Source organism: Psammomys obesus, unplaced genomic scaffold (assembly GCF_907164565.1).
Source record: "Psammomys obesus unplaced genomic scaffold, mPsaObe1.curated_primary_1811, whole genome shotgun sequence".
NCBI classification, from domain to species: domain Eukaryota; kingdom Metazoa; phylum Chordata; class Mammalia; order Rodentia; family Muridae; genus Psammomys; species Psammomys obesus.
In genome coordinates this window covers 5816617-5888137 of record NW_026595981.1, presented here as the reverse complement: position 1 = coordinate 5888137, position 71521 = coordinate 5816617, and the positions used below count along the sequence as shown (strand labels likewise).

Genomic DNA, 71521 nt, shown 5'->3' with positions numbered 1-71521 from the left:
CGATGGCCATAGTTTCAGGTATCAAACTGAGGTCCACTCGTTACTAATTAGGCACAATAAACTTGGAACACAATATCTTTACACTGTATAGAAATGCCTTTAATAGATAAGCTTTTGTGAGCTTTTTTTTTTTTTTTGAAGATTTATTTACTGTTTGTGAGTGCTCTAGCTGCATGTACACCTGAATGCCAGAAGAGGGCGCCAGATCCCAGTATACATGGTTGTGAGCTTCCATGTGGTGAAAGGGGTTAGACTAACTTTGTAACCTGTATGTCTTCTAAAGCCTATAGCTTTGAGTTTTAGGTTCAGGTTAAGCTAAAGCCTCTTAGTACCTTTCCAGAGAATGGAAAAATGTGACCCTATCTATGAGGACAGATAAAAAAAAAAAAAAAAAAAAAAAAAGGCAGGCAAGCAATGACCTTCACTCAGCAAAAAGAAAAGCTCCTGTCTTTGAGATAGCATTTCTTAGCAACGAACCCAGACTTCTGAGTAGCTTTTGACCTGCAGCCAAAAGTCCGCAGCCCCTAATCTTCAAGAATGAGCTAACCACCCCCACCTTCAATTGCAGCTGCAACCACACTTGGCAGGACTGGCCAAGCTTGAGCACCTAAGAATAACCAATTATCTTACTTTATAGCTTCCTCATCCAATCCTAAATTGCCAAGACTGCAACTTCAAATCTCCCGCAATTTTTCTTTTAAAAACCTAAAGGCCTTTGTCTCCCACTCTTTGCTGACCGGCAGGGGTGACCCCATTGTGCAATGGCTAATAAACCTCTTGCTTTTGCAACGAGTCGTGGTCTGGGGGAGTTTCTGGGAAGGGCGCGATCTTGAACTCCTGAGCTGTGAGACCCCAGGTCTTACAGTGGTTGCTGGAAATTGAAATCAGGATCTCTGGAAAGACAGACAGTGCTCTTAACCACTGAGAAATCTCTCCAGCCCCTTCTTTTATTTTTTGTTTTTCTTTTATTATTATTATTATTTTGCTTCTCAAGAGAGGATTGCCATGAGAAGCAGCCCTGTCTGTCCTGGACTCACTTTGTAGACCAGGCTGGCCTTGAACTCACAGAGATCCGCCTGCCTCTCCCTCCCTAAGTGCTGGGATTACAGGCGTGGGCCACTGCTCCCACCTTCACATTGCATTTTCGAAGCAGTTGCATAGGCATTCCGTGAACATATATACAGTATGTTGTAACAAAAATAACCTTAAATTTGTATCAAATGTACAATAATCCGTACCAATGTAAAAATATTTAAGATTAGTAGTTGCTCTTCAGTTTGAACGTAGAGTCAATAACCTACCCTTTTATCCTGTCATTCCTATATCCCCAACCCTTCCTTTCCCTTCTCCCCATAACATTAAATAGGAGAGAAAGCAATCCCTGAATCTAATCTACTTTGTCTGCTCCCTGACAAGACCATTGACAACTTGCAACAAGCCCCCTTACCAATGACAAACACCCACTGAACAACCCTAAACTACCCACCCCACATTTTGGAGGCATTGTCTTCTTTATGTTGTTTTCTGCTGTTTTGGGGCAACATTTTGGAGGCCCCAAGAGAATTCAGATAATGGCCAAGTCCTAGGAGAGCTAGCTGTGTTATTTGTTGTCCATGTGTGTAGGGCTTAACTGAAGCCCTGCCTAGAACAGTCTGTGTTGTCAGGTGACCTAATTAGCTGTATATAAGATTCTTTTGGATGCAGATTCTTGAGGAAACAGCTATGGAGGCATAAGGCTGAATCATCTCGGCAATTTGTCTTTTTTGGTATCTGGTCCTTCTGCTCAGTAAACACATCAACTTTTAAAGGTAATATACATTTCCGCATTAACACATGTATGGAATGTGCAGTGTGCACAATTCAGGTAAAGATGACTCTGCTCTTTTTAAGCAAGTGAAAGGCATTTCTTTTCCTTTTCTTTTTAAAGAGTTATTTATTATTTATGAAGCATTCCTCCTGCATGTGTGTCTGCCCACCAGAAGAGGGCACCAGATTTTTCCACAGATGGTTGTGAACCACCATGTGGTTGCTGGGAACTGAACTCAGGACCTATGGAAGAACAGCCGGTTTTCTTAACCTCTGAGCCATCTCTCCAGCCCCAGCATCTGTTTTTCTTTATAAGTTAGTTTCGACTGTATAACCAAGCTTCAATATATATCTCCATCCATGCCATGTGAAAGGATGGCATGTTAAGTCCTGAGGACTCTGTAGCCATCAAGATTTATTGGCTACGCAGAGATATTTTCTCATGTCTCAGCCATTCTCAGAGCTGTTCCCATGTAAAGCGACCGGCAATTCATGTGACCTGTTTTGTTGTTTTTCTTGCTTTCTTTCTTCATGTTGGTACTCTAGATCTTCAGTAGGTCTCCCCTGGTCAAATCTAATCTTTATTAATTTTGAAGGGATCCTCTTTTCTTTACCCATTAAAACAAAAACCTCTCCTTCAACACAATATATTTCCTGATTTACATAGTGAAGTTAGCTTATCTGTAGGCAGATTTAATTCAGCAATCCTTTCTAAAATCCAGTTTTAGCATCTATTTGTCTTACTGACATTTTAAAAACTGTAAATTCAATAGAGCATTATTTAATCTATCTCTGGGAGATCCCTGCTGTTCATGAGCATTTCCTTTAAAGTCCTGTTAGATGTTTGTGGAGAACCACTTGTTTTGTCAAGCTGCTTTGCTATTAAATATTCAGGGAAAGACATGTTTTCACCCTGGCCATCACCTTGAGTCAGAGATAAGCAGGAGGTTTTGCCAAGTTCCTTTAACTTGTTTGTGTGATCTTGGACCATATCTGCTACAGGGAAGTGGCTTAAGAAAACAAGTTTGGCAGTTCCATAAACTTCTTTCTTGTATGGATGTGACTTTCTTTTTTTGGTATATAGAAAGGAATTGTGGAATAAACTCGAAGCTGCAGTTTTTACTAACAGCCCTCTCAAGCTGATCCCTTCTGTTATTTATTTGAATCTTCAGTCTCCACTCAGGTACTGTTCAGCTTTGCCAGCGGGCTCTGGCAGATCTTTCCATAACTGTTTGACCTGTGAAATACGGTATATCTGTAACATTTTTTATGATATAATGTCTAAAAAGTTGTATCTACTGGATACAACATGTCAGGGCGTCATCAACTTCAATTTGCCAAAAGATCTTTAATATAGCTAACACTGCTAATAAATGTGTAATTATAAGATCAGCCTTTTAGAACTCAAGGCAAAAACCCACTGAAATCTTGAATAGCTATCAACTGTCCACCATGCCAGCCATTGTACTTTGAGTGCCAGGTTTTAATATGGCTGACACCAATTTCTTCGAATGTCTTTGAATTACACAATTTTGTGTGGCCTAGTTATCAAGCGTCTGCTCTCTGTAGGTTAAACACATGCCAAGAGACATCATTCTTTCCTGAATCTCCTTAAGTCTAGCACCTCTATGGGCTGCCACCCAGCTGCTGTAACCCTGTGGAATTTTCTCATCCAGAACTGCCCTTTTTGCTGTCATGGGATCTAGACTGGATTTTTTTTTTTTTCAAAGACTTTTTACTTTGACTTAAGGAATCATCCAATCTCTGTTTGGTAGCTTCCAATCCAGCAATTCATCTCTCCATCCTTTTCTTATCCAAGTCTGCTCCACTGGGTTTTTCTTAAGGATATGCAAACTTGCAGTCATCACTGAGCGTGTAATTATCAGTTAAAACAAAACCACATGGGGTCCAAATACCCTCCTTCACACCATTTTCCATTTTTTTTAACATGGAAAATACTTTTTGTTTACCTTAAGTCACTGTGGCTATGTGAGACAGACCTCAAAGGGCCAGGCCACCTGCCTAGACCCACAGGAAGGGGTGGTCCCGCCATGCTGGCTTCTTCCCCTTCTCAGCTCAGTCCAGCCGTGTGCCTGACTCTGTGCCTAGACTGGCATGAGTTCCCAAGGTCATCTTGGGCCCACGTGCTTGCCTCCATGGTTCTCGACACCTGCCGCTGCACCGGCTGTTCACAGGCCTGGTCTGGCACAGGTCGGTCCACTCTGCCACAGCGAGTCACCACCTGTCCTGGCTCCCAGCTGCGGCTCACAGAACAGTGTGACACCCAAGCCTCTCACCAAGCTCTGCAGGCTGAATTCTGCTGCTTTGCTCCGCGACAGGCAGCACGTGGTTGCTAATAAACCATTTTTTTTCCTGCCCAAACTGTGGCTTTTGGGCCTGGCCTCTTCAGTTGGCTCCCAAGTCCAGAATCTTTCTCAGCTTTTTCAGGCCCTATGCTTTGATTTCTGACTTAAGTTTAGATTCTATGTCTAAACAGTTGGGTGCCAACTGTTAAAGGTCTTCCCCCCCCCCCCCCCACACACACACACGAGCTCCTAAATAACCATCTATGCTGGTCTGGTCACTTCCCTGCCGTGTGCTCTGTTACCTATACACTATTCTTTCATTCCTACTCCATCTTTATCTGTCCTCATGGAGACTCCCTCATGGCTCCTGGACTTTCTTGTCTCTCTGTTCTCCCTGGGATTGCAAGTCCACCCTTAACTCTCCTGCCAGTTAGAGAGGGTGCAGCTCTGTACTTAATACAATGTGAATAAAGGTCACTTCTACATAAACATGCAAAAAGTTTTTTGGTTTTTTTTTTTTTTTCTGTTTTTTCAAACAGGGTTTCTCTGTGTAGCCTTAGTCGTCCTGGACTCACTTTGTAGACCAGGATGGACTCAAACTCACAGAGATCCGCCTGTCCTTGCCTCCTGGAGCGCTGGGATTAAAGACATGCGCCACCACCGCCTGCTTAGTTATCTCATTTTACTGGAAACAAAAGCAAAAACATTATCAGCTTTAATTTGTATGCCCATATAGCCACTGTCTCTAATAAATCTATAATTAAAGAACCAGCCTTTTCAGAACTGAAAGCAGACGCCCACTGAAGTCCATTGTGTGTGTGTGTATATATATATCATATATATATATATATGATATATATATATATGATATATAAACTTTAATTTTCCAATTTATTCTAAATGAAATAAACCCATCTGCCAAATTTCTTTGTGCACTGTTAGAATTAGCCACTGCAGGTAAAGGAGTATGAGTTTTTTTGTTTTTTGTTTGTTTTTCAATACAGGGTTTCTCTGTGTCGCCTTGGCTGTCCTGGATTCACTCTGTAAGGCAGGCTGGCCTGGAACTCACAGAGATTCACCTGCCTCTACTTCCCCAAATACTGGGATTACAGGCATTCACAACGCCTGGCAAAGGAATATGATTATACAAAGAACAAATATGGCTGGTTGTCGTGGCACACACCAGTAGGACTGGCTGAAGGAGGCAGAGGCAGGAAGATCACAAAGAACAAATAGGACAGTTTTTTGGTAAATTTTTTTGGCTTGTCATGGGGTAATTTTTTTTCTTTAAGCCGTTATTATTAACATGTTTTTTATGAAATTCAGAAACGTCCAACACATATCAGTAGTTGATGAATTTAATTTCTTTTTGCTAATGGCCCAGACAGTACAATATGAGTTCAAGTATGAGTGATATATAGTGGATAATTCCTGTCCCAAATTGTTTGTTGTGGTTGCATGAATTGTCAAAAATAAGTTGAACAGTTTCTTTATGTACTACATAAAGTGTTCTGTATAGTGAGAATCAGCAATTACATTAAGGGATTCATTAACGTTTAATAAGGCCATTAGAATAGCATATATTTCTGACTTCCAAATTGAAGCATATGGACCTCAATTACTTATGTTTCCTGTTTTATAACCAGCCATTCCCAATTTATTTGCATCAGTGTTAACATGTAAGAACCTCCAAAACATATGACTTTTAACTGTACAGGGAAAAATCCATTCTGTTCTTTCTATAAATTGAAGTTGTTTACTTTTGGGATATTTGTAGTTGATTTCTCCTAAGCAGTTACTGCAGGCTCTTTGCCAGTCATCATTAATTACCCACCACTGTATACTTTCAGCATTGGTATAGGACACTACAATCTCAAACACATCCATTCCTGACAGCTGACAAAGCTGTTGGTATTCTGAGGGGTGCAGGAAGAAGGAAGAAAGGGCACCACTCAAGGATGAATTACAGCCTTGCTGGCGGCAGGGAGATCCAGCATCTTGGGCACTGAATCTCAATAGCTTTACTAAGGCATATTTATTGATCGCTACACTAAGTTCCTCATACTAAACCCCTGATCTATGTTTCCTGAAGGAAAACCTCATAGCCCTACAACTTTGGTCCTTATTGTGTACTGTTGGCAGTACCCAATAATCCAAGGTGCTCCATCTTGTGGCCAAAGACATATAAAGGCTGTGAAGCTTCTTCAGCAAAACAACTCTATAGATAACAGAAAACAATCACTGTTTGCACAAACTTCTTCAAGGTCTAAATACTTCTGGAAAACAACTATTCATTTTAATATTTACCCTCAATACAATGGAAAACAACCGTATTACTTTAATGCTTACCTTAGATACAATGACTCTGCTAGAATTTCACTGTACCAAGTGAAATTCTCTTCATACTTCTCTTTATACTTACCTCTGTAACCTTTTTTATACAGATTTTTAACTTTATACTTTGCATAGTGAGCACAGTAGGGAAATGTGCAGAAGGTAAAAAATAACCAAAATACACTCAGATTTAGGATCTAACTGACCCAAACATGCCTCTTGTAATCTTTCTTCCGCTTGGGTCACTTCTCTGTCTGCTTCAGCCATTAGATGTTTCAGATAATTTAAATCCAATCACCATGTAAAGCTTGAAATCAATTACTTAACTCTTGGTAGTCAATCCACTTGTCAGTCATAACCAATTACTGTCTCCAAATAATTTTCTAAAGTCATTAAGAGTTTGTACTTGCACTGGGCTTGATGGAGCACACCTGTAATCCCAGCACTCAGGAAGCAGAGAAAGGCAGATCTCTGTGAGTTGGAGGCTAGTCTGATCTACAAAGCGAGTCCAGGACAGCCAAGGCTACACAGTAAAATCCTGTTTGCAAAAACAAAATTAAAACAAAGCAAATAAAACAAGCAAAAATAGTTTGTAATTGATGTCTTCCAATCTATACCTTTTGTGGCTCAATTCTCTGTTGGCTAAATTTAAATCCTAAATAGTTTGCAGAATTCCTTCTGTGTATCATATTAGTTGCGACCTGTAATCCCCAACAAGGTGCAATTTTTTTGTAGTTAATTCAACATTCTTTCAAAGCTGTCTGTGTCAGAAGCAGCCAATAAAATATCATCCATATAATGGTAAATAATAGACAAGAGAAAATTGTTTACAGATCACTTCCAGTGGTCTATGCACAAGATACTGACATAAAATTACATAGTTTAACAGACGCTAAGCAATTTTCTCTCTTCTTGAAAATGGGAAGATGAAGAAACAATCTTTTAAAGCAATAACTGTAACAGGCCAATCTTTGGGCAATAAGGAAAGTAATGCCAGGCTGCAAAGACCCTATAAGTTGAATCACTTTATTTACAGCTCTTAATTCGGTTAACATTTTCCAGATTTCTTTTTTTTTATTACAAATACAGGAGAATTTCAATGGATAGTAGTTTTCTCAATATGTTCAGCATCTCTTCCTTTACCAGCTGCTCAAGGGCCTGTAACTTTTTTAAGGGTTATTGCTCCACCCAAACAGGCTCGCTAGTTAACTATTTCGAAGGTAGGGCAGTCGATTTTCTACCAGTTGCCCCTACTCCAAATTCCTGCTTTGTCCTGTTGCTGGACAACCTGTACAGCCTGAGATTTTCCTTGATATTTTTTTCCAATACCTTTTCCAGGAATGGATCCCATTTTTAACATCATTCTCTGAGCTGTGTCTGAAACTGAAGTAGTATTAATTTGAGTTCCCCACTGTTGTAACAAATTTCTTCCCCATAGGTTTACAGCTACATCAGCTACATAAGGTTTTAATTTCTCTCTACTACTTCACACCCTGCGCATCTAATCCACTCCATACTTTGCTTCGCCCGAGATAATGTCCTAATTCCTAAAAACTGAGGAAGGAAAGGCTGGTTGGGATTCTAAGATTCTTGAGAAGTTACAGATATTTCACTTTATTCTTGGACCCCAAGCTAGGACCTACATGTGGTTTCTCGATGGCAAAAGATTACCGTGCACGTCTCTCACTGACCTACATTCGTCGATCCAATGTTTGCCCTTCCCACATCTCCTACAAACTCCTGGGGCTTGAGGCACTCTGTTCTGATTATTCTCCAAAGAAGTACTGCTTAAAGTAACAAGACAGTCTTTCCTTATATGCCCCAATTGCCCACAATTAAAGCATTTTGTGTTCTGATATCGAAGAGCTTTAGCTACAGCTTCTCCAATTACAATAGCATTATATTCAGCAGGTCCAATATGAGCAGTAGCTCTAACATACTCCTCCAAAGGAGCTCCCTGATCCTTCAAAGGCCTTATAGCTTTCTGACAAACTCTATTGGCATTCTCAAAAGCAAAGAGCTTAATTGACAATTCTCTTGCAATTGGATCTGATATTAGTCTATGTGTGAGTAAAGTTAATCTTTGTAAAAAATGAGAGTAGGTCTCTTCTGGGCCTTGCAGAATTCTTTCAATCGATATAGATCTCTTCCTCTTCTCTTCAACCTTATCCCAAGCCCTTAAAGCCACTAAACGACATTGCTCTATAGTGTCATCATCAAACTGTACTTGCCTTGTTAGGCTATCATATTTTCCCTCACCTAACAATTGGTCCTTCCGTATATTCACTCCCATAATCCGGTTACTCTGTTCCATATCAGCTGCTTCCTCTTTCCTCCAGAAAAGCCACTGACGTTTAAGATCAGTATCTAGTACAGCTCTAATTAAGTCTCCCCAATCTTGAGGAGTAACTTTATACTGAGAAGCCCAGTCATCTAAAATATCTTTTACATAGGGTGAGTGCATCCCATATGCCTTCACTGCTTCTTTAAATCGCCTCAGATCTATCATTTTTGTAGGTCTACAACTAATCTGAACATAACCTTGAGAATGCTGGTTATTTGCAGGCATTTGCTGTGCAGTGACTGAAAACACCTGAGGTGGAGTCTTTACGATCTGAGGATACCATTCCTCAATACCGTCATAAAGAGGTCCCATAGGTTCTTGATTATACACTTCCCTTTGTTCTTCTTTTCTTCTTTGGCTCTGTGGTCTTTCTGTTGAAAAAAATCATTCAGGTAACAATTAACTCAGCCCCATGAGTACAACAAAGCTCAAGACATGTTTATATTGAAGTTCTTAGCAAAGTGCACATGGCTTCTTTCACAAGAAAGCTTACTCTGACTCAGAGATAGTGCCCAAGATTTAGGCTCTGGCAAGACTGACGGCATAATGCCTATGGGAGTATGGATTAGTCTGGCCCCAAGACAACACAGAAGCTACTTGGCTGTTGTAAAGAAAAATTGACATCACTTATAGGCCATAAGAATGGTCTAGAAGCCTTGCTCATGATTTAGGAGGAAAGGGTCTGAGACAAGGAAATACAAAACTTCTGGAAGATATTGACAAAGCCTGTGTCATCAGGCAGCAAAGGATCATGAGGTTGTAAGACTACATCATTCCTGACATTCCAGGAAGAATGGCTACACACCCCATTCCACTGAAGAGGTGAGCTGTGTGTTTAACTTTCCTGGCTTCTCCAGTGCTTATCTGCGTTCACAGGCTTTTTTGCCCTCTACACCTTCCCAAGCTGGAATTACAGGTGGGCCACCACAACCACCTGGCATTTGTGAAAAGTTCTGGAGATTCCAACTTCAGTTCTCACACTTGTGCAACAAATGCTTTAACTACCGAGCTTTCTCCCAAACCCCCAATATGTAAAATGTGTAATATCAAAATAGAGCAAAGTTGAGGCCCAGATTGAGCTGAAAGACTATCCAGGGCGAGAGCTGTGGTAACTCCGGGCAGCAGAGCAGGACAGCTGCCAATCAGTAGCCCTTCTCTATTTGTTTGTAGACAGGGTCTTATGTAATCCATGCTTACCTTAAACTCAAAAGGCCATGATATTATGTAAATGCTAAAAGCAGCCAGGCAGTGGTGGCACAGGCCTTTGATCCTAGCACACAGGAGGCAGAGGCAGGTGGATCTCTGAGATCAAGGCCAGCCTGGTCTATAAAGCTAGTTCCAGGACAGCCAGGGTTACACAGAGAAACCCTGTCTCAAGTAAAAAAGCAAAGAGCATCAGGGGACAGACACTCAGAGGTAAAGCATTGCTGAGCATGTGTGGAGCCCTGGGGTCTACCCTTCATAGCACTAAGACAAAAACCTAAGAAGTGACTATTAAAAAGCTATAGTAAGATACATATTTCTAAGTTCATAAACCTAGCAGTAGCCAGGGTAGTCGAGTCTTGGGAGGCCAGAGCCAATGTCTAAGGCCTAACTGGCATTAATTACTTTTTTTTAATATAAATCCAAAGCCAGGTGTGGTGGCGCAGGCTTTAATCCCAGCACTCAGATAGGCAGAGGCAGGCAGGGTGCTGTGAGTTTGAGGCCAGCCTGGTCTACAAAGCAAGTCCCAGACAGCCAAGGATGCACAGACAAAAAGAACAGTGGTTCTGTCACATTGGTACTATTTTAATGTTAATACAATACAGAGATTCCGACACCCCCCCTCCATCAGACAGATATCACTAAGAATTCCAAGCACTCATAGAGACCCACTTGCCTCTGCCTCTTGGGCGCTGGAATTGAAGTTGTGTGCCCCTAAACTCATAGGATATATTGAGAAGTAAAGCCTTTAATCCCAGCACTTAGGGCAAACACAGCTAGCCAAGTTATATGGTGTCATGCCTTTTTTTCCTTCTTAATGTTATTCTCCCCACCCAACCCCTCCCCAGCCCCATCCTCGTTGTGAGACAGGGTCTCTCTTACGTACCCTAGGTTGGCCCTGAATTCCTGATCTCCAGCTCCCAAGGTTTATACTCCTATGCTTAGTTTCATGCATTGTTAGTAAAAACATTTACTAATTAAAAAAATAAAAAGAGGGCTGATGAAATGGCGCAATGGTTAAAGTACTTGCCCCTAAGCCTGATTATCTCAGTTCAATCCCCACATGGTAGAACGAGAAAATCATCTTCCCTAAATTATCCTCATACTTGCACAGATTGTGGGAAATGTGTACCCAAGATCGTAGGTACAATAAATAAATACACACATATAGAATTTTTTTTTTTTTAAGATACAAAAAGCAGCCAGAAGAGGTAGAAGGTATGGTGTAGTCCAGCTACTAAGGCAAAGGATCGGGCTGGAGAGATGGCTCAGAGGTTAAGCACACGGGCTGCTTTTCCAAAGGACCTGGGTTCAACTCCCAGCAACCACATGGTGGCTCCCAACCATCTATAGTAAGATCTGGTGCCCTTTTCTGGCGTGCAGGCGTGCATGCAGGCAGAAATTGTATACATAATAAATAAATAAATCTTAAAAAAAAAAAAAGGCAAAGGATCACTTAGGCCTAGGAGTTTGTGATCAGCCTGGGCAACAGAAAGAGACCTCAGGGGTTGGAGAGATGGCTCAGCAGTTAAGAGCTTTTGCTGCTCTTGTTAAAGACCCACCTTGGTCCCCAGCACCCATCAACTGGCTCACAAACATCCCTAACTCCAGTACCAGGGCATCCGATGCCCTCACCCTCTGAGGACACTGGACATGCAAACGGGTGTCTAGATACACATGCAGGGAAAACACCCAAACACATAAATCTAAAAACAGTTTCTGCAAGTTGTCCTCTGACTTCCCTGCACACACAAGCTGTGACATGCACATGCCTACGACCACGACAACATGTGCAAGTAAAAATGAAAATGGAAAGTCCAAGTCAGCCTACTTCCAGTCTCCAGAAAGACAAGCCATAAGCCCGGATCCAGGTTCACACATCTAAAGTGGGAGTTTTGCTGTACTCTGGGCCTATCCTACAGAACATACTTTTGAGTTCACATCCCAGTACACAGCCACGGCCACACCTCTGCCCGCTGCTCCTCAGCTTACACCACCACAGTGGAAACAGCCATGCTCTGGATCCTGTCCCCAAGCAACAAAGTCAGGGGCACGTGGCCACTCCACCTGGCTTCCTTCATCAGTCCTGCCCCGCTAAACATCAGCTCACCCTGAATTTGTTCTCCAGGAGCTTCTTTCCATTTGTCAATCCCTTGCAGTTTGTCCTGAATTTCTTCTAGGTTATGGAGAACCTCTCGAATTTTCCTCTGGGAGGCACTGGAAGTCACTGGCTCTGTAGAACTCAAGGAATATTCCAGCTCAAAAGAACCCTATCGGTCAATGAAAAAAAAAAAACAAGCAAATAAAAGCCAACTATAGAACTTATTAAATACACTCAAGCTTTTCCATCCATCACATTTTTAAATTTAAGTCTGAACAGGCTTTTTAATTGTATTTAATTTTATTTTGTTATGTTTTTTGCTTTATTGAGACAGTGTTTCTCTGTAGAGCTCTGGGTGTCTGGCAACTCACTCTGTAGACCAGGCTGACTTCAAACTCAGAGATCCATCTGCCTCTGTCTCCTGAGTGCAGAGATTAAAAGCATGCAACACCAACACCAGGCAGGCTTATTTCTTTTTACTTTATGTGTATGAATGCTTTGCCTGCTTGTGTGTGTCTGTGCGTACCACATGCCAGCCTGGTGCTCGAGGAAGCCAGAAAAGGACATTAAAGTCCCTGGAACTGAAGTAACAGATGGCTGTGAGTTACCATGTGGGTGCTGAAGATCAACCCCAGGTAATGTGGAAAAGCAGCAAGTGCTTTTAATTGCTGAACCATCTTCCTGGCCCCCCCTCTATACACAATTTATTATTTATCTATTTTTGGTTTTTCCAGACAGGGTTTCTCTGTGCAACAGTCTGAGCTGTCCTGAAACTCTCTGTAGATCAGGCTGGCCTTAAACTCACAGAGATCCACCTGCCTCTGCTTCTGAAGTTAGGATTAAAGGCATCTGCCACCAAGCCTGGCTATTATGTATTTCCCTTTCCTTCCTTCCTTCCTTCCTTCCTTCCTTCCTTCCTTCCTTCCTTCCTTCCTTCTCTCTCTCTTTCTCTCTCTCTCTCTCTCTCTCTCTCTCTCTCTTTCTTTCTGAAACAAGGTTTGCTCTGTGTACTTTTTGTAGCCTTGGCTGTCCTGGACTCAGAGATCCACCTGCCTCTGCCTCCCTGAGCGCTGGGAATATAGGTGTGCATTACCATGCCCATATTATTATTGTTTCTTAATGTGCTTTTTTATGGGGCTAACGAATGAATGAATGCAGCAAATATTGTGAAAGGCATCTCATATTGGGAAGAAACAAGACATCCTACAGGAACTGATGTGCCTGGGTGGCAGAACACCCAAGGCCAGGAAGGATGTCATGAGGAGAGGGCACAGGCATGGGACCCTGTATAGTTTCACTGGTTCTGTGAGAATTTGGGTCTTAATCACAAACAGACAGACACTGCCATAGTTTAGATTATGGCTCCCCAAAGGCCTATCTCCTAAGGTTGAAGGTGGTTTGATAGTGGCCATAGGTGCAGCAGTAGAGAGAATCTCACCAAGATGCTGAACCTGCATTTTCCGAAGGAATGTTCAGCCTTCTTGGAAAAGACTGAGACCCCAGCCAGCTCACTCCATAAAGCTAGCTACTTTATTCAAATATATCTAAGGTTAATTGGGGCTGGGAAAGGTTCCAGCTACCACAGCTGTGTCGCTGCCCTTGCTGCCCCAGAGAGTAGACCACCCCCATTAATTTTCGTCCTTTTTGACCATAGCTAGTCCTAATCAAAAGTAAGAACTCTAGGTTTGCTAGGAGTGCCTCAGGACCGAGACCTGGGCATCTGCAAGTTCCCAGGCAGCACCAACTGCAGAGCTCCAGAGACACAGCATTTCTTCAAGGTTCGAACAATCTCAAAACAACTCTTCAGGGCCGGAGAGATGGCTCACTGGTTAAGAGCACTGGCTGCTCTTCTAGAGGACCTGGGTTCAAGGTTCAATTCCCAGCACCCACATGGCAGCTCACAACTGCCTGTAACTCCAGTTCCAGGATATCTGACACCTTTACACTTAACATACATAAAATTAAATAAATTATTTTTAAAAACCAAACAAAACTAGTTTTCAGTCTCTACTGATTAACCCAAACAAAGAAAAGGCTTTGCTGAAACAAAGGGCAGAAGGGCTATAATATATATTATATATAAAATCATGGTCTCCTTTCCTCCTACTCTCCTTTCTCATGTGGTAAGGTTCTGCTCTAGCACATCTTCCTGCCATGGTCACTGGGCTCCTGTAAATAGAGCTAAAATAAACTTTTCCTTTTCAAAAACTGATTATCTCTGGCTAAGCCAGACAGCGTCAGAGTATTTCAAGCAGAGGAGTTCCACGTTCATCTTTGTTGAAAATAGCTGACTCATAGAGAGGAAGATTTGCAGGGCTATGGTGACAACCCAGGCAAGAGACTGTCATAGGCTTGGACTAAAGAACTCTCAAAAGAGCTCAGGGGTGATCAGGAGCCTGTACAGGAGGACCATGAGTCCATGGTGAAGGACAGACTGGACGACAAGACAAATGCCACCTCAAAAGGAAAAGGGCAGTATCAGCAACATGGCTCAGCTGCTAAAGCGCTGGCCGCACAGACCTGATGACCTGAGTTAGACCCCTGGAACCAACAGCGGAAGAAGAGAATGAACTCCTGAGAGCTGTGCTCTGCTCCTCCACCCACACGCCCCCCCCACACACACACTCTGCTCTCCATACAACAATAAAATACTTTTTAAAAGGTCACTGAATGAGGCTGGACAGTTAGCTCGGCAGTTAAGAGCACTTGTTGCATCAGGCCCAGTGGCCCACGCCTGTAATCCCAACACGCAGGGAGGCAGAGGCAGGTGCATCTCTGTGAGTTCAAGGTCAGCCTGGTCTACAAAGCCAAGTTCAGGACAGCCATGCTACACAGAGAAACCATGTTCTTACAGAGGACCCAAGATAAGAGTTTGAATCCCAGTACCCACGGGATGGCTCACTCCCATCTATAGCTTTGATTCCGGGGGATCCGGCATCCTCTTGTGACCTATACAGAAATCAGGCATGCACATAGTGCACATACATAAACACACGTAAAACATCATAAACATAAAAAAAGATAAATACATATTTAAAAAGATTTTAAGAAGCCGGGCATGGTGGTGCATCCCTTTAATCCAAGTACTTGGGAGGCAGAGGCCAGTGGATCTCTGTGAGTTCAAGGCCAGTCTGGTCTACAAAGGGAGTCCAGGATATTATGTGGAGAAACCCTGTCTCAAAAAACCAAAAACTAAAAATAAAATGAAATTTTAAGGGTCACTAAAGACAAGGACTTCCAAATCCGTGGGCTTTACCTAGAGATTGTTTTAGAGAGAGTTGATTGGATAGAGTGGGAAGGATGGACCTCAGCCTACCTGAAGCTTCCAGTAACTCATACCCAGTATGCCAGATTTCTAGCCACGCATTATTTGCCAGAATAGTGAAAAGTGAGATCCGGTGCATTCCATGCCTCATCCTGTCGTTACTGGAAGCTATCTTTCACCCTAGCCCCTCCTTTTCCCACCAGAACCTACCAAATCCAGTCCAGATCTCAGGCTAGTTGTTTCTGTTTGAAGGTTCTTCACAATGTCTATAAGCTGTCCCATCAGCCCAGTCAGCTCCTGGATAACTTCTGTGATTCTTTTCTGTACTGCCACCTTTAAAAAAGCAAAAGTAGGCTTCTGGATCCCTAAAACTGGACCCAGGAACCACAACTCAATGAAGGGAGCTATAAATACCAAGGTACTATGTTGTTATAAAGAATGAAAATCCCAAAAAGCCAAAAACCTGCTGGCTCAGAGAGGCAGAGAAAGCTCCCAGCTGACCTTCCTTCTCAGCACATGTCTCAGAGGAAAAAGCCAAAAAGCTGCTACCTCAGCTGAGAGCCCAGAAGGAAAAGGCCTGCTAGCTCACCTGACAGTCTAGGAAGAAAAAACTAAAAGCCAGAAAGCTAAAGAGCTAAAGAACCCAAAAAGTTGAAGAGCCAAAAACCTCCTTCTACTTCTCCATGGTGTCCTAAACTCCCTTCAACTCAAAGCCCCTCCTTTCTTCTTAATCCCTGTCAGCTGGTTTCTTGCTCAGCCTCTTACCTAGGGTTAGCTTTTTTTAATCCAGTCTACAGAAAGCTCTTGGATTAAAGGTGTGTGCTAGGGCTGAACCACACCAAAATCACCTGTTTACAATAAACAGAAAGATCTTGGGTTAAAGGTGTATATTAAGGGGGAACCACTCCAAACAAATACAGACAATTCACACTCTCGGGGTTCACAATGGGATCAAATATCCTGCACCAGTAGTAGCATGAAAGCAGACAGGTAGACCAATGGAAACAAACAGCTGACTGAGGTGATGGTGCACGCCTTTAATCCTAGGACTCCAGAGGCAGAGCTCTATGAGTTTGAGGCCAGGGTGGTCTACAGATAGATTTCCAGGAGAACCAAGCCTACACAGAGAAACTCTGTCTTGGAGGGGGGGGAAAAAAGAGTAGAGAGTCAAGAAACATAACAAAATAATTTCTTGCGAGAATGCCAAGATTGGGTCTGGAGAGATGGCTCAGAGGTTAAGAGCACTGACTGAGTCAATTCCCAGCAACCACAGGATGGTTCGAGAACCATCTATAGTGATATCTGGGGCCCTCTTCTGGCGTGCAGCTATACATGCAGGCAGAACATTGTACACATAATAAATTAAAAAAAAAAATACCAGGACTACTCAAAGGGGCAAGGAGTCTTTTCAATAAATACTAACTGGAATATGGTATGAAGAGATGAAGTGAGATTCTTTCGTTGGTTTGTTTTGCTTTGTTTTTGAGACAGGGTCTCTCTACAAAGTCCTGGCTGTCTTTGAACTTATGCGTGGACCAGGCTAGCCTGGAACTCACAGATTTGCCTGCCTCTGCCTTCCAAGTGCTGGGATTAAAGAAATGTGCCACCATGCCCTGCTTGAAGTTAAGAGTCATATCCGTACACTATACAGAAAATTAAATGAGGAGCAGGGGGACAGTGCATGCCTGAAAGAGTAAAATTGAAAATAGGAACAGATGCTAAGACACATTGTAGCAGGCTGGAGAGATGGCTCAGCGGTTAAGAGCACTTGGCTGCTCTTCCAGAAGTCCTGAGTTCAATTCCCAGCAACCACATGGTAGCTCACAACCATCTATATTGAGATATGATGCCCTCCTCTGGCATGCAAGTGTACATGAAGATAGAGCATTCATGTACATAAAATAAATAAATAAATACAAAGAGATGTGGAAAGGGCCCATTTACATGAAACACGTACAACAGGTAAATTCAGAGACTTAAAGCAGAGGAGACATGCGCAGAGGCTTGGAGGGACAGGGATCAGGGGCTATTGCTTACTGGGTATTCAGGTCCTATTTATGACAGATGACTGATGCACAGTACTGGAAATACCACAAATGCCATCGACCTGTACACTAAAAAGTGTTCAAATGGTTGGGCAGTCATGGTGGCACAGGCTTTTAATCCCAGCTCTTGAGAAGCGGAGGCCCCTGAACCTCTGCTCAGTGAGTTCAAGTGGTCCACATCTGTAATCCCCAACCTGGAAAGCTGGGTGAGTCACTCACTCCAGATTCAACCTACCTTAGTCTACACTAGTTAGGCCTGTCCCAATAAATAAAAATGGGGGCGGTGGTGATGACTGCCTTTAATCCCCTCAGAGAACTCTGAATTCGAGGTCTGCTTGGTCCACAGAGTTCCAGGACAGCCAGGATTACACAGAGAGAGCCTATCTCACAAAACAAAAACAAAAACAAACAAACAAACAAAAAAAACCCAAATAGACAGACAGATAGATTGGTTGAATTTAAGAATTAAAATGTCAAATTTTATTATATATATATATGTATGTATATATTTGTTATATACTCTACCACACTAAAATTTTTCAGACATCACAGAAAGGCTGAGAAAAAACGGGAATATGCTAGGGTGCACCACACCTCAGTTAGACGGGATTTAGAGTATTAACTATTGTCTGCTAATACTCTAAATCCTGTCTAACTGCTATTACTCTGTTAATACCCTCATTACGTAGCTCTGGCTGTGTGGGACAAGCCACGGTTTCAGCCTCCCAAAACCTGGGATTACAGGCGTGGGCTCACCATGCCGGGATTTTCTACTTCTTTATACACTTCTGAACTTTTTAAAGATCCTCCCGAAAACAGATTAGATTGAGAACGTTACGGGGCAGGAGATTACGAAAGCAAGAGGTACAGCGGTGCAAGCGCGATCTGCAGAGCAGTGAAGGCTTCCTACCTGAGGGGGCGCGGGGTGAGGAGGAGACTCAGGCGCGGAGGCGGGTTCGGGGCCAGCCTGGAGCTCCTGCGCCGCTTGGCGGTACTTGTCCACCAGGTCATGCAGCAGCGTGTTCCTGTGCAACTTGGGCCTGTCTGCGAGGCCCTCGCGGCAGAGGGGGCAGGCCCAGGGGCGGCCACCCACGCCAGCGTGCTGGGCGAGCCACAGGTCACTGAGGCACTGCAGGCAGAAGCTGTGGCCGCAGGGCAGCGTGGTGGCACCGTCCAGCAGCTCCTGGCAGATGATGCAGCTCAGGTCCTCCTCTCTCAGCCACACAGGGACCGCAGTGCCGGCGCAAGACGCAGCCATAGTTGCGCCCAGCGCAAACTAAGTTTCCGCGTTTCCCCAACAAGGTCCCTCCTCCGCCCCCCTGCCCCCACCCCGCTTCGCCTCGCCCTGCCCACTGCAAGCCCAACGTCGAGCCCCGCCCAGCCGCTCGCGGTTGCTCCGGCCTCTGAAACTGTTCGGTGCTCCGTGCTGGCTGGCCTCTCCCCGTCAGCGGAGTCCTGCTCGCCTACCCATCAACACGCAACCCCAACAACTTAAGCTCTGAAAACCCACAGCTATAAAAACTCATAGCTGAAGTTGTTGGAACTCATTTTTGGGTTGTGCCCAGTAGCTTTCGCGTCGTATTTCCTGAAATCCGTGAAAACAAAGGGAACACCTGAATAGCGGAGGTGCCTAAATGTAAATAGCTTACAGGCAATTAACCTATAAGCCCCACCTGCCCGAGGACCAGCTAACTTCCTGGAGTGCTGGGAGTTGTAGTTCAGGCGAAAAAGAATAACCGCCTCATGGGACAGGAGGTGGCCTTGGACTTACTCCTTAAAAAGCCCTACGACGCGTGTCTCAGGTCCACTCACCCGGAAGTTCCAGGGAGCAGTTCTGACCGAAGTCCATCTCGGTCAGTATTTAATAAAGCACTTGAGGAGGCAGAGGCAGGCCGATCTCCGTTGAGTTCCAGGACAGCCTGGTCTACAAAGTGAGTCCAGGACAGCCAGGACTACGCAGAGAAACCCTGCCTCGGAAAAACAAAACAAACAAACAAAAAAATTAAAAATAAAAGCTCGCTTCACAGGGCGGTGGTGGTGCACACCTTTAATCCCAGCACTTGGGTGGCAGAGACAAGTGGATCTTTGGGAACTGGAGGTCAGCCTGGTCTACAGAGTTCCAGGACAGCCAGTGTTGTTAGCAAACAGGCCTTTCTGCTGACCTGCCCTTCAGGGTCCTAGCGATTGCTTGGGCCAGCTCTCTCTGCCCTAATGGCTTACTCATTATCTCCACCACTTCTCCGCCCTCCTCCTCCTCCTCAGGCACATTAAACTTCCTGACATCTGATCTGTTCCCTGGCTCATAATTCCTCAGGGGTTACATGTTTGCGTGGATGGATGGATGGGCAGATAAACAAAAACAGGCAGGGCTACATGGAGTAAAGAAGCAAGCAAGCAAGCAAATGAACAAACAAAATACTAACTCTTTCATTTTTGAGGAGTCATTCAGATTGAGAATAAGGATTGTCACGTGACTCTCATTTCTAACCAGGTGTTTCTACTTAGAGATTTTTGTTGTTGTTGTTGTTGTTTACCTGATATACTCAGAAAGGAATATTAAAGCATTGTTCATTTCAATACATCTTTGGCAGTCTAGTATTTTTGGAAGGATTTTATTAATGGTTGATGTGGTCATAGATGCAGCAGTAGAAAGAGAGGCCCAACAAGATGCTAGGCCTTCATTTTCCAGTGAAGCAGGAGGGGGTCAGTCTTCCAAGAAGGCTAGCTAGCTCACTCCACTTTTATTCAGTCATTACACAAAATAAAAACTGGGGCTGGGAAAGGTTCCAGCTACCAAAGTTATCTTGACCTTGCTGCCTGAGAGAGTGAGAGAGAGGATACAACTCCCACACACAAATCTCAGTCCCTTTGACCACGGGTAGCCACAATCAAAAGTAAGAACTCCAAATTTTGCCAGGAGTGACTTGGGACCAAGGTTTGTGCAGCTACAAACTCTCAAGTAGTATGAAGCACAGACTTGAGCCTGGCATGGTAGTACACACCTTTAGTCCCTGCACTGGGGAGGCAGAGGCAAAGCTGAGCTCTGTGAGGCCAGCCTGGTCTATGAAATGCGTCCAGGACAGCCAGGGAAATCCTGTCTCAAATAAACCAAGAAAAGGAAAAAAAACAAAAACAAACAAACAAACAAAAAAAAACAGAGTTTCCAGGGAGACAACATTTCTTCAAGGTTCAAACAGTTTTAAAGGAAGTTCTCAGCCTCTACTGATTAACCCAAACATAGCAAAGGCTTTGCTGAGACATTGCACTCAAAGCCGGACACAAAGGCTTCCCTCTATAGGTCACCACGTTGTATCTTTTATACTTAAAATGTGTTTGAAACTTTGGAGGTGTCAACTGAGCTCACTGAATTTATGAAGAACATTTACCAGATGAAATCCATCTATGGCTAGAGTCAGACATTCCTTTCCAATTCAAGTCGAAAAAGTGGGTGGAGAGGTTGGAGACTTTAACCCAGTTGGCGAGAGCTCCCTGGTGCGTGAGGCACTGGGTCCGATCTCTAGCGCTGAGCATGGCGGCACAGTCCCGTGGTCTCAGTACTCGGGTAGAGGGAATAGGATCGTAAGTCCTAGGCCATCCTTAGCTACATGGGAAGTTGGAGGCTAGCCTGGGATACATAAGAAGGTCTCTCAAAGAATAGAACAGAACTTTGCTCATTGGGCAAAGTGCTTATTGTGCAAGCCTAACACATGAATTGGATCCTGAAACCCACAGAGAGGTGTAAAGAAAGAAATAACTTCACAGAGTTGTCTTCTCACACCGTGTGCTACGACACACACACACAATAATAATAACTAGTAAACACAAGGGGAGAGCATTTTTTGACATGGACGCCTCTCCTACTCTCGGGACTTCTTTCCTCATTTCCCCTTTAAAAAATAAAATCTAGTAGCTGGAGAGGTGGTTCAGTGGTTAAGGGCACTGGCTGCTTTTACAGAGGTCCTGGGATCCATTCCCAGGAACCACCTGGTGGCTCACAACTATCTATATAATGAGATCTGGTGCCCTCTTTGTCATGCAAGTATACATGCAAGTAGAGTGTTCATATGCATAAACAAAGGTAAGTCTTAAAAAGATAGTTAAATAAAATAAAATCTACATTTGCCATTGTGTAGTGGAGCCCATTTATAATCTCAGTGCTCTAATCCTAGAGGCACAGGCAGGCAAATTTCAGAGTTCAAGGCCAGCCCATCTACAGAGAGAGAGTTCCAGCTCTGTAGCCAGAGCTACGGAGAAATCCTGTCTCAAAAAAAAAAACAAAACAAGACAAAACAAAAATCTATATTTGCTCTGCCTAAAAATAGATAGATAGATAGATAGATAGATAGATAGAAGAAAGATAGATAGAAAGAAAGAAAGATAGATAGATAGATAGATAGATAGATAGATAGATAGATAAAAAGAAGATGATAAAGATACAAAGGTTTCCTCAGGGACAGACAGAGGTCAGGAGCCAAGCCAGACCATGCACTGTATAGCACTGTGATTTCTTGTCAGTCTCCTCTGCCTCTCTGGGAGCTGGAGAGATGGCTCAGAGGTTGAAAGCACTAGTTGTTCTTCTAAAGGTCCGCAGCAACCACATGGTGGCTCACAACCATCTATAGTGAGATCTGGTGCTCTCTTCTGGCCTGCTGGCACACATGCAGGCAGAACACTCTATAAACACTAAATAAATCTAAAAAAATAAAAGGAAGGTAAATGCCTCTGCTTCTCTGAGGGGCATGCCCACCTAGAAGCCTCCTTTCCCTTAGAATTAGCTATCTCACCGCTTATTTGCTGCTCATTCTGCTGGTGAGGTCCTTGAGCTTAGGAGCTGTGGCTTTACTGATTTCCCCACTCGAGAATTTAGCCACACAGAACCTCAAGGAGCACACAGCGGTGAAAAGCCAGGCTCTTAATCCATACTCTACAGCGGCTCCCAACCTTCCTAACGCTGTGACCTTTTAATACAGTTCCTCATGTTTTGGTGACCTCTAACCATAAAATTATTTTTGTTGCTATTTCATAACTATAATTTTGCTCCTGTTATGAATCGTCATGTAAATGTTGCTGGAGACAAAGGTGTGCAAAGGGATCCTGCAGCAGCTATGTCTAAAGAATTTTAGGAGTCAGAGAAGATTGGCCTTGGCAGATATGAGTCTAATCTAAAGTTCCGTTTCTCAGAGACTGTCCGTGGCAGTCTCTGCAGCCGGGTGTTCTGAGCCTGAGAAGTAGACAGCAAGCTCCAGGCAACCCGGGGGGAACCAGATAGCAAACTTTTCGTAACCTTGAGTGAATGCTCAGACGCCTTGCCAGGTGCCCCAGAGGAGTTGCTTGTAACCCTTTGTTTTATAAGTGTTGTTTGCACATTCAGTAAACTGGAGCATTATCCAAAAACTGTCTTGGTCCTCATTCTTTGTGTCTCTGCTCTATCAATTTCCACTCCCTCTTTCAGGTAGACCCTGTCACACCTCCTGGGCAGCTTCATTCTGAAGAGAGACATCCGGAATTCATACTGCTTTGTATATACAATTAAAAAAACCTCATGTATTTACAGTGGAGTCTATTTATTCCTGGTCTTTTGGGGTTCGCAAACCAGGCATAACACCTTGTAGTAGAACATTTCATGGTACAGAAAATACCTGACATTCCTGAGGTCTACAGATAGCTTGCTCAATGTTATATTAGTAAGCCAATCTCTTTCTAACAAGCTTGTCTTTGCTGAATGTCACCCAATCGGGTAACTGTTAAATCAGAAATTCCTAGTCCTTCCTCAGATCCCAATAAAAACTCTACCATGCAGCTATTCAGGGCTTTCCTCCCTGATCCACTGCATTGGTGATAGTGGAGAAACCAGCTTAAGCCTCAATAAAGCTCTTTGCTCTTGCATAGGTGGTCCAGCTCCTGGTAGTCTTTGGGGACCCTAAGATCTGGGCATAGGGGCCTGGAGAGATGGCTCAGAGGTTAAGAACACTGGCTGTTCATCCAAAGGTTCTGATGTCAATTCCCAGCACCCACATGGTGGCTCGTAACTATCTACAGTGAGATCTGGTGCCCTCTTCTGGTTCTTAAGCACATATGCAGGCAGAATGCTGTATAAATAATAAATAAATATATCTTAAAAAAAAAAAAAAAAGATCTGGAAGGCTGAAAAGATGGCTCAGCCATTAAAGGCTAGGCTCACAACCATATATATATTAAGATATATTAAGAGAACCTTTTAAAAACCATCTCAATCTGCTGAAGAGAACATCCAGTACATCTCTGTAAAAACAAACAAACAAAAAAAAACTGTAGCTTTTATTCATGTGTTTTTTGTTTGTTTTTCGAGACAGGGTTTCTCTGTGTAGCTTTGGCTGTCTTGGACTCACGTTACACCAGACTGGCCTTGAACTCAGAGATCCACCTGCCTCTACCTCCTGAGTGCTGGGATCAAAGGTGTACACCATGGCACCTGGCTATCCACCTGTTTTAATTGTTGTCTTGGTTGCTGATTGCCTCCATTTGCTAACCTAGGTCTAGCACTGGAACCTTCTAGCCTCTGTACAATCAAATCTAGGCCTAGAATGTTTCCAGCCTCTGAGACTGAATAAACTTACCCTTAGGAGTTCTTTTCAAACTCTGGCTGGCTTGGTTCAACTCAGCTGCTCTGGCTCAAACTAACTCTAGCAACCTGTTCCAATCTTCTGGCTCCTTCTCATTCTCTGACTTGTTCTATCTTTACCTGTGCCTAGCTTGTTCTCTTTTCAACCTGTCTGTGTAAAACTCTCCCAGATGGGGCTGGAGAGATGGCTCAGAGGTTAAGAGCACTCACTGGCTTTCTCCCATATGGTTCTAAGTTCAGAGGCATGTGCCACCAGGCCCAGCCCTTGAAAGCCTTCTTGATTTCAAAGTGCTGTTTTTCTTTTTGACTCCATCACAAGCCAGTTTATATTGTTGTCCTTATATTTTTTGTTATCTTGTACAAAAATATAATTTTTTGTTTGTTTGTTTTTTGCTTTTAGAGACAAGGTTTTTCTGTGTAGCTGTGGCTGTTCTGCAACAAACATTGTAGACCAGGCAGGCCTAGAACTCAGAGATCCCCCTGCCTCTGCCTCCCAGGCGCCAATATTTTTCAGCAAGCTTTTGGACTAGAATCATCAGAGGTGATGCTTGCCATGGCCTCAACAGTTTTACCAGCATCCAGACTGCTGGCCTTACTCTCAGAATGCACAAACTTTCAAAAGTGACATTTAAAGACACACTAATATTAACACACTAATATTAACACACTAATATTAACACAGGTATGACGAGTACAGCGTTCACAAGTGAAACCATAGTTATTAGGGGCCATTGCAAAGGCCCTTTCAGTAACAAATAAGAAAACTGGGGGAGGCCATGCATACAGGAAATATTACAGCAAGCAAGCGAGCGTGCTGGAGACAGAGACACCCGCTGTTTGTGCATGGCAGCGATAGGAATGCCCTTGGTGAGGCATGGGCCCCAGAAATTTTGTCTCTGGATTGCTTCTTGCTTTCCATGATTGCCATTGCTGTATTTCTCATACATCTCACATGATGTGGCTGGAAGTGAGGAAATTCTTGCTGCCAATGCTCTGATGTGATTGCTTCCTCGTTTGGGCATATTTCCTTCAGATCAATATGAAGATGTACTTTCATGAAATAATACTGTTTAGATGCATTAATGACTTTATAATTCCTGATAATGGTTTTATAGAATTTCTGATTTGATTCAAGTGATTTTCTTTGTTTGTTTGTTTGTTTGCCACCGACCGGCCCGGGAGGTCAGGGCAAAGTCCGATTCAGGGTCCTTGGAAGATCTCAGGAGGGAAGGATTCGGCGCGACAGACAACACAGACTCAGTGAGTTCTTATGCTGCTGCAAAACTTTACTGTTTCAGTAGTTAATTTATACAGTCAGAAAAAACCATTAAGAGGAATTTGTAAGAGTGCCAAGATAGGTGGCCACGTAGTACAGATAGTCATCAAACATAACTTCTAAGAAAAGACCATAAGAAGGTCAAAGGTTCAACTAAAAAAGGCTGATATTATCATAACAAGTGTAATCAATTAATCTTGCTTAACCCCTGATCAAGACCATAGCGGGACAAGTTCCAGATCGTTAGGCTCAGTATAGACATTCTTATGCTAATCTTGCCTTTGATTCCAAACGTTCTCAAAATGTTCTTTTCAGGCTTCATAACTTTTACAGACATCTGCCTCTGCTCTCCATCCCCTGTTCCTTTTACGCCATGTACTATCATAAGGTTCACTAACTGCATCAGCTACTTGGAACAGAATACGTTCCTATCCTGGGAAGATAAAGTAAAGCTAAATTTAGTGGTAAACTAGAATTATTTTACAACTGATTACTTGAAAATATTATCAGAATTGTTACACATAGCATTTCTAAGAGTTGATTCAAGCCCAGTCTCAATGAATTGAATTTCCTCTATTGAGACATAATTTCTGGGAAAACAGGGCTTTCAAAGATGCCCCCATTTCTTTCCAAGAAGGGTGTGCAATCGCTATGAGACAAAGCAGAAATTCAAAAGTGAAACCAAGCCATCCGAGTTACCCCAGCCATTTCCTCATCCCAGGAGGCCCGAGTCTTCGCCTAAACAAATATCCAGGCTTCAGAGCCTTATCCATCCCCTTGGAGAACTTCATGCTCCTACAGGTTTCACCAAGCTTGTCACAGGGCTGTTGCAGCCTGCGCAGCTGGCGAGACGGACGTGGCATTTGTTTGTTTGTTTGATACAAGGTTTCCCTGTGTAGCCTTGGCTGTCCTGGACTCACTTCGTAGACCAGGCTTCCCTAGAACACACAGAGATCTACCTGCCTCTGCCTCCCTGAGTGCTGGCGTTACAGGCGTGCACCACCATGCCCAGCCATGATTTAAGTAATTTTAAGCCCTCCTGCAAAATAGCAAAAGCTGCAAAAAAGATTTATTCACAAGCATGTAAATTGCACTAGGAAGAACTGGCTTCTTTATGATTTATGATTAAGGTAAATACTCACTCTAGGTTAGGACCAAGGATGAGGTCATGGGCCTCAGTATAAGCCATGATAAGGAAAGTCATGAACTAGAGATGGATGTTTCTATTATGAGTATAAAAACTAACAGAATAGGGGCTGGAGAGATGGCTCAGAGGTTAAGAGCACTGGCTGCTCTTCCAGAGGTCCTGAGTTCAATTCCCAGCAACCGCACGGTGGTTCATAACCATCTGTAATGAGATCTTGTGCCCTCTTCTGGCGTGCAGGCACATGTGCAGGCACACGTGCAGGTAGAATACAGTATAAATAACAAATAAAAATAAGATATGAGGTGGATCTCCTGTTTCTTGGCAAATAAAGATTAGAACCAGCTACACAGGAAAAAACTAGCTATTACAGGCTTGTCCTGCTTAAACATTATTAACCCACAAAATAAAAGAGTATTGCTTTGAACTTTCAATAAACTCTAGAATGAAAGATAGCTGAAAATTGTTTAGTCAGGTGTGAGTCTTAATGGAAAGACATATAAACAATAATCCTGTTGCAACTCCTTCAACCTTATTAACCTTAAATCTTGTTAACCTATGACATGAAGAACTATTTCTTTGAACTTACAATAAACTTCTGAAATTAAGATATAAATTAGAAATGTTTAGTTATATATGAGTTTTAATGAAAAAAATGTAATCAATAATCCTGGTGTGAAAAAATAAAAAGCCCTAGCATAATGCTGGCAACACTATTTTACAAGCAGTGCAGGGTCAGAGGCAGGGCAGGACAGGTGTCCAACAACAGGGTATCTGCGGTTGGGCGCCTGAAACAATTGGGACACCCAAGATAAGAACCGGGAGTCTTTCCCGCCTTCTCTGAACCGGCTACGTGACTTAGCTCACATCTGCTTTCCCGCCTTCCCTGCTTCAAATACGTAACCTAACTATGGCTTTGTTCAAATCCCCCAATCAGATCCCCGTAACTATGCTTCTCGCTTCTGTAACCGTGCTTCTTGCTCCCGAGCCCTATAAAAACCCGTTACCCCAACCGAGAGGCGCACAGGTCTTCCGAAAGGCTTTGTCGCCCCGGGTACCCGTGTATCGAAATAAACCTCTTGCAGCTTGCATCCGAAGGCTGGTCTCGCTGATTCTTGGGAGGGGTCTCTCCGTCTAAAGAGGCTCTACCCAGAGTCTTTCAGGTGTAACACCCTCTATGTAATACTTTATCTATTTTTTGTGATAACTGCTTTTATGAGGTAATTTTCATTCTGACATAGAGAATTTTGCCTTAGAAAGTATAAAAGGTGTTGGAAGGACCCTGCTTTTTGAGGTTGAAGTGCTCAGCATTAAGGTACAGGACTCCCTCTCCCTAGCAGGGCCTCCTGCTCTCTGCCTGGCTTCATCTGCAGAGTGTCTCCAGACATAGATGCTCCAAACCACATTTGATATATGGCCCTTTACACAGCTCCCTGCTAGCCCTCCCCTCCCTGTGCCTGTAAGATAATTAGATATTGTGTTCCCATTCATGTGATAAGAGGGTGCTATTTAATGCAAATCAAGCATGCTTGAAATGCCTAGCTTTACCTGCTCAGGTACAGCTGTCCCTGGAGCTCTCCACCCACTCCCCAAGGGGTACATAGCCTTTGTTCTCTGGAATTAAAGTTCAACTAGCTCCATGAACTAGTTCCCAGGGTGTCTGATCTCCTTTGAGCTGGCCAGCCTTCCAAGCTCTGCACCTCATCTTCTGCCCTTCCTGCCTCTGTGGGCCTGTGGGAAACAGGCCCCCAGGAAAAAGAAGAACCACAGCTGGGGCTCAGTGTGCCAGGAAAGGTGAACAGCCCGGTAAAGAGGGTAGTTGGCTCCATGCCTGCCCTTCCCTCAAGGCCTGGCTGAAGTAGGAAGTCTCTGGCTCCAGACTCTGTTAAGAATCTGAGAGCACCACACCACAGTGGGTAGTGGGTTGCAAAAGTCTCTGGCTCCAGACTAAGAGAGATCCAATGTGTAGTGTGTTGCTTTATTAATTTCTTTCAATCCTCACTCCCGACTCAAGAACTGTGCGACTCTGCTGGCCGGCTATGGCAGTTTGGCAGCCAGACAGACTTGAGATACAGGGAAGCAGTGAAGGACACCACGGGCGATGGTGAGCTCTGATCATAACATTAAAAAGGGTGCGGTGGGTAAAATTTGAGAGTAAAAATAGGTCAAGGCAGTAGCCTCATGTTTTTTGTATGGAATTTAATTAAAGATAGTCTGTACATGTGGCTTGGAACTGAGAAAGTGGAACTTTCAGGCTTAGAGAGAAAGAGGATAGAAAGATGGGATGCTTTGAGACAAAATGAGATTAAATCATTGGCTCCTCCAGAATAGTTATACATCCGTCCTGATAATAATTTCTTGTCAAAAGAAGACTTTGAGGATGACTTAGATCCTGATGAGGTTGCAGAGTTGGAGGAAGAAGCAGCTCAGTATTATTCTGAGAGATACCCTCCAATTCAGGCTATAAGTGTTAAAACAAACAAACAAACACTTAAGCCTTGGCAAAAAGAAATAAAAAAGCTTGAATGGGGTTTGGAGACAATAAACAGAAAAATTGGAGAATTAACTACTAGGGAAAATGAGGCTCAATCCCCTACTCCAACTCCCTCCTCCTGGGAGGTCTATCGTTGCTGTACCCCCAAAGACAAGGGGGCCTTTTCCTTTGTCCACTGAGCGGGCAACTGTATCTCCCTTACAAGCTTCTTTACAACAAACTAGGCAGAAAGGAGAAGACAGAACTGAGTTTTATGCTTTTCCAGTTCTAGAGCAACCTGATGGACTGGGTAATATGAGAGTCCGTGCTCCTATACCCTTTAAACAATGAAAAGAACTGAAACTTGCATGTGCTCAATATGGTCTGACAGCACCTTTCACTCAAGCTCTATTAGAGTCTTGTCTACTGAAGCCTTCTGCCCAGGGGACTGGAAGCAATTAGCAAGAGCATGTTTACCAGGAGGAGAGCATTTATTATGTGAGAGTTTGCAGAGCACTGTCAAGTTACAGCTGAATTCAATCAAGCTCAAGGAGTTCCCATAACTCATGACATGCTTGCTGGAGAAGGTGAACAGGACAACAAATGGATTTTGATGTGGTTGTTCACACTCAAGAAAATGCTGCCGCCCAAAGATAGCAGCACACAGGTAGACAGGTGGAAGATTTGTCTAAAATCTGTCAGGAACCTGATGAATTATTTCAAGATTTTGTAGCAAGATTAATGAAAGTAGTAAGCAGACTTGTAGAAGATACAGATTCTCGATTATTATTAGTAAAACAATTGACCCATAAAAATGTTAACAGTGCCTGCAAAGCAGCTTTGAGACCCTTTAGGAAGAAAGGAAATATTTCTGACTATAAGAGATTATGTTCTGACATCAGGCCATCTTATACTCAAAGAGTGGCTATGGCTGCTGCCCTATGAGGGAAGACTATTAAAGAGGTATTATTTCAGCAATAGAAAGGCCCAAAGAATGGAGTATCTGGAAGTTGTTATGGTTGTGGGCAAATGGGACATCAAAGAAAAAATTGTCCTAATGATGGTAAGCAAGAAGGGAATCAAAAGGAATCTGGTCTATGCCCAAGATGTAAGAGGAAAGCATTGGACTAATGAATGTTAAGTCTAAAAGAGATGCTGCAGGAAACCCTTTAATGCAGGAAAATGGGGAAAGGGGCCAGCTCCAGGCCCCACAACAATGTTAAGAGGTGCTACAGAACTTTGTCCCTCAGCAAGGAAATCCTTTCAGGACCTCTGTAGAGCAACCACAGGTAGCACAGGACTGGACCTCAGTTCCTCCACCTACAAGAGTTGACAGTCCATTACCTAGGGGGACTATAGAATTATTACTAGGAAGCAGTACAACTATGCAGGGAATTTCAGGAGCTCCTGGGGTAATTGATATGGATTATGAAGGGAAAATAAAAATTATGACACACTCTCCAAATGGAATTTCTGTAATAAATCAAGGTCAAAGATTAGCCCAATTAATATTGCTTCCTCAAGGTCAGACAAAACATGCAAATAAGAAGGATAGGAGATACAGGTTTTGGATCCTCTGATACTTATTGGGTACAAGCTATCAGTCCCAATCAGCCTGAACTGGTGTTACAAATTAATGGAAGAAAATGTACAAGGTTATTGGATACAGGAGCTGATGTCTCTGTCTTAACTGTTGATCAGTGACCTATGCATTGCCCTAAACAATCTTCTACTACACATTTACAAGGAATAGGACAAAGCCAATGCCCTGAACAAAGTAGTGACGAGATAACTTGGAAGGATGAGGAAGGACATGAGGGAACCTTTAATCCATGTATTGTTCCTGGCCTTCCTGTTAGTGCAGTTACCAGTCAGATGCTTAATCAAATTCAGGATTGGGAAAATCTGGACAAGGCATAGCTCAGCCATTACTACCTACCCCCAAGAAATTTTAAAAAGGGGTTGGGTCATTTTTAGGGAAGGTCACTGAATAACCTGTACCCCATGCTGATCCAATAATGTGGAAAGCAGTTATTCCAGTGTGGGTGGATCAGTGGCCTCTTTCCCTTGAGAAAATTAAAGCTGCTGAGCAGTTAGTACAGGAACAGCTTGATAGCGACTGTATTGCTCCACCAAACTCACCTTGGAATGCCCCTATTTTTGTTATAAAAAAGAAATCAGGAAAATGGAGACTTTTACAAGATCTCAGAAAAGCAAATGAGATCATGGAGTTAATGGGAGCCTTGCAACCAGGCCTACCTACCCCTTCTGCTATACCTAGAGACACTTTTAAGATTATACTAGAGTTGAAATATTGTTTTTATACTATTCCTCTTGCTCAAGACAGTAAAAGATTTGCTTTTAGCATGCCATCAGTAAATCTTAAAGAACTTATGAAGAGGTATCATTGGCTTGTATTACCTGAAGGTATGGCTCAAGCTGTTTTTAAAACTAGAAAAGCATATTCTTCTGTGTATATTATTCACTATATGGATGACATTTTATTGGCTCATAAGAATGAAGGGATTTTATTAAGCGCTTTTGCACACTTACAAGCTTTGAAGGATCAAGGTTTAGTAGCTGCACCAGAAAAGGTGCAGACAGAGCCACCTTGTTTGTATTTGGGACATAAATTATATCCTCAGATCATTATGCCTCAGAAAATTCAATCAAGGGAAAAGAACCTAAAAACTTTAAATGATTTTCAAAAGTTGATAGGTGATAATAATTGGCTTATACCCCATTTGAAGTTAACTACAGGAGAGCCGAAACCACTTTTTGACATTTTAAAAGGAGGCTGATCCTTTGTCAAAAAGGGTACTTACTGGGGCTGAAGAAATGGCTTAGTGGTTAAGAGCACTGACTGCTCTTCCAGAGGTTCTGAGTTCAATTCCCAGCAACCACATGGTGGCTCACAACCATCTGCAATGGAATCTGATTTCCTCTTCTGGTGTGCATGAAAACAGTGTGTTTATATACACAAAATAAATAAATAAATCTTTTTAAAAAAAGGGTACTTACCAAAGAAGTTCGTGATGCTTTGCAAAAGATAGAATTAGCTATTGAAAAATAACATGTTCGATATATAGGTTATTCAAAAGAATGGGGTGCATATATTCTGGCTACTGTTCATACTCCAACTGCTGTATTGTGGCAAGAAGGACCATTATTATGGTTGCCCTTGCCTGTGTCTCCTGTTCTAACACCATATTTTGAAGCAGTGGCTAGTTTAGTTCAAATAGCTCAACAGAATCTCTCTCAAGTATTTTGGTAGAGAGCCCACCTGCCACACCCACTCCAGTGTCTGGTGTAGCGTGTCAGTAGATGGCGCTACTCAGACTAAGAGATATGTGTCCTTCGGGATTATGCTCTCTGGAGGTCCCTGGAAGACACCCCCACCCCCCCCCCGCCTGGCAAAGAGACGCGTTCTGAGATTTCTACGCTTTTTCGGTTTCAGTTCGGGCTGGATTAATGAGTTTTATCTTTCTCTGTGACTCCTGAAACATCACAACAAATTTTATAAAGAAATTTATTATTAGTAGATTATTAAAGGCTTTAATAAAAATAATATGTAAAAGGAATAAGTTTAAGAAAAGTAATGAATTAGATTTAGTATTAATAGGCATTAAGAATAGTGAAATAATAATAGGCTCCTTCTTAAAAAATAGCATGGGAGGTGCAGCTGGCAGGCGTTTCCCCTCCCTTTAGTGCCTTGTTCCTAGGGAAGATTATAAATCTTTAGCAGGACATATGGGAGGATGGTTAACAAAGGTGTAATTAGATTTTGATATAGAGAAAGATTTTGGCAGGCATCTGACCTAGCTCCTGACTTTCCTCTTCACTGGTTAGCAATAATGAAACTACATTTGAGGTTTCTTTCTCTTTGTTTGCTCTGATCAAAAAGTTTTTAGGCCAAGATTTCTTGTGGGCACTGCTTTATGTTTGACTGCATTTTGAGTTAAAATGTAAACTTTGTATTCTTGGTAAAAGTCTGAATGTTCTGGGAAGTTTGCCAATTTTAAGGTGCCTTTTGTGAAATCATTATAAAAATACTAGCTTGATTTCAGTAAAGTCACAGCAGAGCCAAAACCATCAAGGTGTCTCTGTCAATTCATCGCCGAAACCATGTCTTCCTGTCCAAAGCCTTGTTCTCCCGAGGAGGCCGGGAGCCTGACTGGGCCAGTCCTTAATTGGAGTTCCTTTCACCAAATAAGTAGAGTGGTTATTTCAAAATGCAGATTGTTGGGCCATAGTTTTTGCTCATTATTTAGGACATATTGAACAAGAGCCATTTCCAACAGTATTCACAGATGGATCTTCAAATGGGAAAGCTGTATATGTACTGCTGGGACAAATTTTTTGTTTTGCAAACATTAGTAGCCTCTCAGCTCAAGTTGTAGAATTACTAACTATAGCTGCGGTCTTTAAAAATATGGCTTCTATCTCTTTCAGCTTGTGCACTGATAGCCATTATATTGCTAAGGCTTTGCAAGTCCTAGAGACGATACAGGTAATAAACAAATACAAGATCTATTCAGAGAGATACAACAAAGCATCCAGAGCCGTGTGCGCAGCCTTGTTAGGACATATTAGAGCTCATTCAGGACTTCCTGGACCTCTAACTTTAGGGAATAATTTAGTAGATCAAGCCATATGCTTGGTCAGATTAACTCAACAAGAATTGGCTCAACAATCTCATGCTTTACATCATCAAAATAGTCAGAGCTTAAGAAAACAATTTAATGAGCTGAAGAGGTAACTCAGAGGTTAAAAGCATCAGCTGCTCTTCCTAAAGGTCCTGAGTTCGATTCCCAGCAACCGCATGGTGGCTCACAGCCATCTATAATGAGATCTGATGCCCTCTTCTGGCGAGCAAGGCAGAATACTGTATAAATCATAAATAAATCTTTAAAAAAAAAAAAGAAAAGAAAAGAAAGCACTTTAATATCACCAGAGAAGCTGCTAGACAAATTATAAGATTATGTTCTTTTTGTCCTGAACATTTTAATATACCTCAATATGGTGTCAGTCCTAGAGGACTGACTCCCAATCATTTGTGGCAAATGGACATTTGTGGCACCCTAATAGTAAAGATTATTACTGGAATATGGCAGGGCCCCTGTATTAACATGGGGAAGAGGACATGTTTGTGTTTTTCCGCAGGACACAGAATGAGCCAGGTGGATCCCAGAAAGGCTGGTGTGATTTGCAGGAGATGTTCATCAGGAGGAGGATGTCCCTGCTGCTGGCCATGGTGAATTCTGTCCTGATAGTGAAAGGAGAGCTGTATTGGGCTTATGCTTCTGACCCACCTTTGTTTTATTCTGTTCCCGAGAGAAACTTTTCAGATACAATGTGACTGGAATTGATTGGTCCGGTAATCAGGACAATTCTCAAGAATAAAAAAGAGGACTGACTATGGGACTTTGGTCTAATTCTGGTTTTCAGCAGACCTATATTTGGAAGCTTGCCATGCTTTGCTGTTTGGAAATGTTATTCAAACAAGATTCAAACTTGGGGCTAGAGAGTTGGCTCAGCGGTTAAGAGAACTGTCTGCTCTTCCAGAGGTCCTGAGTTCAATCCCCAGCACCCACATGTTGGCTCACAACCACCTACACTGGAATCTAATGTTCTCTTCCAGGATGCAAGTATGCATGCAGATAGAGCACTCTATATACATAAATAAACAAAATCTTAACAACAACAACAACAAAGAATGTTTTAAAAAAAGATTCAAAATTTAAGGTTTCTTGCCATCAACGTAAACTAACAAACCCAAACCGTATTTCTAAGCTTTCAAATGGACAACAGGTTCTGGTTGTTCAACAGCCTTTTATTATGGTTCCTGTGAATGTTTCTCAGGCTTGGTATTCTGGTAAGGGGTCATCTTTTAAGTCACTTTTATGTAGTGTTATAGGACTTCGCTTATTAATGTTAAAGTTGATCTGTGTACGATTAAACTCCAGTGTCTACCCTAGCAGAGGTTGGTAACTTAAGTTACGGTCAATTTTAAAATATATATTTTAAAAAAAGGGAGACCTGTGGATAGCTGCTTATTTGACATGCTGCTTAGTTATTGAGTTCTCAGGAAAAACAAACAAACAAACAAAAACATGTTTTCACCCTGGCCTTCACCTGGAGACATAGGCAGGATGTTTTTGCCAAGTTCATTTCCTTTTGTTTGCCTGAGGATGGCACAGACAGGTGGTGGAGGTAAACAAATTTGACTTCTGCATGAACCCTTCATTGTATAAAGGTGCTTTGCTCTATAAAAAAAGGGCTTATTGGAATAAATCCGTGTGTGACAGTTCTACTGGCTGCCCTTTCAAGCAGATCCCATGTGTGGTGTGTTGGTTTATTAATTTTTCTTTCAATCCTCACTCACCACTCGAGAACTGTTCTACTCTGACGGCAGGCTCCAGCAGAAAGTGACATAGCCACAAACATGATATGACAGCCACATAGAGCAAGAATGTTCTGATACATGCTGAAACATGACTCAGCCCTAAAAATATTACAGGAAAGAAAGAAGTTTAATACAAAGAGATGTGGAAAGGGCCCATTTACATGAAACACGTACAACAGGTAAATTCAGAGACTTAAAGCAGAGGAGACATGCGCAGAGGCTTGGAGGGACAGGGATCAGGGGCTATTGCTTACTGGGTATTCAGGTCCTATTTATGACAGATGACCGATGCACAGTACTGGAAATACCACAAATGCCATCGACCTGTACACTAAAAAGTGTTCAAATGGTTGGGCAGTCATGGTGGCACAGGCTTTTAATCCCAGCTCTTGAGAAGCGGAGGCCCCTGAACCTCTGCTCAGTGAGTTCAAGTGGGTCCACATCTGTAATCCCCAACCTGGAAAGCTGGGTGAGTCACTCACTCCAGATTCAACCTACCTTAGTCTACACTAGTTAGGCCTGTCCCAATAAATAAAAATGGGGGCGGTGGTGATGACTGCCTTTAATCCCCTCAGAGAACTCTGAATTCGAGGTCTGCTTGGTCCACAGAGTTCCAGGACAGCCAGGATTACACAAAGAAAGCCTATCTCACAAAACAAAACAAAACAAAACAAAACAAAACAAAACAAAGAAAACAGAGTCAGATACATAAATAATTAAATAATATTGAATTTAAGAGTTAAAATATGAAACTATATTTATATATGTATGTATATATACATATTGATATACATATGTATATATTATATATTCTACCACCCTAAAATTTTTCAGACATCACAGAAAGGCTGAGAAAAAACGGGAATATGCTAGGGTGCACCACACCTCAGTTAGACGGGATTTAGAGTATTAACTATTGTCTGCTAATACTCTAAATCCTGTCTAACTGCTATTACTCTGTTAATACCCTCATTACGTAGCTCTGGCTGTGTGGGACAAGCCACGGTTTCAGCCTCCCAAAACCTGGGATTACAGGCGTGGGCTCGCCTTGCCGGGATTTTCTACTTCTTTATACACTTCTGAACTTTTTAAAGATCCTCCCGAAAACAGATTAGATTGAGAACGTTACGGGGCAGGAGATTACGAAAGCAAGAGGTACAGCGGTGCAAGCGCGATCTGCAGAGCAGTGAAGGCTTCCTACCTGAGGGGGCGCGGGGTGAGGAGGAGACTCAGGCGCGGAGGCGGGTTCGGGGCCAGCCTGGAGCTCCTGCGCCGCTTGGCGGTACTTGTCCACCAGGTCATGCAGCAGCGTGTTCCTGTGCAACTTGGGCCTGTCTGCGAGGCCCTCGCGGCAGAGGGGGCAGGCCCAGGGGCGGCCACCCACGCCAGCGTGCTGGGCGAGCCACAGGTCACTGAGGCACTGCAGGCAGAAGCTGTGGCCGCAGGGCAGCGTGGTGGCACCGTCCAGCAGCTCCTGGCAGATGATGCAGCTCAGGTCCTCCTCTCTCAGCCACACAGGGACCGCAGTGCTGAGGGATGCGGCCGCCATAACTGGGGGAGGGAGGTGCAAAGCAAGTTTTCGGTTTGACCCACCAACTCCCCCCACTCCCAATCACAAGGAGATCAAATATCCTGCAATATCTTCTCCTTTTTGTCTAAATAAAAGACTTTTCTCTGGCATCAATAAACTATATACTATCTGGTAAAAAATAACACTCATAATATCCAGTCCATTAGTATCTGGCAACCTTGGAGAAAGGATTCTACTGTCTATCCTAAGCTTAGTGAGTCCAAAGTTCTATACCTGAATTACTTTGTATCGTAACTTGCATTACCTATCAAAACCCCCTTTTTTTTTTAGACCTAAAGCATCTTAGATCCTAAACAACTCAAGCTTAATTGTAAGACTATAACTACTTAGCAGGTGTGGGAGAGCGGGGTGGGGAGGGATGGTGGCACACACCTTTAATCCTAGTCCTCGGGGAAGCAGAGACAGATCTCTGTGAGTTCGAGGCCAACCTGGTCTACAGCGTTCCAGGACAGCCATGGCTACACAGAGAAACCCTGTCTTAAAAAAAAAGGGGGGGGGGGTTAGGGCTGGAGAGATGGCTCAGAGGTTAAGATCAGAGCACTATCTGACCTTCCAGAGTCCAATTCCCGGCAACCACACTGTAACTCACACCCATCTATAATGAGATCTGGTGAGCAAGGTCTACAGCAGATAGAGCACTCATCTACACAAAATAAACTTTTAAAAAATGACCATAACTATTTAGTCTTCAGCCCCAACAGAGACCTCAGAAGGAGGCTGTTTATTATCTGAATAAATAGGATGTGCAGAACAAGCAGCTGCCAAAAATATAGATGTGACAGGGACTGCCGGCTGCCTGGATGGTCACCCAAGGTTTCTCTACAATGCGGGAGCATCATCTTTAGCTTTCTCAGAATATCTGACAGGATTTTCTGTGAAGCAGGTAGTATGAGGGACTTGTCTACCTTGTGCTAGAGGGTAGACCCGGGTGGGATCTGATAGGTGTTATAATCACAGGATGGCTTCTATTTCTAATTACTTGTTGCAGTAGAATAAATAGCAGAGTTAATTCTGAATCTCCCCGAATTAACAGTTTCAATATGTAAAATAACCTTCTGCATACTGTGAGTCAGTTACTATATTACGAAATTCACGAAAATCACATAATACCATAAAATGGCATATAACTCTGATTTTTGAACTGACTCATTAAGGGCTCTGGGCCACTTTACTTAAATTTTCTGACTTATAACCTGCCTTTCCTGATTTATTTGCAGTAGTACTATATGCGGGAGAATTCAGTTAGTTCTTTTTATAAATTGAAGTCTCTTGCTTTTGGGATATTTGTTGTTAATCTTTCCCAAAAAATTACTGCATGCTCTTTGCCAGCATTACTAAAGGGTACCACAATTTTCTGGTGGGTCTATTTGTGCCAATTGACAAAGTCCCATTTTTCCTTTCAGAATAAATTCAGAAATCTTTTCTACATAGGTCTTTAGTTTTTTACTCTGCTTATGTGCTAAAAATATAGTTTCTAAGATACTGTCTTCTCTCTGCATAATCCCAGCACTCTGGGAGGCAGAGGCAGGCAGATCTGTAAAGCCAGCCTGGTCTACAAAGTGAGCCCAGGACAGGCAAGGCTACACAGAGAAACCCTATCTCAAAACAACAACAAATTCCCATGGGAGAATGAGTAGAAGGCAAAATAATCAAAATAGCATCTCACTTTGGATCCAAGACATGTACATGTGCATTCTATAGTTTCTGTCAGAGCCAGTACTCTCTCAGCCTCAGTCTCTCTCACTTTGTAAGGTTTGAATAGAATTACTCAGCTCTCGTAGTTAATTAATCCATTTGTGGGCCATTAAGAGTTTGTAACTGGGGCTGGAGAGATGGCTCAGCAGTTAAGAGCACTGTCTACTATTCCAGAGGTCCTGAGTTCAATTCCCAGCACCACATGGTGGCCCATAGCCATCTATAATGGGATCTGATGCCCTTTTCTGGCATGCAGGTGTACATGAAGATAGAGCATTCATATACATTAGATAAATAAACAAACAACAAATAAATAAAAGAGTTTGTAACTAAAGCCAGGAGGGATGGCACAGGCTTGTAATCTCAGCACTCTGGTATTTTTCTTATTCTCTTCTCGTTTATAGGTCTCTCTAATTTTCCTTCTAAGGCTGGTATCTTATCAATCCATTTTTCATATTTATCTTTAAAGGTTTTTTTTCAAAAGACACTTTTTTTTACAGTTCACAGTCTCAGGGTTCACAATGGGATCAAATATCCTGGAATAATCCAGTTTTTGTCCTGCTGCTTCTTTGACTGGGAAATTCAAAGAAAGTCCAGTAAATTCAGAGAATCTCACCAGGCATGAAGGCATATATCTGTAATTCCAGCACTCAGGAGACAGACAGGTAGATATCTGTAAATTTGAGGCCAGTCTGTTCTACACAGTGAGTTCCAGAACAGACACAGAGAAACCCTGTCTCAAAAAAAAAAAAAAAGGGCAGCCTGGATTATATGAGGCACTATCATTTAAAAAAAATATATGTATATTAATATATATGTATTAAGAATCTTTTAAAAACCATCTCAGTCTGCTGAAGAGACAAGAGAACATCCAGTACATCTCTGTAAAAGTAGCTTTTATTCACCTGTTTTTTTTGTTGTTTTGTTTTGTTGGTTTTTTTAAGACCGGGTTTCTGTGTGTAGCCCTGAATGTCCTGGACTCTGTAGACCAGGCTGATATCAAACTCACAAGAGATCTGCCTTCTTTTGCCTATGTCTTCTGCCTTAAAGACATGTGCCACCATGCCCAGCTGTTTGTTTTTTGTTGTTGTTGTTGTTTTGTTTTTTTTTTTTTTTTGGTTTTGTTCGGTTTGGTTTGGTTTGTTTGTTTTGTTTTTTGTCTCAGACTCACAGAGATCCATCTGCCTGTGCCTTCTCTGCCTTCTACATTCTCCATCACACCCAGGTATTCACCTTTTTAATTGTCTTTGAGTCTTATTGTCTCCATCTGCTAACCTAGGTCTAGTCCTGGAAGCTTCTAGCCTTTGTACAGTCAAATCTAGGCCTAGAATGGTTTTAGCCTCTGAGACTGAATAAACTCACCCTTTCTAGTTCTTTATGAATGCTGAGGCTGCTCTTCCAGAGATCCTGAGTTCAATTCCCAGCAACCACACGGTGGCTCATAACCATCTATACTGAGGGCTGGAGCCCTCTTCTGGTGTGCAGGCACATATGCAGACAGATCACTGTATACATAATAAGTAAATAAATCTTAAAAAAAAAAAAAAAAGAATTCTGGCTGGCTGGTTCAACTCAGCTGTTCTGGCTTGAACTAACTCTAACAATCTCTTCTAATCTTCTGGCTCTTTCTCATTCTCTGGCTTGTTCTCTGTCTCTTTAAAACTGTCCTAGTAAAACTGCCTCTGAATTCCATGTACTGAACTGCCATAAACTCAGATTTACTCACTGCCTGTCAACTCATGGACTCAACCAAGCTGATTAGTTGTATGACTCTGTCTCCTGCTGGAATTAAAGGCATGTATCACCACACCTGGACTTAAGCTTTTCTTTACTTGCTCTTTAGCAGGCTGGCCTTGAACTCAGAGATCTGCTTGCCTTTGTCCCCTGAAGTTAAAGGTGTGTCTGTGTTTCAGCCAGATCCAACAGACCTAGGAAGAGATCTTTGGATGTGATCTCTTGCCAGAGCAATCATATTCTGAATTAAAATTCCTCTACATGCTGGTACATGCCTTTATTCCCAGCACTGGGGTAGCAGAGGCAGGCAGATTTTCATAAGTTCAAGGCCAGCCTGGTCTACCGAGTTCCAGGACAGCCAGGGCCACACAGAGAAACCCTGTTTTGGAAGGGGAAAAAAAAAACCTATTTTTTTTTTCATATTCCTTTTTGTTGTATGAGTATTTGATCTGTATGTATGTAAGTGTGCCTTGAGGGTACAGTGCCTCTGGAGGCCAGAGGAGGGTGATGGATCATGTGGAACTGGAGTTACCCAATGTGGGCTGCCATGTGTATTCTGGGAAAGAGAGTCCTCTGTAAGTGTTAATGAATGAAGTATGCTAAGACTAGATACTAAATAAATCTGAAAGTAAAAGGAGAAATTCCCACTCTTTAACAATCAGACCCTGGCCATTTGGAGACGGGCCCCATTGACTTGTGATACAAGCATTTAGTGCTTAACTCCTAATGACCCACGAATGGCCAGTCTCGAGAAGGACAACAGGTGCTGGAAAATGTTCTAGTTAACAAGATGAAGGGAAGCTGAGTGGTGGTGGCACACACCTTTAATCCCAGCACTTGGGAGGCAGAGGTAGGTAGATCACAGAGTGAGAAACCGTCTTGAGAAAACAAGACAAGATAGACAGTTACTTATCTACCCAGATATGAAGCCTGTGCCATCAAGTAACTCCACTTGTAATGGAGGAACTACCTTTCCTGGGGCAGCAGAGGTGTTCTGAGAATTCTCTGAGGCTCTGTCTCTCTTGTAGCATTTTTGTTGTTGAGACAGGTTTCTCTGGGCAGCCCTGGCTGTCCTAGAACTAGCTCTGTAGACAAGACTGGCCTCAAACTCAGAGATCTGCCTCCCAGGTTCTGGGATTAAAGGCATGTGCCACTATCTCTGGCTCTCCCAAGCAGCATTTCATTTATTTAATCTGTTCTGGTTTGGTAAATACTTTTACCCTTGGGCTTCCTTTGGGCATCACTCTTCCCTGTAAAATAAGTACAGATTTTGAAGAGTTTGAGTTGGCCTGAATATAACTCCATTTTGAAATAAAGATTTTGACTGGGAACTGAATTGAGGTACCAGGAAATATCACAGAATGTACGCCTGGCAGAAAACAAAGTTAACTCTCCTACCAACAGCCTCCAGGAAATATAACAGAATAAATGCTTCATAGAAAATAGAGACAAACTCCCTGGCAATAATCAATGGGAATCGGTTGGAAATCAAGTGGGAAAATTCTCCCCAATGTTTCAGATATGGTTTAGAAAAATACCCATTGTGATTGTGTGCCTCAGAAAAGGTCACCCCGCCCTGCTAAACTTCACCCAATTCTGTAACCCCAAGGCTTGTGCCCCCCTGCTTGCTGCCATGGAAACCCCCTGCTCACAGACTTTCCCTTTAAAAATCCTGTTCACTCAGAGCTCGGGGTTCCACTTCTCTACTGCTGCGTCAGTGAGACTTGGATCCCGAGTTCGATTGCTCTGGTAATAAAGCTCTCTTGCAATTGCATCGAGTTGTCTCCTGGTGGTCTCTGAGGGTCCCATGAGCCTGTCATAACAATTTCACCACTGAAGGCTACATCTCCAGCCCCCTCCCACGATCTTTGAGACAATGTCTCACCAGGATGCCCAAGGGTGTTCTCAGACTCCTTGGCTCAAGTGGACTTGCCTGAACCCCCTGAGTACTTAGAATCTGCCAATGTATGCACCGTGCCCTGCTCCAGGGATATTGCATTCTTGAAGGAAAACCATTGCCTTTGAAGAGTGAAGGCTGGGTGTCTTGTCAACTTTTTTAATATGAAAACTCAGATCCATATAAAATGTTCTTTCACAGATAGGAAAATAAATGTTCATTTACATTTCATCTAGATTCATCAGTGCTGTGCTCTCTGTATATATAGAAATGCACGCATGTGCATTCCATTCACGTACATATAGACACGTACAGATTTTAGTTGAAATTTTTAGTTTAAAAATTGGCTGCAAACATCACTATATCCTACTTCAGTATGTGTCACCTGAGAACAGGAACATCTGTACAGACACATCATGATTGCCACAATTGTGTAATATTGTTAGCTACTGTACATCTAGATTCCAATTTATCCAACACCAGTTATGTCCTTTACAGTGACTCTGTTTTTCAAGACAGGGTTTCTCTGTATATCCTTGGCTGTCCTGGACTCACTTGTAGAACAGGCTGGCCTAAAACTCAGAGATCTGCCTGCCTTTGCCTCCCGAGTACTGAGATTACAGGTGTGCGCCATCATACCTGGTTTGTGACTTTTTAAAGTCATTATATATATGTGTGTGTGTCAGATGCCCTGGAACCGGAGTTACAGACAATTGCAAGCTGCCATGTGCGTGCTGGGAATTGAACTCAGGCCCTCTGGAATAGCAGCCAGTGCCCTAAGCGGTTGAACCATCTAGTCAGCCTTAAGGTTTCTCTGTGTAGCTCTGGCTGTCCTGGAACTCATTTTGTAGACCAGGCTGGCTTTGAACTCACAATGATTCCCCTGTCTCTGCCTCCCAAATGCTGGGATTAAAGACATACACCACTACCACCATCAGCCAGCTTCCCTCAACCCCCTTAAGATCTATTTACTATCTATAGTGTTCTGCCTACATGTACACCAGAAGAGGGCACCAGATCTCATTGGTGGCTCTCATAGTTGTGAGCCACCATGTGGCTGCTGGGGATTGAACACGGGACTTTTGAAAGAGCAGCCATCCATCTCTCCAGAGCCCAGGTTTCTTTTTTAAAATCCAGGTTCAAATCAAGAATCCCATACGTCATTTAGCTGCCATGATTTGGCATTGTTTGGGGGTTTTGTTTGTTGAATGGGGGTCTCATGTAGCCCAGGCTAGCCTTGACCTCTCTATAATAGAAGAGCCTCTGATTTTCCTGTCTCTATTTCCCTAATGTTAAAATTATAGGTATCACCACCCCTGGCTTTGATCTGTGTCTCTTCCTCCTTTCAGTTTTTTTTTTTTGAAAGAAGTTCTCTCTATATAGCTCTGGCTGTCCTGGAACTCCCTACATAGACCAGGCTGCCCTTGAATTCAGAGTGCCTACTTCTGCCACGCTGAGCACATGGGCCTAAAGGCATCTATCACCACACCTGGCCAATTTTATCTTTTATAATATTGACATTTGAAGAGTCCAGGCTAGTTACATAGCAACATGTAAGTAACATAGGAATGTCTGATTATTTCTTCAGTTAGGGTTAAACCTTTCCATTGTTTTCCACTTACACAATGCTGTGGGCACTTTATTGTTGTGTCTCTACCCCCTCTCTGTAGTTTATGTTGTTTGCCTGCTTGCTTGTGCTTGTTTTTTGAGACAAGTCTTGCTATATAACTCAGGCTGGACTTGGACTCCCTGTACCGTCCAGGCTGGCACTGAACTAACTAATGGCACTCTTGCCTCCCAATAAGCATGCATCGCCACGCAGTTGTGAGAAAGCCTTCAGCACTTCCAGGCTTGGAAAGCTGAATTCTTCTCTGCACCAGATCAAGACCGGGAAATGTTTGCTGGAAGGAAACATCCCCGGGAGCCTTAGGATAAACCACACCCGGAATCTTGACAGAGTTCACTGACAGGGGCGGCTGCAGGCCTCGGGGCTTCCTTCTGGACAACCAGGGCAGAGGTGACCGCTCCTCCAGGACCTCACGTGCTCAGTGCTCCGCCAGGATCCTCCTAGGTGGGTCACCTGAGGCCACAGCCAGTCTCTGCTGATGCATCTGCAAGGGAAGGAAGAGGGCTGGCGAAGGTGGCCATGCTAGCTGCGGTCCTGCTGGAGGAGAGGGGCAGCTGAGGGGACGGAAAGGGGAATCCCCAAATTTGGGGACACATTCTGTCTAGAAAATCTCTGGCTGCTTGTCTGGCTTTACTCAGGCTTTCTATTCTCTAACGAAATAATGAATAAGTGTGCAGTGACAGAGGGAGCCATGGCAACACTGGAAGAAAAGAGAACTTTAAATGAGAATAAAACAGAACAGAACAGACTGAAGGAGACAGAGAGGAGACAGGAACGCAGGTTAAAACAGAGAGGAAAGCAGGACCAGAGACTTCGGGATTCAGGCCCACAGAGAACGGAGGGCAGCGGCTGAAGTACTCACCACTTGCCTTCTGTGTCCTTGGCTTTGGGAACTGGACAGTGAAAATGGTTGTGGATTGAAGTTTTTGTTTGTTTTGTTTATGTTTTAGTTTTTGGTTTTTTGAGACAGGGTCTCATTATGTAGCCCCTGGCTGTCCTGGAACTCATTACGTAGAGCAGGCTGACTTTGAACTCAGAGTTCTGCCTGTCTTTGCCTCTCAAGTACTGAGATTAAAGCCACGCCCGGCTGTGACAGCTGTATTTTTACTGGTGAGTCTAGGGAGGCACAAGGGCTTCACCAGAGGCTTTTGGGGACACCTGTTCGTTTTGTACTCTTCCAAATGCAGAACTTTTCCTTTATGCCCTAGAAGCTTGGCCCCGGGACAGATGCTTCCTCCCTAGCTCAGCATATCTCTGCTTTTCGGGCTGTCGACAGATGGGAACAGTCTTCTTGTGACACATCTGGGGTGAAGAGGAGGAACAGGGGAGGGAGACAGACAAAAGGGAGGGCAGAGGAGAGGGAGAAAACTAAAAATAGCCTTCCCTCTGGGAGGGGAGGAATCCAGAGTCCCAGGGGACGCCCGGCAGGTCAAGCTCTGCTAAGGGTACCAAGCCAGCATTTTCTTATGAGAAAAAGGACACGGGTGTGAGGAGTCTGAGCAGCCGGGAGGAGCCAGTCTCTACAGTTCTGCTCGGACCGGACTCCTGAGGATGGCTGCAGAGAGGAAGTTGGTGCAGAGGGGATTTTCTGGCAATAATGTGCAGTGTGTGTGCTTTTCTCTGGCAGGAAGTGAGGGCGACTGAGAAAGCTGAGTCAGGCGCTTCCGGGACCACAAGTGAAGGAGGCCTTTTCTGCCCTCACCCACGAGAACCCCCAACTCCATTCCCAACCGCCCGCCCCCCGCTTCTCACTGAGAAGGTGGAGGGGTGACAAGGGGCTGCACAGGACATCGCGCAGACTCTCCAGCCATTCTCGCTGCTCCTTCTCGCTGGGACAAGTGAAGATGAACTTCCGCTCTGGAGTGACGACAGCGAGGCCAGCCTTCCAGCGGTTCCCTCGGATGCCCTTGGGCAGCTCTTCGCACACTTCATATCCCTGATCCTTGCTCCCCAGGAAAACCTGGCCCTGCTCAAAAGCATCCTGAGAATGGAAGGCACGTGGTCAGCAGAGGCTGCCTTGAGGCAGAAGAGCCCCCGAGGCCCAGCCAGTCCCAAGGTCAAGTTTGGTTTAAAGAGATGTGCATGTCATTGCCAGATGTGACCCCGAATCTGAAACCGTAAAACCTAAAGTACGTTGCACGCAAACCTGTTGAAAATGCTAACATACAGAGACTCCACCAGGCACTGGGAACACAAAGGCTGGTTTTTTACTTTGTTTTGGCCACTAGTGATTGAGTTTAGAGCCTTGAACATGTTAGGCACTGAGCAGAACCTAACACATACACTCTTTAATTTTGAGACAAGGTCTCAGTAAATTACCCAGGTTGGCCTTGAACTTATTCTGAAGCCCAAGGAGGTCTGAATTTGCAATCCAACTGCCTCAGCTTCCCTCGTAGCTGGGATGACAGGCTGGTGCCCACAGGCCCAGCTCAAATGCTTTTACATGTCAGCAACTTTTATACTCATCACGGCCACTTCTGAGCCAGGCATTTATGCTAAGCTCATATTTTGCAGAAGAGAAATGCAGCCTTAGAGAGCTATCAGCACACACAGCCTAGGGCATAGCAGGGCTGAGCCCAGAGCCCAGCCAAACTGGACTGTCCCCAAGCCCACATCCCTCACCACTCCACTCCGGACCTCCTAGTTACAAGGTTGTGCTTACACCTTACTTTAACCACAATTGTCAGCACTAAGGATCCTGACTCAGAGCTGCGTGAGAAGCAGGGGTACAGAGGAGAAGCAAGGGTACAGGCTTTCCTGTCACAGGTTCCCCTGCCCTGGGATTCTGGGAGACGGTCCTTCCATATATTCTGAGATCAGCACCAGCCCATCTGACTGGGAACATGCTCCGGAGGGAGGAGGAATGGCTCTTACCAGGGGGTTCTTATAATACAGCAGCCTCCGCTCCTGCGGATCCAGAGCAAACCACCTTTTCTTGAAGGGTTCTCTCTGCTGCAAAAGAAGGAACCTCTTACCAGACATGACAAAGCTAGGCACATAGGTCAGGGCCAGTTCAGACAAGAGGCCATCACACCAGTCTTCCAGCCTAGCTTCTGCAATCAGACGGGCTAGAGCTTTTCTCTGGGGCCAGTTCCTGGGAATGCACAGCCTCCCCAGAAAATGGCTCTTGTAATGGCAGGGCTGAGACTGGGGTCCAGCCAAACTATGTCTATGGTCCACAGGTCTGAGCCCCTGGTCAGACTCTGGGTCTTATGTTCTGTTTGTTTGTTCATTCATTTGTTTGTTTGGACACAGGGTCTCGCTGTAGTCCCAGCTGGTCTGGAACTCGCAGGGATCCCCCAGCGTCTACCTCTGGAGTGCTGGAATTAAGGGGACACACCACCACCTGCTCAGATTCTGAAGGCTCAGCTCAGCCTCTCCCTGTACCTCCTTCCTCCCTCCCCGCTAGCTTTGCTCTGCACCTCCAGGTCCCGCCTGCAAGTGAAAGGGTACTTCCCTCTTAGGCTGTGCACAAATAAGTCTCAGAAGAAGGAAGCCTGGGAAGTCAGCGGTGGCCCCTGCTCACAAAGCTGAAAGTGCTGGCCTTGGCTCAACTAGGTCAGGGGAGAGAAAGGCCTGAGGCAAAAACCAAGGACTGTGCTTGGCATCTGAGGGAAGGAGGTTGTCATCACCATTTGACTGAGTTTCCAACTCCTGAGCACCCCCCCCCCTTTTTTTTGAGGAAGCGTTTCCTTGTGCAGCCTTGTTCTATAGACCAGGCTGGCCTCAAACTTACAAAGATCTACCTGCCTCTGCCTCCCTGAGTGCTGGGATTAAAGGTGTGTACTACCACCACCACCACGGGGCTCCTGAGGCTTTCTTTCACACTGTCCTCCAACACCTTTCAGGACAACAAACGTCCTGTAACACATTAGAGTTGTATTTTTTTGTTGAACCCCTGACCTTGTGCACACTAGACAAATGCTCTCACTGCACCCCACTTCACTTTACTAAGTTTTCAGTTTGAGATTGGGAGACAGGGCTCACTAAATTGTGCAGGCTGACTGAATTTCTTATGTAGGCCAAGCGAGCTTCGAACTTGCAATCCTCCTGCCTCAGCCTCCTAAGGATCTGGGTCTGTGCAACGATTGACCGGTTTACAGGAAAGCCCAGGCTGTTCCTCGTCCTCCTTACGTTAGTGAGAAGGTGCAGGACCTGGTGAGAGGAGCAGGCTTAGTCACCAGGAGCCAGGCTGGGTGTGAGGAGGAAGGGCACGAGGCCACAGCTTTTTCTTACGCCGTCCTGGTGGACTCTTAGCACAGCGGACTGAAATATCTACTCAGAAGCTGTCTCTCTAGGGGATCCCTTCTCAGCATTGCTCTCCCGGGGTTAGAGTCTAATGGAGAGCGGAGGACAGACACTGGTGGAGCTGACAGGGTGGTCCACGGGAGGAAGAAGCCCCTGCAGCCATGCTGGGTCACACACCAGCCAACTCCCGGTCTCTACTCAGTTCTTTAGTGCGGAAACTCACAAATATTGGTAGTCTTCCTTTCTCTCTCCCTTCAGCCCTCCACCCCACCCCACCCCCAATTTTCTGCTTTATTGGTGGTTAGGATATAGCCATATCAAGTAACCCAGAAAACAGCAGCATGTACCTTTGGGCCAGTCTTCTCCATGAAGCCTTGTTTGAGGTAGTTCCTGGTGATGAGAGGCACGAGCTGAGGGAGAAACAGAGGCTGATGCCCTATTCACACCCAGATCTTAAGGTTCCAGATTGAACCCAAGACAAAGGAGAAGTGCGGAATGGGACAAGATGCGCAGTTGTGGTTTTTAGGTTATATTTGGAGTGTGTACTGGATATAATACAAATATTTCAACAAAGCCAGTCAATGGCCCTGATGTCTACAGAGTTTTACAGCATGGCTCAGTTTCATTCATCCCAGAGTATAGAACAGGCCAGGCTGTCAAGTGACCCACTTGTTGACAGAGGCAGGCAGATCTCAGAGTTTGAGGCCAGCCTGATCTACAGAGTGAGTTCCAGGACAGCCAGGGCCACACAGAGAAACCCTGTCTCAAACAAACGGAAAAGGAGGAGGGAAGAGGAAAAAACAAACATCCCATTTGTCTCTGGGGCCATGGCGGGCTCTGAGTACAGTCCCCAACCACGCTGGCTGATAGATTTTATCAGCCTTACCTTACTCAGAAACCAGGCCAAAAAGAAAAAAAGAAACGAGGCCATGGAGACGTGGGAGAAGACTTTGCTGCAGTCACGTGGCTGATAGCATGAAGAGGTAGGATTCACAGGCCGGCCTCCTGTGTGCCATTACACCACTATGGTACCAAAATGTAAAGATGGCTGACGGAGCCCTTTGACCAGACCCCCCACTGTGCTGAAGCCAGCTGAGACTTGGTCATAGATCCTGACACAGTCCACGAGGAGGAGACAGTGGGGTGGACAAACAGAGAAAACTCTGGCCTAGGTGTTAGGAGACAGAATACTAGCGCCACTTCTGGCCTCCAGCTGCTGTTACTTTGGGAGGCCTTCTGTCTCCGGGGGTCTGCCTCCCCCTGTGCTCTCTGACGGCCCTGACAGCGTGCTTTCCTACTGAGGGAAGCTTCCAGGGATGGACGGTGACTTCCTATGTTTCCTGGAAGAGAGGATACAGGGACTGGACAACTCTATAGAGTGTCAAATGTAAGTCCAGATTCCTAAGGACACAGCAGGGCCCTGGGCTGCAAGGGCAAGGCTGAGGTAGAATCTCAGGAATCCCAACAGGAAGAAAGAGAGGAACACTTCGGCCCAAAGTGAAAATCTATGCTAGACTACTCCATTTCTCCTAAAACAGATTCTACAGGATTTATCCACTGTTTGGAGAAAACAGGCCCCCAAACATTTCATAGTCTGAACTTGAAACATTAGTCTAGTCTAGGCCCAGAAGAAAACAAGAGAAACAAGGGAAGCCACGAAGCCATGTGGCTGGCATTCTCCTTCAGCACTCTCTTCCTGTACTTTAGACACTGGCTCACTCCATTCTTATAACAGCCCGGCAGGTGGCACTGGGTCATGGTGACAGGAGAGATGAGCACACTGGAGCTCTGAGGTAAATGTCATTTTCTGGGCAGCACACTAAGCTTGGACTACAGTTTATGTACACTTTTTTGGGGTTTTAGTTTGTTTTGTTTTTTTGAGACAGGGTTTCTCTGTGTAGCCTGGCTGTCCTGGACTCGCTTTGTAGACCAGGTGACCTCAAATTCACAGAGATCTGCCAGCCTCTGCCTCCCTGAGTGCTGGGATTACAGGTGTGTGCCACCAAGCCCGGTTTATGTGTGCTTTTTTCATTCTCTTACTCCATCCCTGCTTTCCGTCCTCCCTCCACTCTAACATGGTTTTTCTGTGTATCCCAAGCTGGCCTGATTTTGAACTTCACTATGTGGCTCAGGCTGGCCTCAAACTTTCAGCAAATCCTCCTGCCTCAGCCTCCAAAGTTCTCTACTGCTGAGCCACACCCCAGCCCTGTGTGCATTTCAGATGAAAGGATTACAACTCGGCAAAGACTTCCAGCTCCAAATTCTTAAGCCTGAGCACCACACCCAGATATAGGAAAGACAAGAGAGGCAGGCGGGATAGGATGATGGTTGGGGAAGGAGGCAAGGGGGCACTGAGAACAGCGGTCAAAGATGGACTTCCTCCACACAGGTTAGCAAAGGCAGGAAGCCAGGCCAGATTAAATAAGGCCGAGCACCTGCTCTGTGCCCTCCCCTTGTCGCCTCCCCTCTCCTGGGTCAGCAGTCAGCACTTTGGACTCTCCCTGAGGCAGCAGTGACTAGCTCTGGGTGCTGACTAAGCACCCTGACCTCAGCTTTGGGCCCTGACCCCCAGCCTTGCTGGCACCGTGCCTGGGAAACTTCCAAATGAGTACACCACCGGGCCCGAAGTTGACCTTATCCCAGCCGCTCAGCAAAGAGAGTGTGAACTCTGGAAATTGAGGAACATTTAGGTTTTCAATGAGGGTCTAACAAAAGAGACTAAGAAACTCTAGGGTAGCCAGGCACGGTGGTTATATGACTGTAATCCCAGCACTCAGGGCTGTAGAGGCAGGCAGATCTCTGTGAGTTTGAGGTCACCTGGTCTACAAAGTGAGTCCAGGACAGCCAGGCTACACAGAGAAACCCTGTCTCAAAAAAAAAAAAAAAAAAAAGAAAGAAAAAGAAACAAGAAACTGAGCATTGTCACGAGTGGGGACCCAGACAGTCGCATTCTTGGGGCTCGCTGGCCAGCCTACACTAATGGGAGCACCCAGGCCAATGAAGAGAGATTGTCTCAAGAAAAAGGTGGATGGCATCTGAGGAATGACACATGGGGCTGGCTTCTGGCCTCCACATGAATGCACACAGACATGCACCTTCATCGGCACGTACATGTACACACACACGTGTGCTCATACCTTTAACTGCAGCACTCAGGAGGCAGGGGCTGGCAGATCTCTGTGGGTTCCAGGCCAGCCTGGTCTATACGGTGAGTTCTAGGCCCGTCTGGGCTACACAGTGAAACTGCGTCTCAAAAAAAAAAAAAAAAAAAAAAAAAATCACAACACCAAAACAAAACAAAACAAAGCTACATCCTCAATTACGGAAACGTCATAGCTAGAGGGGACCAACCATTATCTTCCTAATACGAAAACACGCTCAGAAAGGCACTGTGAGTTCTGAGGGCCACATAGTGTGTCAGTGACAGAGACCCACAAGGGCCGAGGCCTCCTGGCTTAAAACACCATCCTCTGAACCATGTCCTTCCAGTTTCCCCAGGCAAGCCTGCAGGACACAGATGAGGGTCCCAGATGTCTGAGGACGATCAAAACGAAGTTCTCAGCTTACTGCTCCCACCTCAGGAAGATCCACTTCTGTAGTGAGGAGGATCCCAACAGCTCCGAAAGGACAGAGCACCACAGCACACAGCCAGCGACACAGCAGTGGAAGGGTAAGGGCTCCATTATTCATGTAATGGAGTGAATAATAATCACCAAGCCCAATTGCCTGTTGTAAGTAATTACTATATGGAAAGAGTTATGAGATAAAATGGGTCAAAGTGCTTGGCACACAGCACAGAGGGCTCATTTACATATTTTAGTGGGCAAGATCAGAGAGATGTTCAAAGGCTGAGGCCCTTGACCCTGCAGATAGTTGTCATCCTCCAGTCTCCCGAGGATTTGCCTTCAATAAACCTAGCAGAGCCCGAGTGACACAAGAGAAAAAGGGAAGTGATGGGGACTCAGAAGCCAAGCCCACATTTCGCTCACCTCAGACTCCGGGAGATCAGGAAAGGCCGACTTTAGGTATTGCAGGCGGGCTGCTCGGAGAGCATTGAACCAATCCACTATTTCCTGTCAGGGAAAATTCAAAGTATGCGCAGTGGTGAGACGGGTGGAGCAGGGTCACAGCATACTCACGTGCGGTCAGGAAATATAGACACCCCTCAGTCCCATCTGGGGACATCTGGAGAGGGTGACATCAGAGCCTGGGGGGCTGCCCTGAGCTAGTCACAAGTCACAGACAGGAAGAGCTCCCAGGCACGGAAGAAGACCCCTGTGAGCCGCACAAAAGGGCTTAATCCACTTCCTAAAGTCTACAAGAATCCTCTGGATTCCTGTTAGGAGACTGGTGTGGAGTGGGCCTGAGGCTGCAAACCCTAAGACTCTCAGGTGGGGTTGCGTACGAGGATGCTCCTCCATCAGAGACACTCAGCATGCGGCGTGCACGCAGGCCACAGGTGAATGTCGAGGTGAGGGAGTACATCCTTCATAATCGTGGGTCCCCATCCTCTCACCTGGAGAACCCCATTTCCAAGGCTTCCTCAGCAGCTACCCTTTCCTTTTCTTCACTCTCCCCCTGTGCTTTCATTTTTTTATATATGTAAGTGTGAGTGCCTACATGTATGTGTGTGCCACCAAGTGTGCCTGCAGAGGACAGAGGAGAACCTCGAAGGTCGCCTGTAACTGGAGTTCTAAAGCAGCTGTGAGCCACCACGTGAGTACAAGGAACTGAACCCAGTTTCTCTGCAAGAACAGCAAGTGCTCTTAACTGCTGAGACATCTCCCCAGCTTCCCCCCTCCACCCGGTTTTACAGTCTCTAAGGAAGCCTTCTACAATGGATCTGTAGCTCCAGAGCTTTTTTACTTTTTGTTTGTTTGAGGTACAGTCTTATGTAGTCCAGGCTGGCCTCCTCAAACAGGTAAGTAGCACAGGTTAGCCTTGACCTCTTTTTTTGTTTGTTTGTTTTGCTTTTTTTTTTTTTTTTTTTTTCTGTGTAGCCCTGGCTGTCCTGAAACTTGCTCTGTGTACCAGGCTGGCCTTGAACTCACAGAGACCCACCTGCCTCTGTCTCCCAAGTGCTAGGATTAAAGCCACCACTGCCTGGCTCTAGCCTTGAACTCTTGATCCTCCTGCTTCTTCCTCCCGCATATAAGAATTGTAGCTGTGCACCACCTCAGCTTTTCATTTTATTCTTAATTTTGATACAGGGTCTTGCCATGTAGCTTACACTTGGACCTTGTTGTAATCCTCCTGCCTCTACCTCCCAAGTACTGGAATTATAGGTGTTCATCTTGCCTTTTGTTCATTTGTTCTTTCTGTCTGTTTCTTTCCATCTTCCTTTTTTCTAAGAAACTGTCATTGAAAACTTATGCTGAGGGGCCAGAGAGATGGCTCAGTGGTTAAGAGCACTGTCTGCTCTTCCAGAGGACCTGGTTCAATTCCCAGCACCCACATGGCAGCTCACAACTGCCTTTAACTCCAAGATTTGACACCCTCACACAGACATACATGCAGACAAAACAAAAATGCAAGAAAAATAATTTTTTAAAAGAAAACTTATACTGAGACTGGGCACAGAGGTGTACACCTTCAACTGCAGCTCTCAGCAGGCAGAGGTAGGTGAATCTCTAGGAGTCTGAGGCCAGCCTGATCTACAGAGCGAATTTCAGGACAGCCAGAGCTACATAATGAGACCCTGTCTCAAAAACCATGAAGAAAACTTATACTGAGACAATCAATAACTTGAGCACAGAGCAACGGGATGGAGAAGTGGCTCAGTGGTTAAGAGCCCTGCCTGCTCTTGCCAAGGACTGGGTTTGGTTCCCAGCGCTCACATGGCAGCTCACAACCATCTCCAACTCTAGTTCAGGGGATCCGATGCCCTCTTCTGGCCTCCATAGGTAGTGCATGCACATGATATAGAGCAATGCACAGAGGCAAAACATCTATACACACAGCATAACAAAAGAAAGCACAGAGCGAGATGCTGCTAAGAACAGGATGCAATGCGTAATTTTCTATTGAGGCGCCTCCAAGAGCTCTAAACCCTGAGCCTGCTTTGACCTGAGACGGTCACTGTTCCTTGCATAGGGACCTGTTCTGCTTGCTATTAGGAACCAAGTATTATAATAACTTAAAATGTAACAATCTAAAATCCAGTTCTGCCTCTGTATAGGTCCAGCTGCTGTAGCCAAGGCAGGGTGGGGACCACAGGGGTGTGGGTGGGGTTGAGGAAGAGTTCTAAGAGAAGCAAGGCTTAGGCAGGAAGGAGCAAGTGCCAGAGAATCTATTACAACATCTCAACTAAGCTGTGGAAGGCTGTAGGTCAAAGGCGGGAGGGCGGGAGGGAGGAGCAGCGCAAGATGGTGAGAGCGTGAGAGGGTGAGCTGGAGGAGCAAACTGAAAATCATTTATTTATATACACAAGCATGTAAACCCTAACCCAACAACCCCTGGTGCCTGTGACGTGCCCTAGACTCTACAGTGTAACTCTGCACACCTCACACTCATACCACCTCATGTTCCTCCTCCCTCCTGCCCATCCTCCCTCTGACCCACAACAGTCCATCCACCCCACACATTAGTTGAGATGATGTAATCGATTCTCCGGCCTTTGCTCCCACCCAAGCTTTGCTTCTCTGAGAACTGCCGACCTGACCATCAATCCCACACCCCACAATCCCCACCCTGCCTCAGCTACAGCAGCTGAACCAGTCAGCATCAGGACTGGACTTATCAGATATGCTCTCTTCCCAGGAATTTGGGATGAGGCAAATTTGGCGTGGTGCTGGGCTCTGAGGCACTGCAGTGATTGAGAAAGCCATCTGAGCGTGGTTTCAGCAGAGCGCAACAAGTTCCTTTCTACCCCCCAAGCCAGATACACAGGCGGAGCAAGACTCCTGGGCTCTCCTGTCCTGGTGTCTGTTAAGAGCTTTCCTGGTAGGGTATGTTAGCCCAGGCCTACAACCTCAGCAGGAGGAAGGCTGAGGCTGGAGGATTGCTCCAAGTTCAAGGCCAGCTGAGCTACATAGCAAAACATCACTCCTCCCTAAAAAAGAAAGAAAATTTAAAGATGAAAAACAGAAGTTCTTGGGTCTTAGGCATTAGGTAAATGGGCACACCCCAGGAAAAAAAAAAGGTACCTGGCGTGTACATGGGTTATAGTCACAGCATAAAGAAAAGCAGTGAATGCCCTCAACATTGCTACAACCTGAAGCCAACAGTAACCGCAGCTGCCAATAATGCTGTCATTGCACCCCACGGCTGTGAAATACTTCCACGATGATGGCTCATGGTCACTCAATCCTAAAAGTTCCGGCTGTGGTGGTGTACGCCTTTAATCGGCGCTCAGGTACGCTCAAGGCCAGCCTGGTCTACACATCAAGTTCCAGGCCAGTTAGGGCTACCTAGCAAGAGCCCCTCAAAATAACAACAAAACCTCCACCCCCACAAAACCAATCAACAAGCAAAATAAAAGCCCTGAGAGAGGTGGACCCTGGAGAGCAGTCCTGAGTCACCTCCCCAGTTAGGGGTCCCCTGGAAAGTCCATTCATCTAGCTCCAGATACGTGCTGCTAAGCCTATCTCACCAGCAGGTCCACGCTCACACATAAAATAAAACGAAGAAATCTAATTTCAAAAAAAGTTTTTAGCTAGGCGATGGTGACACACACCTTTGATCTCAGCACATGGGAGGCATAGGCAGGTGAATCTAAGTTTGAGGCCAGCCTACAAAGCAAATTCCAGAATAGCCAGGATTACACAAAGAAACCCTGTCTCAAAAAAACAAAAAGTTGTTAAATGGGTGGAGGGTTGAAGAAGTAGCCACTGTGTGACCCCGAGCAAGTGACCTGCCATTTCCCTGTCCCCTGAATGTGGGAAAAAATATTTTCAGGATTGTCAAGCATTAAGAAATGAAGGATACGGGGCTGGAGAGACGGCTCAGCAGTTAAGAGCCCTGGCTGTTCTTCCAGACAACCTAGGTTCCATTCCTAGCACCCACAAGGCAGCTCACAACTGTCTGTAACTCCAGTTCTAGGGGATCTGACACCCTCACACAGACATACATGCAGTTCTCTTTCTTAGCTGTTTCTGCTGGCTAGGTTCCTTGGAGCCCGTCTAACCCTCCTTTTAGGAGATCTCCGTCTTGTCTCATAACAGCAACCGGGAACAGCAAGGTGGACACAGGAGCAGCCATGTTCTTTCTCAGAGCACCACATTCTCTGGGCTCTGGCATTTATTCTTGCTCCAGAGTCCTCAGTTTTAAACTATCTGCAGCTGGCAAAGAGCTCCTCTCAGAGCCCGCATGAGGCAAATAGTCTGCTGCTGTGCACCATCTGAATCAGCCCCACATCCCACACCTGGAGCAAAACAAAAGCACATTTATATCTAGAACAGGGGTGTTTTGCCTGTGTGTGTGTATGTATCACAACCACGTCTGATGCTTACTGAGGCCAGGATAGGGTGTCGGATTCCCCATAGCTGGAGGTACAGATAGTTGTGAGGTACCATGTGGGTGCTGGGAGTCAAAATTGGGTCCTCTAGAAGAACAGCCAGCACTCTTATCTGCTGAGCCATCTGTCCAGCCCCAAAATGAATAGTCACGGGCCACCCCAGACCTGCTCGGTTAGAAAGTTTAAGAGTCTTGAGTGATTAAGACACACGAAAACATTTGAGAAGCATTATGCTTCTATAATCCCAGCACTTGGCAGGCTGAAACAGGAGGATCATGGGTTTGCGCTCAAATTAGGATATATAGCAAGACCGGAGATCAGCCCAGTGAGGGCGAAGCAGTCAAGCAAATGAGAGTGCCCTAGTTCAGGCCCTCAGCATAGTCGGTGATGGAGGACATTTAACTTAGCCACACATGCTCTGCCTCCCTGAGTGCTGGATTAAAGGCGTGTGCTGCTGCATCTGGCTTTATTCTTCCTCTCTCTCCTTCCTGCTTGTACATCTATGCACCGCATAAGCGTCCTGTGCCCACAGAAGTCAAAGAGGACATTGGACGCCCTGGAACTGAAGCTCTGTTGTGAATCACTTTGTGGGTGCTGGGAACTGAACCCAGGCCCTCTGCAAGAACAGGAAATCCTGCACTAAGCCATTCCTCCACCCCTAAGACTCCTGGTCTTAGGACATAACGATGCTCTTGGTTCTAACAGGTGGAAAGAAAGGCCCTGGCCCAATCTATCCACCTTCCTCCAAAATCAGTCTTTGGCCCTACCCAGACTTTCTTTTTCTTTGTTATTTTTGTCTTGTTTTGGGATTTTGTTTCTCTCTGTGTGTATGTGTGTCTCTATGCAGCTTTGGCTGTCCTGGACTCACTTGTAGATCAGGCTGGCCTCAAACTCAGAGATCTGCCTGGCTTTGTAGACCAAGCTGGCCTTGAACTCACAGCAATCCACCTGTCTCTGCTTTCCTGAGCTGGGGTCAAAGCTATGTGCCACCATGCCTAGCTTTCTTTGTTTTTTGTTCTTTCCTCAGTATGTAGCCCTGGCAGGCCTGGAACTCACTATTTAGAGCAGGCTGGCCTCAAACTTAAAGAGATCCTCCTGACTCTGTCCCCCTGGTGCTGGAGGCTGGTGTGTGCTGGAGGCTGCTGTTTCTGGCTATGGTCCTCTCTGCTAACTTTTCTCTCTCTCTCTCTCTCTCTTTTTTTTTTAAAGATTTATTTATTACTTCTACAACATTCTACCTGCACACCAGATCTTACCATAAATGGTGTGAGCCACCATGTGGTTGCTGAGAATTGAACTGAGAACCTTTGGAAGAACAGCGAGTTCTTAACCTCTGAGCCATCTCTCTGGCCCTAAGTTCTCTCTCCTTGATGACAGATATGCACTGCCCATCAGTATGTTCCCAGTACTTGCTGGGTTCATCTCTTACATCCACTCTGCCTGCCTCAGATCTCTGGCTAAGAGCACAGTGTAGAAGTTGATTAAGGCAAGCAGCAGCAGCAGGTCCTAAGAGGCAGCTGAGTGCATAGTGAAATGTGCACCGGAGATGATGAGCTGAGCCCATCAGCTGGGTGCCATGCTGGAGGCTGCGGAAGTGACTTGAGACATCTCACCTTCCCATTGTCATGATATACAAACAGATTCCTGGTGCGGCCCTCTCTCCTGTAGGTGATCTGCAGCCCATGGGGATGGCCTATCTTCTCTGTCTGGAAGGTGGCATTCAAGTCCTTGATGTTGATGACAGCCTTCGGGGCTTTCGCCTAGAAGAGAGAAAGAGGATCCTCAAGTCAACAGGTGCCTTCTTGCTTTCTAAGAGGAGAGCAATATGTAACCCCCCAGCAATGAATGAGTTCTCCTTGCCCTGCATTCTCCCTGGGCTGGCCTTTGCAGCAGTTTTCAGTTTCCTCACTCTGGTGGGAAGCCAGTTTGCCTCTCTGTGACTGAAACCTGCATCTCTGGTGCTAGAGAGAAGGAGCATCTCTTCTCACATTTGCCAGGCCCAGCCTGAGCTTTACTTTCTTTATATTTATCACACTGTTACTTTTGTCTTTTGTTTTGTTTTGTTTTTACGAGACAGGGTTTTTCTGCGTAGCCTTGGCTGTCCTGGACTTGCTTTGTAGACTACAGTGGCCTCAAACTCACAGCAACCCGCTTGCCTCTGCCTCCCTGAGTGCTGGGATTATAGGCATGCACCTATGTAGCACGGCTTGCTGGGGTTTTTTGTTGTTGTTTTGGTTTTTTTAAGAATTTTATGTACATTGGTGTTTTGCCTGCATATATGTCTGTGTGGAGTTACAGATGGTTCTGAGCTGCTATGTGGGTGCTTGTACTTGAACCTGGGTCCTCTGGAAGAACAATCAGTGCTCTTAACCGCTGAGACATCTCTCCCCCCCTTTTTGTTTGTTTGTTTTGTTTTTTGAGACAGTGTTTCTCTAACTAGCTCTGGCAGTCCTGGAATTCACTCTGTAGACCAGGCTGGCTTCACACTCAGAGCTCCACCTGCCTCTGCCTCCCAAGTGCTGGAATTAAGGGCACCTGCCACCACCACACCTGACTGCCCAGGTTAGTCTTTAACTGTTGGGCTGAAACCCTGTCCTGCCTCCAGGGAAGCTGTAACTCCACTTAGCTTAACTCTTTGCACAACCAAACATTTTATATAAAAATTAGTTACTTTGATGACAGGAAAAAAAAAATTCCACTTTGGGGAAAAATTTTTGTTTAAAAGAAAAGGCCCATATAGAGTGCATTTCTGTAATCTCAACATTCAGAAAAATGAGGCAAGCCAATGGGCTACCCAGCACAATCTCATGTAAAAACAAAACAACCTGTTGTAACCTGATTAAACTCTATAGCCCCTCTGTTGAGACCTACTTTAGCTCTCAGCATAACTGTGGCTCCTCTGTTAACACCTGCTGTAGCCTTTAGCATATCAGAAGCCATTTTGTCTCCAAGTCTCCATTTTGATCATAAAGTAAAATTAAGTTCAAGTTCTTAGGCCAACGTGCCTGAGACCAGGATACAATTCAATAGTTCAATACTTTCTGCTTAGAATAAAACAATAGATGATAAATGCAAGTTCTGTTTGAGTTAAAGATTGAAACATCCTGCTATGTTCCTTACTCCCAGAGAGCTGGAAAGTCCTCCAAGAGCTCCTCTATCCTTAATCCCAGCCAATCAGTTTAAAATGCTTTGTCTAGCTACCTAGATACAACACAATACACTTGGAACAAAATTGATTATGTTTAGCTAGCCAAAATGATGTAATGCTGCCCCCCTCGCTTCCTACAGCTGGTTACCTGGTTATAGTTTTTAGTATGGAAAAAAAAAAAACTGCCTTAGAAACAGACTGGTGGGGGCTGGGGAGATGTCTGAGGTAAAGAGCATTGTCTGCTCTTCCAGAGGTCCTGAGTTCAATTCCCAGCACCCACATGGTGGTTCACAACCATGTGTGATGAGGTCTGGTGCCCTCTTCTGTGTCCTCTTCTGGCCTGCAATCATACATGTATGCAGAAGACTGTATGTATAATTAATAAATAAATCTAAAAAAAAAAAAAAAAAAAAGACCCACATCATAGTCTGGCTCCCAAATCCAAATTATGGCCCTGACTGGTCAGTCTTTGTTCATTGTTCACTAAACTTCCATCAGTCTGAGTCTGGTGCCTGAGTGGTCAGTATGCAGCTCTTCCTGAACCCGGAAACAAACAAACACGAACACAGGCCCCTGCCTCCCCCACTGCCCTCAAAACACAGCATACTGGACCGGCTTGGAACTGAAAATCAAATATCGTTTATCCAGTCAGGGAGGAAACCCTGTCATGGAGACCAAGTCACAGCCACCAGTGGGCCTTGGGCCCTGACTAACCACAGCAGAGCTTTCTCTTCCTGCCTTAAAAACAAAAACAAAACAAAACAAAAAAACCAAAAACGTTGAAAAAGCAACTTGTCAGCCTACAGGGTGGCATGGTGGCACATCCCTGTAGGCACAACCCAGCACTTAGGGAGGCAGAGGCAGGCAGATCTCTGTTGAGATCAAGGCCAGCCTGGTCTACAAGGTGAGTCCAGGACAGGCAAAGCTACACAGAGAAACCCTGTCTCAAAAAAAAAAAAAAAAAAAGCAAGTTGTCAGTCTTTAAATGGTAAGTCTCCATTTCCACTTGGAGGGTTAACACTCTTCTCTCTAAACATTTTTTTTCTTGGGTTGGGGGAAAGGGTTTCTATGTGTAGCCCTGGCTGTCCTGGACTCACTTGGTAGACCAGGCTGGCCTGGAACTCACAGAGATCCTCCTACCTCAGCATCCCAGAGTGCTGGGATTATAGGCATGCTCCACTGAGCCTGGCTGAAATATTTATCTTCTTGTTTTGTTTTTTGTTTTTCAAGTCAGGGTTTCTCTGTGTAGCCCTGGATGTCCTGGACTCTTATTTGTAGACCAGGCTGGCCTCGAACTCACAGAGATTAGCCTAATTCTGCCTTCTGAGTGCTGGGATTAAAGGCAGGCACCATCATGCCCCAGCTACTCCCTAACACTTTTCCCTCAGTCCCAGACACAGCAGCTAGCCCTACCTCTGCCTGCTCCTCTAGGAGAGTGACAGGGTTAGAATGCCTTCAGGCCATGCTGAAGAGCCCTCAGGTGGGCTGCTCCTTCACAGTCACTCTGTTAGCACTTTTCATTTCTTCTGTTCTCTAATCCTAGAATGCCCCAGGCTTGACATGGTAGCTGGCCTCCCTATCCTCACCACTTCCTGTTCTCCCACTGGGCCCCAGATACCCTATCCATAAGGATATAGAATTGTATCCCTTCCTTTAAGCAAGGCTGGCTACATGATTTGTCTTGACCCTGTAGAATACACTTCCTGGCCTGGCCTTTTGGAGGCTTGGAAATTTTGCTTTTTATTTGTTTGGTTGGTTTGGTTTCAATTTATTTTAGTTTATATGTGCGTAAGTGTTTTATCTCCATATAAGTCTGTGCATCACATACATGCCTCATTTGTGCAGAGTTCAGAGGAGGCGCCAAGTCCCTTGGACCTTGAGACCTGGGGGTGGTTGTTAGCCACAGTATGGGTGCTGAGAACCATCCCAGAGTCCTCTGCAAGAGCAACAGGTGCTCTTAACTGCTGAGCCATCTCCCTAGCCCTTGTTTACACAGACAGGGTCTTGCTATCCGGCCCAGGCTGGTCTGGAACTCAGAGATCCTCCAGCTTCTGTGTCCAGGGTGCAGAGGCTAAAGGCATGTTCCACCATGAAGTGGACCAAACTAAGCTCATCTTGAGTGACCAGAGCGCGGTTGCTACTGAACTGGATGGACTGTTGCCAAGGGAAAGTAGGGGAATATCATGCTCACCAGGGCTGAAGTTCCCCATAAGACTAGGCCGTAGTGACAGAGTGAGCCTGAGGAAACCAGGCAACCTCTTACCTCCTCCTTGGTGTAGTACTTCAGAAGGCCTTCTCTCGCCAGAAGGACAAACCTCCTCCTCAGGAACTGTGCATTGTCCCGTCCTCGCTTCCACAGGAACACTTCTCGGTTTCCTTAACCACCAAGGCAAGAAGTGAACCATGAGGTCAACATAAGCGAGCTAATGGGAGGCCCAAGGCCCTTAGGGCAGACGAGCTAGTACCTACCACTCACATATAGCCAACCTAACTGGGCTCATTCAGGTGCAGGACACAGGGTCCTGTCTGGGGCCAACTTGATGTAAGTTCAGCCTTCACCCACTATGCAAACCTTACTTCCTTGGCTCTCCTGAGAAGACAGGTGGGGCAGGCTGAGGAAAGAGGTGTGTGATGAGTTCGATGCCAGTCTTGGCTACATAGCAAGACTGTGTCACAGAAAAGAAAGGAAAAGGTGTTGGAGAGATGGTTCAGCAGTTAAAGGCACTTGCTGTTTTTGCAAAAAACCCAAGTTCAGTTTTCAACACACACACACACACACACACACACACACACACACACACACACACATACACACACACACAGTGGTTCACAACCATCCATAAGTCCAGTCCCAGAGGCTCAGACACTCTCTTCTGAGCTCCGAGGACGCCAGGACTATATGTGATACACACACATATATTCGGGCCAAACAATCATACCCGTAAATATAAAGTTAAGATATTTATTTAAGTTTTTTAAAAAGGAAGGACAGAGAGAGGAGGGGAGGAGAGAAGAAAAGATCTTACAACCAAGCATTGCTAACTGGACTGACTCTGAAAGAGATCCTGGGCTGGGAGGTGTCTTAGCTGGTAGAGTCTCTCACAGCATCTAAGAAGCTTTGGATTTAACCCCCAGAACTGCATAAAGTCAGTTGTGGCGGCACGTGTCCATAATACTAACATTCAGGAGGTAGAGACAGGAAGATCGGGGGTTTGAGGTCATCCTTGGCTATACAGTGGGTTCAAGGCCAGCCTGGGACACATGAGATCTTGCCTCAAAAGAGTGAAGGCTGTGCGTGTGGTGGCGCATACCTTTGATCCCAGCACTTGGGAGGCAGAGACAGATGGATCTCCGTGAGTCTAGGGCCAGCCTGGGATACATTAGGAGCTTCAGGCAAGTCAGGGCTATATAGTGAGACTCTGACTAAAAATATGCAATTATACATTATATATATTATATATTCCTAGCCAACTTCGACACTGACATCAACCTGATACAAGTTTAAGGGTTTAAGAGTGACCTCAAGACATCTACTAGTTGAGAAATAATTTGCACTCCTGGAAGCTGAGCTCCTTCAAGACCTTTGTCCTCTCTGGTCAGTGCCAGCCTGAGAATTCAAGTCAGTGGAGTGAAAACTGCCCTGGTCCAGGGCTGCCAGTGATGCTGTACCCTGCATGAGTGTGGAAAGAAAGGCTGAAATACAGCGCATGCTCCTACCAAGCCTACCTCCCCCCTCTCGTTAGAACATAGACCTCAAAACATTAAGATGGTAACTTCCGGGCTGCAGACATGGCTCAGTGGCTGAGAGCACTGGCTGTTCTTCCAGGGGACCCAGGTTCAAAGCCCAGCTCCCACATGGCTCACAACTATCACAATTCCAGTCCCAGGGAATCTAATACCTGGCCCTGGCCTCTGGTGCACTGCATACATACGGTGCTCATACATATATGTGTACAAAGCAGTAAGTTTACCTGGGGGAAAGACAGCTTTCTCTTCAGCTATAAACTCCTGTCTCTCATACTTAGCTCGAATCCATTGTTCCTTTAAGACCCTAAAAAGAGAAGAGGTCAGTTGTGTCTACTTCAGTGTCTTCCCACAGTGCCCTTCCCAGACCCTGCAGCGGGAGGGTAGGGACGGTCCAGCAGTTGCTGTCTTAGAACACCCAGAGGTTCTCCTCCTCGGGGTGTTAACGCCGCGGGTGCTGGAGGACTGGTTCTCTGTAGTGGGGGTGGGGTGGCCGGTGCTTTATGGAACGTGCAGCTGTACCTCCGGCTTCTGCCTCCTGGATGCCAGTAGCTTCTTCTCTCCAGATGACACAGCAAGGGCATTTGTGGGTTGAGAAGCAATGGTGAAGATAAACTCCCTGGACTCTTAACCTGCGCCCTTCCCCCTCCAACTCCCTGCTCTTGAACTTGAGTCAAAACCATCCTGGACCTGCTGATGGACTCTGGACCACCACACACTGCAGAGAGTGGACTGGCTGAACTTTGTTTTATTTATTTATCTTGAGAGGAGCTCCAGGGCGGCCCAGGCTGACCCAGAGGTGTCCAAAGTAACTGAGAATGACTTTGAACTCACGATCTTCCTGCTTCTACCCCTCAGGCGCTAGGATTACAGATGTGTGCCACCATATCCAGTTTTAGGCAGCACTGGGGATCCAACCCAGGTCTTTAAGCATGTTGAGTAAGCACTCTATAAACTGTGCTACACTGCCAGACCAAATTACTGAACATCTCTAAGTTTGGGAAATCAGCCAGAAATATACCCAGCCCTCCCTAGTGCTGTTGAGGTAGGCTGTTGTATATAAAGAACCCAGCACCATACTCAACACATAGTAGGGTTTTTTTTTTAATGCCGTGTCCTACTATGAAGGCTGGCAATGAACTCACAGAGAACTACCTGTTCCTGCCTCCCAGATAGTTAGATGAAGGCGTGCCTCCCAGCACCGGGCTCACAGGAGGTCCTTAATGCTAACATCAACCAAACGTTATCCTTGGCTGCAGCTGAGAACAAACTTATTTCCATTGTTTGTTCCTTGTCTCTTCCAGGTACATGTTCCAAAGGTTAGCTGACTGAATGCCCTGGGAACAGCAGTGACCTTGAGCTGTGCATCTGGCCCAAACAAGTCACCTGGAGCTCTGGGTTGCCCTGGGCTGTGTGGATCAAGGGGACCAAAAGTTAGAAGGCATCTCTGTGCATGCTGGGCAGTACAGCATAAACCTGAGAGTGGATTTGCTGCCAGCTGCAGGTAGAAGCCTGGTTGAGAGGAAGATGGATGGACAAGAGCCAGGAGAGCATGAAAGATATGGTCTGCTGGCTGGTGTGGCCCTTCCGTCTCCCCTTCTCCTTTTCCTTGGTCATGTTTGAGCTCCTGGTATTATGACCCTCCTCTTCCTCTTCCCTTTTGCTTCCTCTTTAAAAAAAAAAAAAACATTTAGGCTGGTCATGGTGGCACATGCCTTTAATCCTAGAACTGGGGAGGCTGAGGCAAGCAGATCTCTGAGTTCAAGGCCAGCCTGGTCTGTAGAGCTAGTTCTAGGACAACAGACCTACACAGAGGAACCCTGCCTTAAAATAAATAAATATTTAAAGCACATGTATTTATTTATTTATTTTGTGTGCATATGTACGTGTGTCACTGCTCTTGATCCACAGTGCATGTGTGGGAACCAGTTCTCTCTTCCCTTCATGCAGATCTCAGGAATGTAGCTCGGGTTCTCAAGCTTAATGGCGGGTGCCTTTACCCACTGGGCCACCCTGCAGGCCTTCGCTGTGACTGTTTTGTCACGGGGTCTTACCATAGTGCAGTCCAGGCTCATCTCAAACTCAAGCCACTCGGGCCCCAGTCTCCCTAGGATTACAGGGGCGCACTATCATACCTGGTTTGGCATTGTCTTTCTTGAGCGTGGCTTCACCTCTGCCCTTCCTGGTGGCTGAGCTTCAGAACCCACATAATCTTTTGGTGCCTGAGCCAGCTTAAGTTGGAGTTCTGTCCCTTACAATCAAGGGTTCTTTTTGACCTTTAGTATGCATCCCCAGTACCTTCCCAAGGCATAGCCTTGCCCACGGGACAGTGAGAACAGCACCTGGCCCAACACGGAGATGGGAACCTTGGGCCATAGGATCAGCACCAGGGGAGAGGCTAGAGACTGGAGACTGCGGGGAATGCATTAGTTTTAGAACTGGAGGAAAGTAGGCACCAGCCCTCAGTCAACGGGGATCCAAACGCAAAGATATCTGTAGGAGTCATGAGAAACAATGCTGGAGCGGGGCTGGGGAGAATGCCCATGAAGGAGATGCTGTCCAGGGCCTCTGGAGTAAAGGCTGAGTGGTGGCCTGGGGCTAGATGGGCTAGCCTCTTTCAAGGGGTGTCCGACATGAGGGTCACCTCAGAGGGCTGAGAGACCAGGTCTCACTGTAAAGCCGACACTAAGAAATGCATGAAGCCAGCCATAGTGGTGCACGCCTGTAATCCCAGGACTCCGGGAGGCGGAGGCAGCCGGATCTCTGTGAGTTCCAGGCCAGCCTGGTTTACAAAGCAAGTCCAGGACAGCCAAGGCTACACAGAGAAACCCTGTCTCCAAAAAACAAAAAAGCATCAAAACTACCATTCTGGGTGACACAGGAGACACACAAATGGTATCATTTGATCTATCTACATCATGTTGTAAGGCATGTTCTTGTCTATGTTTCTGAAGAGGGACTTGGGCTACATGCAGAGGGACATCCAAAGGCCTGGGTGGCTTGGCTACCTTCTTATAGGTAGAGTCGGGAGGAGGGGAAACCTGAAGCCCTCCGCATTTAAAGACGTCTTTTGCTCCCACTCCATGTACATCAGTAGTTCTTGGGTTACCTAGCTGCAAAAGCACAGATCCACCAGCCACAGTTACATATTTGTGCAAGGCCTGAAAGCATCACGCCAAGACTTAGTGGCTCAAATACAACTTTCCAGCCATGCTTGCATGAGATATCCCTTTTCCTGAGTACACCAGACCCTGTCCTGTGAGTCCTGAGTGAGGCCGAGTCCCTGGGAAAGAGGCCTAGGTTCAGGGAGTCAGACCTGCAGAGGTTTTGGGTCATTAGGTTCTCACCTTTACAACCTCCCCCCTCCTTCAGGTTCTGTCTCTGAATTTAGGGTAACAGGTCTCCTTGCAGGGTTGGCACACTCAGGAGGCTCCACAAATATCAATGGCTTTTGTTTCGTTTGAGGCAGAGTCTCAAGTAGCCCGTGTTGACTTCCAACTCAGTGTGTAGCTGAGGCTGACCTTGAATTCCTAACTGTACCCTCCTCATTCCCATCCCAAGCACTGGAATTACAGGCTTCTGCCACCACAGCTGGTTTAAACCAGGAATCCTGCGCACCTCAGTGGTCATGCCAAACCTGTCCCTGAAAGCATCTAGCCAGGTCCCAGGAGAACTCAGCTCAGACAAAGGTGCCAGGGGCAGGGAAGGGCTGGGAGACCCCTCCCCAGATTATATGGAATCACTCACTTACAGGCAATCGTTGGCCTGAGGGACATAGTAGAACGCTGGGACCCTGGCTTCAAATTTGGCTTTCACACTGAGGTTCCCGTTGTGGGTCATGAACTGTAAGACAAGAGTACATTGGCATAATTGTAGAACTTGAAAACGAAATGGAAATGAAACTATGGTCTACCCAGAAACCCAGAAGACCGTGGTTGCTGGGCGTGGTGCTGCACACAGGCTTTTAATCCCAGCAGAGGCAGGCCGCTCTCTGTGAGGATGGCCAGGGCTATGTAGAGAAACCCTGACTCAATAAAATAAATGAATAAATAAATAAATAGTCTGTGTTTTTTGCTTGCCCCAAGGCAGGGTAAGGAGAAATCACCTCTGAGGAGGCTTCTCACCAGGCATGGAAAGCCTGGTTTGCCATATCTTATATAGTCCTTTACAGTCCTCACACAATAGCTTTCTGCATCCTCTCAACCATTTTAACACTACCCTTCTGTATGTAGAGAGGAAGTTAGGTGGCTTGTCAAGGCAACACAGCTAGTTAACACTGAACCCAGTTCTGCCGGACCACGAAGATCTCACTCCTTCCGTAGAGTGCCAAGCTCCCTTACAGACCTTAAAGTCTGCAGGACACTGGGGTGTCTGAAGAACGAGAATGGCTGCTAGCCCCATAGAATACCCCCTGTCACCTGAAACTCAGAGTGGGCATCCTGTCCAGTGACATGCTAAGGTGCCAGAGGGCTGTGGCATAGGGGAAAGGGCAGAAATGGTGAACGGTCCCTGGGGATCCTGGAGATAAGACTGCCTTCGAGCCCCAGCACGGCCTGAGTGACTCTGGGAATCTCACCTGTCCTGGTGAAGACATTAATGGGAGAGTTAGAAGGAAAAACAAAAACAAAAACAAAAAACCTGTTTGGGCTGGTTGGCAGAGTGCCTGCCTTTCCCATCAAAGAATGTAAGCCTTGAGAGGACAGCCTCTTTGTCTTGTCAGCGGGCTCTTCCCACCAAGAACACAGGAGGCTTACAGTTACATCTGTGGCGACTGAGCAGTGAAAAGCCCAGCTCAGCTCCTGCCGCAGAATGGAACTGCTCAAGGATGATACCCCCTTCCCCAGAGGCCCTTGAACCTTTTGGTTCACCGATGCGCCCTTGTCCTGCCTGCTCTTTTAAGGTTTTTTGGCCAAAAATGGCTTCACCACCTAGGCTGAGGGCTCCTGCACACTAACTGGGCAGGAAAGCAGAGTGGGCTAAGAAGGTGGAAAGGAACGTAGGCTATGAGGGTGTTTCTCTTCCTCAGTTTCTGGCTGCTACCAGCGATGACAGCAACTGTTCATTCACTTTGTGCCAGGGCTGAGCCTGCGTTATTCTCACAGCAGCCAGTGAGAGGCTGGTGCGTGCCCACAGCATGGGCGTGGAAACAGAATCCACAGCTGAGATTAAGGAACTAGCCCAGGGGCAGTTGTAAAGAGCGGTTACTGCCCTCACAGAAGACCTGGGTTCAATCTGCAGCCGCTCACAACTGCTTGTTACTCAAATTCCAGGGGGTCAGATGCCTTCCTCTGACTTCTATGGGTTCCTGCGCATTTGTGGCATATGCCCATACATACAGTCAGGTACATACACATCTTCTCTCTCTCTCTCTCTCTCTCTCTCTCTCTCTCTCTCTCTCTCTCCCTCTCTCTCTCTCTCTCTCTCTCTCCTTGTCAGAGGAGCGAGTGATTAGCTTGGATTCCTCCCCGGAGGAACACGAGGAGGAGCACCTGCGTCCCGACCCGCGCCCAATTCCGAGACTGCACATGCTCGCCGCTCTACCTCCACCATGCTGTCGTCCCAGAAGTCCAGTCTCACGGATTTAACTTTGCTGATGTCCGGGAAGTTGCGGTGGACCCCGGAGCAATGGAGGCAGATGAAGATCCCCAGCTTGTACGAGGCCCAGTCAGGATCTGTGGGGTGGAAGGGCGGGATCTCCGCTGAGCCGGACCAGGGCTAGACTAGGGTGCAGGGACAGGCCGGGCCGGACAGCAGGATTCTGGGTCGGAGGCCAGCTCTGCCCATGGCAGCCATCGTTTCTCTGGTGGTCCCCAACCTTGCACTACTGAGTTGACGGCACGAACTGTGCTTAGCCCTCCCCGTGGCTCGGAGACAACCCAGGAGACCTCAGAAGGGGGAACCGAGAAGAGCGGGCGCCTGAGGGACCTGCTCGGGGGCTGGAGCCAGCCTCATTAGCATCCTCAGGGTCAACGCGCGGCAGCGAGGGTCGCGGTGGCCCAGGAGGCACCGAAGGTGAGGACCTCGGGGTCCGAGGGCGCAGGAAGGGCCCGGGGTCGGAGACGCTGTCCAGAGCCGGGTCCCGGGTGGGAGGGTGAGAGGGACCCAGGACACGGACCGCATCTGGTGCGGAGCGAGGACGAAGGTCCTGCAGGGCTTCGGAAGCAGGGAGACGGAAGACCGTCGGGGCCGCCAGAATCTCTCCAGCCAGAGTGACTGGGATCCCGCGTGAGCGGTGAGTCTGGGTCGCGCGCTGACGGGCTGCTGGGGAAGGGGCCGGCGGGCCCGGGGCCCGGGCCGTGCCTGGCTGCACCTGCCCCGCACGCTGCGCCCTTACCCGCAGCCCCGCAGTCGGCGCACCGCGCGTTGCCGGTGCCCGCAGCCTGAAGCAGCTCCAGCAGTCTCTTCTTGTTGCGCTCGCGGTCGCCCATGGCCGGCCCAGAGGTCTTGCCGGGGCTCAGCCCCGTCACCTCCGCGCTTCCCGCTCCTGGACGCCCATGGTTCTGCGCTAGCCTGGCCGCGGGAGAAGGATTCAGATCCCCGAGCCGCTAGGCCAGTTCTACCCCGGGCCCAGCCCCTGGGCCAGCATGCCCCGCCTCTAGGCCCTCGGCCACGCCCCCAGACAGCATGCCCCGCCTCTAGGCCCTCGGCCCCGCCCCCAGACAGTTTGCCCCGCCCCCAAGGTCCCACAGGCCACCTCCCGAGGGGAGGAACAGAGGTGTGCATAGATCTAATCCTGCCTGGCTACTTGCTCACTAACTGGAAGACCAAGGTTTGTTCTGTCTCTCAGTTTCCACGTCTGAAAAAGGGCAGTGTCCTATTTCCTCAGCACTGAAACTTTCCGCGCTGGAGGGAAGAGGGCGGCTCTTAAGACCAGGGCGGTCGTGGTGGCACACGCCTCTAATCCCAGCACTCAGGGAGGCAGAGGCAGGTGGATCTCTGTGAGTTCAAGGCCAGCCTATTCTACAAAGCGAGTCCAGGACAGCAAAAGCTACCCAGAGAAACAATGTCTCAAAAACCAAAACCAAACCAAAACAAAACAAAAAGACTCAGGGAGTTCAGAAAAGTACAAGACTCACAAGATTGCAGAGGGAAGACACTGCCGGAGCTGCCTGCAGGTTGAGCAGGGACATCAGGCTAAAAAGCATTCGTAAATGGGCACTCGGGTGGGCTTTTTCGCGATGCCGCGGTGACTTCTTTTGAGTCACCCAGACTCTCTAAGTAACCTCAATAAACTCATTTTCAAGCTACACTTGGGTACGGATTATTTTGGTATGACTTGTGGGGGTAAACATTTATTCATGTCTCTCCGTGTACACAGCAGGCATGTCTCCGCACACAGGGCTCTTTGGAAACACTGAGCATGCTCTAATTTGTGTCTTACATCTTACATCCTTTTAGAGACAGAGCTAGGTGCACCTGACCCTGTCTCAGAACACCCTCCGTGACTCCCAGGCTCCAGCACTTGATCTGGTCCCGTTATGACTCCTCAGGAGCGCCATCTGCCCTCTGTAGCCCTGACCTTATCTGTGATCCGTGTCACAGTACGTGACTGTTAATTCCAATCCCCATGGCCTCACTGGAGTTCCGTGTCAATATTCAATTCCTGTATCACCAATAGCTTTGGGAAACAGCCTCTGCCCATTTTTAGAAACTGAAAAACTTTCGTGACTGGATTCACCAGGAAGTAGATGAACCCGGACAGACCTGGAGCCTATGGAATTCCTTCACTGTGAGGGAGGGGGCTATGGCGTGGGTGGTCTTGAACATGTTTCACCACATCCCTTCTCTCTGACACTCCTGTCATTCGTCTATAACACACTTAAGGCTTAATGCACAGAGATGTTAGGTTTCTATCCCGAAGGACCTGCGGTCTTCCCATACCCACATTCGGCACACATAACACACACACGCACACACACCACAGAGCAGCATGATAATGGTGGTATAAATCTAGGATTCCACAAATTCAAGGTATGAACATTGGCTCCAGCTCCATTTCCTAGCTGTTTCTGATGGGAGTTTGTTCCGTCCGTCCCTTCTCTAAACCTTGGCCTTCTCTAGGAGATGAGGATTTTGAG

At 45.8% G+C, this 71521-nt stretch overlaps 2 protein-coding genes across 2 annotated transcripts; both read right to left on the bottom strand.

The window, feature by feature from the left end:
* Positions 1 to 36415: 36415 nt before the first annotated feature.
* On the bottom strand, positions 36416 to 36853 carry Rnf135 (ring finger protein 135). The gene has a single exon (XM_055619563.1). It carries the CDS (start codon positions 36851 to 36853, stop codon positions 36416 to 36418), a length of 438 nt encoding a protein of 145 aa, XP_055475538.1.
* A 5513-nt stretch (positions 36854 to 42366) lies between these two features.
* Positions 42367 to 69997, bottom strand: Adap2 (ArfGAP with dual PH domains 2). The gene is made up of 11 exons (XM_055620233.1): positions 69778 to 69997; positions 68985 to 69115; positions 67195 to 67286; positions 63671 to 63750; positions 61963 to 62075; positions 58165 to 58311; positions 52086 to 52169; positions 48444 to 48506; positions 46723 to 46800; positions 45601 to 45829; positions 42367 to 44332 (listed from the first exon to the last, which is right to left on the bottom strand). The coding sequence occupies exons 1-11, from the start codon at positions 69869 to 69871 to the stop codon at positions 44298 to 44300; spliced, it is 1146 nt and encodes a 381-aa protein (XP_055476208.1). The 5' UTR covers positions 69872 to 69997; the 3' UTR covers positions 42367 to 44297.
* Between the last annotated feature and the right edge of the window lie 1524 nt (positions 69998 to 71521).

Coding starts and splice junctions, on each gene's coding strand:
- Adap2 (XM_055620233.1), bottom strand. CDS start 69,871: ATGGGCGACCGCGAGCGCAACAAGAAGAGACTGCTGGAGCTGCTTCAG. Junction 48,507..52,085: donor CTGATCTCCCGGAGTCTGAG/GTGAGCGAAATG, acceptor TTTCTCCCTCAG/CTCGTGCCTCTCATCACCAG. Junction 46,801..48,443: donor TGGAGAAGACTGGCCCAAAG/GTACATGCTGCT, acceptor CTTCTTTTGCAG/CAGAGAGAACCCTTCAAGAA.
- Rnf135 (XM_055619563.1), bottom strand. CDS start 36,853: ATGGCGGCCGCATCCCTCAGCACTGCGGTCCCTGTGTGGCTGAGAGAG.